This window comes from Setaria italica, chromosome IV (assembly GCF_000263155.2).
Source record: "Setaria italica strain Yugu1 chromosome IV, Setaria_italica_v2.0, whole genome shotgun sequence".
NCBI classification, from domain to species: Eukaryota; Viridiplantae; Streptophyta; class Magnoliopsida; order Poales; family Poaceae; genus Setaria; species Setaria italica.
The window spans coordinates 6,152,935-6,220,477 of record NC_028453.1 but is presented as its reverse complement, the minus strand read 5'-3'; the positions used below and the strand labels follow the sequence as shown (position 1 = coordinate 6,220,477).

General features: G+C 45.4%; 10 protein-coding genes across 13 annotated transcripts in view; 7 read left to right on the top strand and 3 right to left on the bottom strand.

Annotated features, from left to right (window-relative positions):
* Positions 1-873: 873 nt before the first annotated feature.
* On the top strand, positions 874-2,068 carry LOC101768527 (2-hydroxyisoflavanone dehydratase). The gene has a single exon (XM_004964828.2). It carries the CDS (start codon positions 975-977, stop codon positions 1,947-1,949), a length of 975 nt encoding a protein of 324 aa, XP_004964885.1. The 5' UTR covers positions 874-974; the 3' UTR covers positions 1,950-2,068.
* Positions 2,069-5,357: 3,289 nt separating this feature from the next.
* Positions 5,358-6,521, top strand: LOC101768124 (tuliposide A-converting enzyme 1, chloroplastic). The gene has a single exon (XM_004964827.2). It carries the CDS (start codon positions 5,485-5,487, stop codon positions 6,451-6,453), a length of 969 nt encoding a protein of 322 aa, XP_004964884.1. The 5' UTR covers positions 5,358-5,484; the 3' UTR covers positions 6,454-6,521.
* Positions 6,522-11,607: 5,086 nt separating this feature from the next.
* Positions 11,608-12,939, top strand: LOC101767040 (2-hydroxyisoflavanone dehydratase). Its single transcript, XM_004964824.2, has one exon. It carries the CDS (start codon positions 11,644-11,646, stop codon positions 12,754-12,756), a length of 1,113 nt encoding a protein of 370 aa, XP_004964881.1. The 5' UTR covers positions 11,608-11,643; the 3' UTR covers positions 12,757-12,939.
* A 232-nt stretch (positions 12,940-13,171) lies between these two features.
* LOC101767448 (alternative NAD(P)H-ubiquinone oxidoreductase C1, chloroplastic/mitochondrial) lies at positions 13,172-20,581 on the bottom strand. Of its 2 annotated transcripts, none has more exons than XM_004964825.4 (12): positions 20,159-20,581; positions 19,449-19,648; positions 18,857-18,952; positions 18,555-18,621; positions 18,287-18,467; positions 17,411-17,504; positions 16,397-16,612; positions 15,652-16,041; positions 15,498-15,574; positions 15,261-15,364; positions 15,083-15,195; positions 13,172-14,407 (listed from the first exon to the last, which is right to left on the bottom strand). In XM_004964825.4, the coding sequence occupies exons 1-12, from the start codon at positions 20,244-20,246 to the stop codon at positions 13,382-13,384; spliced, it is 2,652 nt and encodes an 883-aa protein (XP_004964882.2). In that variant the 5' UTR covers positions 20,247-20,581; the 3' UTR covers positions 13,172-13,381. The 2 variants fall into 2 exon arrangements, with proteins under 2 accessions (XP_004964882.2, XP_004964883.1); XM_004964826.4 differs by having other exon boundaries at positions 17,411-17,508; positions 20,159-20,576.
* Positions 20,582-25,120: 4,539 nt separating this feature from the next.
* Positions 25,121-26,741, top strand: LOC101766628. Its single transcript, XM_004964823.3, has one exon. It carries the CDS (start codon positions 25,275-25,277, stop codon positions 26,481-26,483), a length of 1,209 nt encoding a protein of 402 aa, XP_004964880.1. The 5' UTR covers positions 25,121-25,274; the 3' UTR covers positions 26,484-26,741.
* Positions 26,742-31,008: 4,267 nt separating this feature from the next.
* LOC101766220 (zinc finger protein ZOP1) lies at positions 31,009-34,031 on the bottom strand. The gene is made up of 5 exons (XM_004964822.3): positions 33,847-34,031; positions 32,933-33,133; positions 32,579-32,660; positions 31,716-31,811; positions 31,009-31,602 (listed from the first exon to the last, which is right to left on the bottom strand). Exons 1-5 carry the CDS (start codon positions 33,853-33,855, stop codon positions 31,250-31,252), a joined length of 741 nt encoding a protein of 246 aa, XP_004964879.1. The 5' UTR covers positions 33,856-34,031; the 3' UTR covers positions 31,009-31,249.
* Positions 34,032-34,985: 954 nt separating this feature from the next.
* On the top strand, positions 34,986-42,741 carry LOC101765802. 2 transcript variants are annotated; one of them, XM_004964821.3, is made up of 18 exons: positions 34,991-36,338; positions 36,469-36,656; positions 37,666-37,770; positions 37,858-37,935; positions 38,029-38,176; positions 38,734-38,816; positions 38,962-39,017; positions 39,457-39,593; positions 39,680-39,770; positions 39,915-39,980; positions 40,061-40,283; positions 40,642-40,743; positions 40,975-41,060; positions 41,190-41,312; positions 41,403-41,472; positions 41,567-41,658; positions 41,989-42,093; positions 42,365-42,741. In XM_004964821.3, exons 1-18 carry the CDS (start codon positions 36,166-36,168, stop codon positions 42,476-42,478), a joined length of 2,040 nt encoding a protein of 679 aa, XP_004964878.1. In that variant the 5' UTR covers positions 34,991-36,165; the 3' UTR covers positions 42,479-42,741. The 2 variants fall into 2 exon arrangements, with proteins under 2 accessions (XP_014660493.1, XP_004964878.1); XM_014805007.2 differs by having other exon boundaries at positions 34,986-36,338; positions 41,190-41,472.
* Positions 42,742-43,481: 740 nt separating this feature from the next.
* On the top strand, positions 43,482-50,976 carry LOC101764724. Of its 2 annotated transcripts, none has more exons than XM_004964819.4 (18): positions 43,482-43,845; positions 45,524-45,693; positions 45,986-46,093; positions 46,177-46,248; positions 46,371-46,509; positions 46,947-47,029; positions 47,574-47,629; positions 48,066-48,190; positions 48,279-48,369; positions 48,470-48,535; positions 48,621-48,843; positions 49,044-49,145; positions 49,298-49,383; positions 49,482-49,604; positions 50,067-50,136; positions 50,230-50,321; positions 50,441-50,545; positions 50,644-50,976. In XM_004964819.4, exons 1-18 carry the CDS (start codon positions 43,505-43,507, stop codon positions 50,755-50,757), a joined length of 2,166 nt encoding a protein of 721 aa, XP_004964876.1. In that variant the 5' UTR covers positions 43,482-43,504; the 3' UTR covers positions 50,758-50,976. The 2 variants fall into 2 exon arrangements, with proteins under 2 accessions (XP_004964876.1, XP_004964875.1); XM_004964818.4 differs by having other exon boundaries at positions 46,362-46,509.
* Positions 50,977-52,288: 1,312 nt separating this feature from the next.
* Positions 52,289-64,962, top strand: LOC101765398 (acylamino-acid-releasing enzyme). The gene is made up of 18 exons (XM_004964820.4): positions 52,289-52,565; positions 53,726-53,895; positions 55,407-55,514; positions 55,593-55,664; positions 55,755-55,902; positions 56,764-56,846; positions 57,361-57,416; positions 57,632-57,759; positions 57,855-57,945; positions 58,076-58,141; positions 58,389-58,611; positions 58,801-58,902; positions 59,003-59,088; positions 59,181-59,303; positions 64,132-64,201; positions 64,298-64,389; positions 64,486-64,590; positions 64,682-64,962. The coding sequence occupies exons 1-18, from the start codon at positions 52,360-52,362 to the stop codon at positions 64,793-64,795; spliced, it is 2,043 nt and encodes a 680-aa protein (XP_004964877.1). The 5' UTR covers positions 52,289-52,359; the 3' UTR covers positions 64,796-64,962.
* Positions 64,963-67,484: 2,522 nt separating this feature from the next.
* Positions 67,485-67,543, bottom strand: part of LOC101764319 — a 6,362-nt gene continuing 6,303 nt past the window's right edge. The window contains exon 18 of the mRNA XM_004964817.3: positions 67,485-67,543. This exon is cut by the window's right edge and continues 224 nt beyond it. The gene's annotated coding sequence lies outside the window, so the exon portion shown is untranslated.

Below are 67,543 nucleotides of genomic sequence, written 5' to 3'. Positions count from 1 at the left end.
TAGCATTTGAATGTCTGATGTGACACGGACTAAACTTTAGCTCCAGGATCCAAACACCACCTAACTTTGTGCTAATGAAAAAGAAACAGGTGTTGTGAGTATCTTTATTAAAAAGTTACACTTGAAAAGTGGTTGCAACTCATGTGTAAAGTAAGTAAATTCATGCTTCCCCTTACCATGCATTCTTACCTTCATAAAAGAGTAGCAAATCTCAAAATAAATTTAAGGCGTCAAAATTCATAATGAGCCTCTTATAACACTTTGGAGAGATTATGGCTTGATTTTTTTATATCAGATAAATGGAGAATCAGGATTTTGTGGTTTCTATTTATATATACCAGTGTAAAAATGAGAAGTGTTTCACCGATAAAACCATCTCTGGTTCTGATTGTTTGGTTGGACCTTAGGTTTATTGCCTTTCAAATGCCATTGGACCAGATTGGGCCCGCTCGGAAGCCCATCAAAACAAGACGAGCCCACAAGGCCACAATGGGCTCCTCCATACACGCAATTCCATCTTGTTTTGAGTAGCAGGCCCTGCGATATTTGTGGGCTCCGTACAAGCAATTTCGACCTTAACCTGTGATTAGGTCAGCGGATCCGATCCCCATGCTCCTCATAGAGATTTGCCACTCGCGGCTCTGCACCAAACCTTGCAAACGAAACAAAAAATAAGAAATGCAAATGATGGTGGAAACTGATTGTGGAAACAGGACCTAAATGGAAAGGCAAAAACTTGCTCGATCTATCCCATTTTCCATGATTGCCACAATGGACCAAACTCAAATGATTGCAGGCTCCACTTTTCAGCACAGCAAGGATTTCATTGCCAGGCTACAGTGTATTTCGTCTAATAAAATCAGCAAACACAGGCAATCATGTGGGCATGTCGTCGCTCGCTCTCCACCATTGCACAGAGCACCTCCGCTTAGCAGGCCTCGTAATCCACGAAGCAAGCCGAAGAGCCCGACGCGATGGACCACCTGCACGACGAGGTGCAACACGACTTCCCCCCCTTCATCCGGCAGTACAAGAGCGGCCGCGTCGTCCGCCTCGGCGCCGCCGATGACACCGTCCCCGCCGGCGCCGACACTGCCCGCACCGGCGTGTCGTCCAAGGACGTCGTCATCGACCCGAGCACCGGCCTCTGGGCTCGCCTCTACCTCCCGGCGGAGCTCCCCGCCGCCGGGCGCCGAGCCAAGCTCCCCGTCGTCGTCTACTACCACGGCGGCGCCTTCGTCATCGGGTCGACGGCGAACCGGCCCACGCACGAGTACCTCAACAGCCTGGCAGCCGACGCCGACGTCCTCGTCGTCTCGCCGGAGTACCGCCTCGCCCCGGAGCACCCGCTGCCTACGGCGCACGACGACTCGTGGGAGGGTCTCAAGTGGGTGGCGTCCCACGCGACGGGTGACGGCCCCGCCGAGCCCTGGCTCGTCGAGCACGGCGACCTGTCGCGCGTGTTCCTCGGCGGGGTCAGCGCCGGCGCCAACATCGCGCACCACATGACCGCGCGCGCCGGCGAGCACGGCCTCGGCGTGCCCATCAGAGGGATGCTGGTCATCCACCCCTACTTCATCAGCGAAGCGGCCTTGCGCACGGCGTCGCCGACCGGGGTGATGAAGGAGAAGTCCGAGGCGTTCTGGCGGTTCGTGTGCCCCGGCACGCCGGGGCTCCACGACCCGCTGTGCAACCCATTCTCGGAGGCCGCCGGCGGGAGCGCGGCGCGCGTCGGGGCGGAGCGCGTGCTCGTCTGCGTCGCCGAGAAGGACGGGCTCCGGGACAGGGGCGTCTGGTACTACGAGAGCCTCAGGGCCAGCGGCTACCGCGGCGAGGTGGACCTGCACGAGTCCGTGGGCGAGGGGCACGTCTTCCATCACAGCAAACCGGATTGCGAGCAAGCGCGGTTGTTGCATGCGCGCGTGCTGAGTTTCCTCCGTCACGAGTGAGCGTCCGTTCCGAGCTCCAAGGCTCCAAGCTTTTGGTGTGATGAATGATCCAAATCAGTTGTATTTCTTGCACGTTTTCTTATTCACCTTTGAGATTCAAACCGTGCTTGAATCGTTCACCATTCTGTTAGAGTTTGATCTCCATCGACTTAGTCCAACGACTGAGTCGAACCCTATCTCACGCCCTGATCGGGGGCGCACAACCAACTCAGGGTTGTAGGCTCCCGTCGCACAGCGCTATAAAGAGAGAGGTGGGGGTCGGGGGCACGCACGTCGAAGTTCGTCGCCGTGCCCCACTTGCCCATCTAACAGAAACCTGATCTACTAAGCGCTGTAGCGGTGGGAAGCACCACCGCCACCTGCGACGCCCACTCACCGCCACAGTCTCCGCCCTCACCGTCGACGCCGCCGTCACCGCCCATGGCCGGCTCTTCCTTCAAGCCCGATGGTCGGTGCCTCTACTCTCTTTATCTCTCTCCCTCCCTCTCGGTTATTCTTCATTAGCCATAGGACATATTGATCTTAACCTAAGTTAAGTTAATTGCCCACACTGGTTAAGTTATTTAAGTCAGTGCAAAGCTAATTAAGTTCTATCACATTCCATGCCTCGTCACCGATACCACCTAGCAATCCGCTCTTGTCCCTAATCAAAGGAACTAGAACAAAGGATAAAGAGTAAAGCGACTAAGCTTTAAGCTCTTTTTTGAGTTGTGACATTTCTCTTAGCGGGAGCTGATTCAGCAAAAGAGCCCAGGTGCCACACTTTTTTTTTTTGAGTCTTTAGGGATCAGATCACTACCCAGTCCTTTTAGCCATACCGAAAAGACGGTCAGGACTGTTTACAACAGCAGGATGTGAGATCCATCTGAACACGTTTTGAGCACTCCCCACCTCTCACATCGGATGTTTGGTTACTAATTAGGAGTATTAAACATAGTCTAATTGCAAAACTAATTGCACAGAGTCTAATTCACGAGACAAATCTATTAAGCCTAATTAGTCCATGATTTTACAATGTGGTGCTACAGTAACCATTTGCTAATGATGAATTAATTAGCCTTAATAGATTCGTCTCGCGAATTAGACTCCATCTGTGCAATTAGTTTTGTAATTAGCTCATGTTTAGTCCTCCTAATTAGCATCCGAACATCTGATATGACCCTACTAAAGTTTAGCACCTCGTATTAAACACCCCCTTAAACTCTCCACCATACAAAGACGCACGGACAAAGAACTGTTAACAGCAGCAGGATGGGAAATGCATCTCTCAACACATTTGAAGCATTAAACCTTCACTATAAAGTTTAAACTCTCCACCGTATAAAGGCACACCGACAAAATCAGCTAAGATTAAACCAACAGGTAACCAGCCTCATTGGCCATCGACAACTTCTTCAGGTCAATCCACTTTCCACGCTTGTCAGCCTCTTCTAAGGAGGACGCCGTACTGATGAGGTTTTCTCCATTTCTTCAGGGATGGAGTATGGACTCCCATCTCCCAATCAGCTTCGTGTGTGGCCCCAGGTCCATGTGCCATTATGTAGACAGACTAACAGGAATAATGTACAACAAGTTGCCACTAATATATAATTCATGTTCTCGTTTTTTCCTTTAAGCCCAAGTAGAGAAAGGTTCTTGCAAGCCTATCGTCCAATAATAGCAGGTTCCCCCTTTTTTTTTGTCAATTCAAGATTCATTGAGAAGGGAATTGCAAATAATTACAGGTAATAAGCGGCCAAGGCGTTACCATGCCTTGTACAGTTACTTGTTAGGACTCATACAGAAACTGTGGCCGGCCCGACAACAGGTCCGACAATACCGTGATGGATGATCGTCCCAAACTGTTCGCTGTGATGGGCTTATTGTCATAGACTCGTCGGCAGCGTTTCTTCCACAGACCACAGGTGTATGCGATGATCTGAATTCTGTGCACCAATATGCAGTGGGTGAGGTTTGGCCCATCCACCATGATTTCAGATTAGTGGCTGTGGCCGGCGCATGTCTGTGAAGGTCTTGGTGTCTCTTTGCCTGTGCCGTGTGAATGTGGTTCCAGACCTGCTGTGCGTAGGAGGCCAAGAACAGTTGACTCCAAAATGGCTCATGGATTCGTTCCTCGTTCTGCATAATTGACCAATCGGGTTGGCCTGTTCATCTCGCTTAATGATCCTGTCAACAGTCAGGAGCTTGCGCTGTAGGAGAAGCCAAAGGAAAAAATTGCATTTGTACTCCACCTACAGTTTCCGGTGAACTGCGTCTCATAGGCTGAACATGATGAGTAGTGGTCATCAGCGGTGAAGCGCCACCGGATCAGATGAGGCTGATGCCTGAGATCCACATGCTGCCGGATTTGGCCATGGTAGAGATTTGTTTTAGTTCTCCCATCCATTTTTATCTACTTATTAAACCCTGTCGCCACCATTTGATTCTTGCACCATGCTAAGAAAAAAAATAAAGCGATGCAATGTCCTTAGGTGCTTCTCGATGGGGCCAAAAGAAGCTTGTTTGCCGTCCATTGCTGACTGTAGTGTACTAGGTCCGCAAAAAATTCAGGGACTCGCTAATTAGCGGGCATCCATTGTTAAAAAAAAGTTATTAAAATATATTTTTGTGAAAAAATATTCGAAAAATAGATAATAACATTGTCATATAATTTAGAAAATTTATATAATAGAATTTTTAGGAGAAGTTTATTAATAGATTTTCGTAGAAAAGTTACTAATTAACATTTCTAGGAAATAGAGGAGAAAAACAAAGAGAAAGAAAAACTATTTTTTCCAAAAAAGTTATGTAATATTTTCCCAGTAAATGAAGCAATAAAAATGTAAAAAGATCCTACAATGATCCCTAACCCTTGCATCGCGAACTGAGCGTAGCTCAGCTGATAAGGATCCTCACGGAGGAATCTGCCCATCAGGATTCGAGTACTCCACTTGGCACCAATGCTCGCACTTTCCTGGATTCATTCCAGGATTTAGGTGACATGCCTGTCGGCAGCGAGACGCCAGTGGTGACTTTGTCAATGTGCCTCAATCTCTTGGAGGCACTTGTAGGGGTAGGTTTGTGTGCGTGTATGGCAATGTATTCGTAAGGTTGAATTTGCGAACGTTTGTGAGCATCTGCGTACTGTGTTTCGAAAAAAAACGTTGCACGCATCCACTCCACGCTGACGTGGCCCAACCTTTTTGGATGGGTGAACTGTTTAAATTTAGAAGTAGCTTAACCAAATTCGGTTTTCCCAGGACCAAAACAACCACCACTTTATGTCTAAAGAGAGATTATGAAGACGCCTTTGCCCTTTTTTAGATAAAAGACAATGCTTTTGTACTTAATGATGAACAATACTTTAGTGTACTGCATGAAAGGGGCCAGGTGAACGGTTGGTGGAAGCCGAAAGGGGCAAAATGCACGAGACATCAGATCGCACCAAGGGTCCAGTACACAGCGGGGTGTGGGCATTGGTTCATTCTCCACCATGACACAGAGCAGCTAAGCTTAGCAAGTTACTGAGTTAGCAGTTGAGCAAAGCATACGCCCAATGGACCCCGACAACGAGGTGCAACACGACTTCCACCCCTTCGTCCGGCAGTACAAGAGCGGCCGCGTCGTTCGCTTCGTCGCCGCCAACCCCGTCCCCGCCGGCACCGACACCGGCGTGTCCTCCAGGAACGTCGTCATGAACCCGAGCTCCAGCCTCTGGGCTCGCCTCTACCTCCCGCCGCTCCCCGCCGGGAGCCGCGACAGGCTCCCCGTCATCGTCTACTACGATGGCGGCGCCTTCGTCACCGGGTCCACGGCGGACCAGCCCACGCACGAGTACCTCAACAGCCTCGCGGCAGGCGCGAACGCCCTCATCGTCTCCACCGAGTACCGCCGCGCGCCGGAGCACCCGCTTCCGGCGGCGTACGAGTACTCGTGGGAGGGCCTCGAGTGGGTGGCGTCCCACGCCACGGGCGACGGCGGCGGCGCCGAGGCCGAGCCCTGGCTCGCCGAGCACGGAGACATGTCGCGCGTGTTCCTTGCGGGGTCCAGCGCCGGCGGCAACATCGCGCACCACATGGCCGCGCGCGCCGGCGAGCACGGCCTCGGCGTGCCCATCAGAGGGCTGCTGGTGATCCACCCCTACTTCATCGGCGAGGCGCCCGTCGGCCCGGAAGCGGCGGACCCGGCGCTCAAGGCTTGGGCCGACGCGTTCTGGCGGTTCGTGTGCCCCGGCGCGGCGGGGCCGGACCACCCGCTGGGCAACCCGTTCTCGGAGGCCGCGGGCCGGGGCGCGGCGCGCGTCGCCGCCGAGCTCGTGCTCGTCTGCGTCGCGGAGGAGGACGTGCTCCGCGCCAGGGGCCTCTGGTACTACGAGAGCCTCGGGGCGAGCGCCTACCCCGGCGAGGTGGAGCTGCACAAGTCCGCGGGCGAGGGGCACGTCTTCCATTACAGCAACCCGGGGGGCGAGCAGGCGCGGGCGCTACAGGCGCGCGTGCTACGTTTCCTCCGTGCTGAACGTGTGTGAGTTAGTAAGGGCGTGCTTGGTTTCTTTGATGGTTACTGTGTCTCCTTGCTAAGCGGCTAAGCCAGGTTAGAAAGTAAGACTGGGCATTTGGATTTGCAGCATTGCTCCCTCGGGGAATGTGTTGGCAAGGTTCAGCTTGCTAGTGGCGGAGAGCCGAAATGGCTCGCCTGGGGTGGCAAGCGCCTCGTTGCGTGCGCCAGCAAGGCAAGGAGAGGAGAGGCGAGCCTGGTCCAGCTACCAAGCAGCCCCTAAGGTGGTGCTGAACATGCATCTCCTCCAAATTATCCATCCTTCTCCCTGAAGCTAAAATACTACTCCCTCCATCCCAAATTATAAATCATTCCAAGAATCTTGGAGAGTCAAATCATCTTAAGTTTGACCAAAATTATAGAGAATATTATAGAGATTTATGACATCAAATAGGTATACTATGAAAATATAATTGATGAAGAATCTAATGATACTTAGATGACATCATAAATGTTATTATATTATCATATAAATTTGGTCAAATTTGAGGTACTTTGACTCTCCAAGATTCTTGGAATGACTTATAATTTGGGATGGATGAGTATCTTTTTGTGATGAGAGCTCCAGCAAATTACCAATCCGATCTCGATTACCAAAAAAAATTTAGTGATCACCAAAAGACACCTCCGTCTCACCCAAATGAAGGGGATTCATCACTCCACCCTATCCATGGTACGAGATGTTTTGGTAATATGCTACAGCACTAGTTAACAAAAACACATAAAAAATGTTATTGGTGAGGGAGAGAGAAAACATATTGGTGACAAAGGATGAGTAATCTGCTGGAGATACTCTCCGAGCTTTGGAGTGATCCGAGAAACATTGTGCTTGATATGTGGAAATGTTGTTGTGCACTTGTCTTGGACTTCGAGTCTTTTTTTCCGAACACACAATACAGACGCAGACGTTCACATACACACTTGGTCAATGAGCAACGAATTGTGAGAATCAGGAAGAATGTTTGTGTGTGCTGTTGTTTTTCCTTCAACGGCTGCTGGCTTTGCGGTCGCCGGTCTGATGTTGCTCTCGTTAGAGTATGGCACCGCAGTATTTTACGACCTTGTTGTGCCCGTGGAGGCGTGGAGCAATGAAGGTAGTAGTTGGTGATCGAGAATGGTTGCCTGTCGTACCGGCCTTCATCAGCAAATAGTATGTTACAAGCATAATGTGGTGATTGGATACCTATTTTGATGCTAATGCTTGTGAACTACCAAACAAACACGATCTTCTGAGGAAACAATGAGTGAACAGAAGAAAATAAATGTTAAATTGATGACCTAATGCATGGAACCTCAGGGCGAGAATCAAAGACTAAGCTGTGTGGTTTTTTGTCTTTGACCTCTTCTTTTTTAGACTTTGTAGGGGTTCATTTGAGTTGTAAGCAGTCTAAGTATTGCAATGTCGGTTTCTCATCGGTTGTAAACTCTCAAAACGTTGATTGCGGAGACCGGATTTATTTCCTGAATCTAAAAAAATTGATGACGTAAGGATTGTCCTCACGGTTGGTCATCGAGGCATTGACAAAGATATCTCGAAGTCATTGATTTGATAGAGCTACTCCGAGTCTCTGACGATAGTGACAGACCTAAATGTAAATTTCAGCAACTCCCAAGTAAACAAAACAAGGCACATCATGTGTGTATATATGATTCTAACATTGACCGAAACAAAATTAACTGATGAATTGAATTATAGCCCACTAATTGAAAGCCCCTTGTGAGTGGAGTGCCACCAATCGAAAGTTCCTTGAACCTTTTTTCATATGCACTTTATGCCTCATCTTCCATACCATAACAAACCGCCCCTCATCCCAAAGAGAGAATCTCAACCTTGACAGCGCTAGGAACGGATCCGTTACAATCACTGGCTCAGGTGACTGGACCGTGTCCGCTGACTTCTGGCTAATCCTATGCAGTTATACACATAAGAAGACAGGAAGTGTTATTTTGTCCGGGGTCCACCCTTGAACACCACCCAGCTATGTTTACGTTAAACGAGCAGCAGACAGCGTAAAGTGACTAAGCCCCAGTGTGGCCTGTGGCACGTGACCTTTCTCCCTGTCAAACGGTGCACCGACGAGCTCTGCTCGTTGCACTCTTTTCACGAGAGGTGGGCCGCTGAAGACGAACAACACCGCCACTCTTCCCACCGTCACTATTTGATGACCATGCTTCAACCTTCCATTTCCAGCGACCAAAAGTCAACAAAGGCCGGCGTCGCCGCGTCAAGGAGTTGGCAGCCGAACGAACTACCGAGACGCTTTCTTTTGCCCTTCGATTGGTCAGTTTTCAGTGAGTTTCCCGTTCGCTTTGCATTCTTGCACGATGCAGCCGTCACCCATGAGCAATTCAACATCTCAAGCCTTGTGCGGCGCGGCATGGGCGCATGGCGATTGCCGGATTTTTTTTATTTTTTTTCGATTTTGTAGAAATATATAGTTGGATGAAAAAATTGCAAACCTAGGCTATTACCGTCGGCTGGGCCGGCGATAAGGCCTTACCACCGCCTCAGTCGGCGGTAAGGCCCTCCCGCCCAACGATCAGCAGGCGCCGTAACTGCCGCGCTCGATTCGAGGCACCGCCGTTGGCCCAGGCGGCGATAACTCCATTTCCGCCGCCTGGGCCGGCGACAGTCACCCCCTATAAAAGCCGCTCGCGCCCCTCCCCTCCCCTCGCAATAGTGCGCCAGACAGCGAGCCAGAGAAGAGAAAGAGGAAAGGAGGGAAGAAAAAAAGAAAGAGAGGAGAGGAGGAGGAGGGAAGAAAAAAAAAAGAAAGAAAGGAGGAGGAGGAGGAGGGAAGGAATTTCTTCCGTCTTTTTCAGTTAAAAAATCTTTTTAATCTCGTAGTTTAGTTAAGTATAGTATGGTATAGTTTAGTTTAGTTTAGTTTAGATCTAGATTTAGAAATATTAGTGGATCTGAGATTTAGAAATATTAGTAAATCTAGATCTAAAAATAGTAGGGGATTTGGACAAACAGCTGACGTACGGCATCAAGCACTTCGACGTGATGAATTCCCTTCACACCGTTCGCTGCTTACGAGGGCCAGAGACGCCTGCAGGAGCTTTATCAGTGTTGTCAGTTGCCGTGGCGAGCACGGGGACGTCTTCCTTCCCCCACGAGCTCCCTACCCCTGTGCGTCCTCTCCAGCTTCTACTCAGTAGGCTGGTATGTCCTCTCACCCGCTCGTTCGTCCGACTCACGATGTTCACCCGCCGGAGCCCTGGACGTACGACCGGCAGCAGACCAGAGCAGCGAGGTGTGGTCGTGGTGTCGGCGAGCCTCGTTTCAAGCGAGGACGCATTTAGTGCGTAGGACGACTTGTTATTTTTTATCATTTGTAGGATTATGATGTGTACGATTATGTTTATGTGCGATGACTGCTCTGTCTAGATAAGAAGTTAAATGCTTTTCATTATTCGCGTGCGTTCACTATACAAGTCTAAACATTTCCCAATTAAGAATTAAAAGCACACAATTAAAATAACCGATCACTAGGAATGAAAATTGTGTGGCAAATAACAGAGTACATGACCTAAGCACAACACAATGAAAGATCCAACAGTACACAATATTATCCATGAATAAACCATGGACACACAACGAAAGGTCCAACCGCACACAACGGAGTACTAGCCAATAACAGAGCCTACTGAGTACAACGAGGCCACTTTCCCTTCCTCAAGACATCGGGGTTCTCCTCGATCGCTACTTTCGCTCGGCGTGCACGCTCAAGCTTCCTCTCCCTTTCCTCCCTCTCCGCAGCAAGACGCCTCCTTTCCTCCTCTTCCTTGTGCTCCTTCTCTGCAGCCTCCTCTCTAAGCCTCTTCTCCATCCTCTCCTTATTCTCTGCTGCCCAACGCAACATGTACTGCATCTCCTCCTTATCCTCAGGCTTGATCTCAGTGTCAATCCACTGCTCAAAATCACATAACGGTGGAGGGATCCGCAACAAACGGAATAGTTACAATACAAAAAAAACATGCCGGATGTCATAGGACAGTAAAAAAATTAATAAACAGCATCGATTACTCACTATCTTGTTGATCCGGCGCTAACGAAGCATAGGCTCAAATTGAAAGTTGGAACACATCCAATACCTCTGCCTATACGTGTCCTCTTCATCGGACTTGGCTACCTTGCAAGGATCGCCGCAAAAGTACATGGGCACTGGAACACTACTAGGTAGAGGCAAAGGGTCAAAGGCATTTCCGGTCAACGAAACACCACTTCACCTTTACCATTTTTTGTATGAACCGGAAGCAACTAAAATTAAATCATACGACTAAGCAGTTAACGCAATAACGTGCACTGAGATTACCTTGGTTTCCCAGCTTTTCCACGCCTTGGCATCCTACGGTGGTATAATAAAAATATTAAAATTTCATGAAACTATACTACTAAATACTTCTAAATCTAAATACTAAACTATGAACTAAAAACCGAATCTACTATACTAACTAAGCTACATTTTTAATATCTAAAAGCACACAGCATATACGTAGATCTAAATACTAAACTATGAACTAAATATCGAATCTACTGTACAAACTAAGCTAGATTTAGCATCTAAAAGCACAAGATATTTCTAGATCTACTATGGGTTTTATAGGGAGAACCCTCGCCGGCCCAGGCGGCGGTAAGGGGCTTATCGCCCGCCCAGGCGGCGGTAAGGATCCTTACCGCCCGCGCGCTGGTCGTACCACAGCGGTGGAGGAGGCCAGGTCCTTACCGCCGACCCAGGCGGCGGTAGGACCTTATCGCTGGCCTAGGCGGCGGTAAAGACACGAGCCCGCGGTGTCGGCGCCTTACCGCCGGCTGACCTTATCGCCAGCCCAGCCGGCGGCAATAACCTAGATTTGCAATTTTTTCATCTGACTATATATTTCTGCGAAATTTGAAAAAAATATATAAATAAAAAAAATTCCGATTGCCGACTGCGACGTCAGGCCCGCGTCACGGTCCACCCAACTCCACCTGCTGGCCTTCTAGAAGCCCACAGGCCCACCCCACCAGCGACTGCTCTCCCTCCTCTGCTCGGTTCTCACCCGACACTACGGGTCCACCACAGGACGGGCCTTCCTTTTCCATGGTCACACCAGTCGTCACTCACCAACACACTCACTCTTCCGCACCAACCGAACGATCGCCACTCGCCCCATGAGCCTCGCTGCGCGCCTGCGCCACTACACCAACCGTTTGGTCCGCACGCTCCACCCATCTCGGATTCCTCCCCCACTACAAAGCGCCGCGCGGCCGGCATCGCACTCGCACCGACGCCGGGAGCGAGCGGTGATGGCGGCGGCGGCGGACCCGGACACGGAGGTGCAGGCGGACTTCTTCCCGATGGTCCGCCAGTACAGGAGCGGCCGCGTGGAGAGGTTCATGAACATGCCCCCGCTCCCGGCCGGCACCGACCCGGCCACGGGCGTCGCGTCCAAGGACGTCGTCCTCGACCCGGCCACGGGCGTCTGGGCGCGCCTCTTCCTCCCGCCCGGCGTCCCCAAGGGCAAGAAGCTCCCCGTCGTCGTCTACTACCACGGCGGCGCCTACGTGGTCGGCTCCGCGGCCGACCCGTTCACGCACAGCTATCTCAACGCGCTCGTCGCGGAGGCCGGCGTCCTCGCGGTGGCGCCCGAGTACCGCCTCGCGCCGGAGCACCCGCTCCCGGCCGCCTACGACGACTCGTGGGAGGCGCTCAGGTGGGTGGCCTCCCACGCCGCGGGCGGCACCGGGCCGGAGCCGTGGCTCGCCGAGCACGGCGACTTCTCCCGCGTGTTCCTGGCCGGGGCCAGCGCGGGGGGCACCATCGCGCACGTCGTGGCGGCGCGCGCTGGCGGGCACGGCGCCGGCGGGCTCGGGATGCGCGTCAGGGGCCTCCTGATCGTGCACCCCTACTTCAGCGGCGCGGCGGACATCGGCGACGAGGGGGCGGCGGGGAAGGAGCGCAAGGCGCGCGCCGACGCGTTCTGGCGGTTCCTGTACCCGGGCTCCCCCGGGCTCGACGACCCGCTGTCCAACCCGTTCTCGGAGGCCGCCGGCGGGAGCGCGGCGCGGGTCGCGGCGGAGCGCGTCCTCGTCTGCGTCGCCGAGGAGGACGATCTGCGCGACAGGGGCGTCTGGTACTACGAGAACCTCAAGGCCAGCGGATACCCGGGCGAGGTGGAGCTGCTCGAGTCCACGGGCGAGGGCCACGTCTTCTACTGCATCAACCCGAGGTGCGACAAGGCGAGGGAGATGCAGGAGCGCGTCCTGAGTTTCCTACGCAAGTGACTGCGCGCCCGTGTGAGCAGACAACCACGCGCACGCATGTGAGATGGAATAATTTTACTGCCCGGGAGGCGGCCGTGTTTGAGCCTGGTGCTCGTGTACTCTCATGCTTCCATTGTCTCTCGAAAACATTATGGGTAGCCCCCAGTCGGTGACTCTCATCGTATTATTGAGATCTGACGATCATGGACTCGGCGTCTTCCCTGTTTCTTCCTCCCTCGCGAAGTCGATGAGGAATCTCATCGTACAATTGAGATCCAGTGATCATCGAGCCATCGTCTTCCTCCGTTTCCTCCTTTGCTCCTTCTCCTTCCTCGAGATGTAGTATGGGTCAGCACATCCGTACACATATGTTTCACAGAATGAAGGGAGATCCTAATTGTTAGGTGAGTGAAAAACATGTTCGGGTCAACCATGATTCATAAGGAACGTTGATAATTTTCTATTGAGTTGTAGAAAGTGTGCACAATGAAACGATCCATCCAAAAGATTGAAATGGGATCGCGAATAGATCAAAGAAATTTCGGGGCATTACAATTGAAGTATGAAAATGATTAACGATAAAGCATAAGCACTCTTATTTTTCAGGACAATCTCCATGACTCCTTGCCGACAGAACGAGCCATGTTCATGTCTTGATGAACGCGACGGTCCGCTCCTGCAGCGCGACGCCCTCCTCGGAGTCGAGCTTGTCGAAGTGGAAGGCGTGGTCGACGCCCTTGGACTCGAAGAGCTCGAGCTCGCCGGCGTACCCGCTGGCCTTGAGCTCCCGGTGGTACCAGAGCCCGCGCTCCTTGAGCAGGACGTCGTTCTCGGCGATGCACACCAGGACGCGCTCGCACGAGATCCCGGCGGAGGCCTTGCGCGCGGCGTCGTCGACGAACGGGCACACGCGCGGGTCGTCCAGCCCCACCGTCTCCGAAACCACGAACCGCCACGTGCGCTCCATGAACGCCCGGATCTCGGGCCCGAACGCCGTCTCGCCGCCGATGGCCTCGCTGCCGGTGAAGTACGGGTGCACCAGGGCGAGCCCGCGGAGGGTCACGCCATCGGGGAGCGCGCCGGGGGCAGAGGCCCGCACGGCCGTGTTGTGCGCGATGTTGGCGCCGGCGCTGCAGCCGGCCAGGAACACGCGGGAGAGGTCGGCGTGGTCGATCAGCCAGGGCTCCTCGCCGTCGCCGAGCGTGACCGCCCACCGCAGCGCCGCCCACGCGTCGTCGTACGCCGCGGGGAGCTTGTGCTCCGGCGCGAGGCGGTAGTAGACGGACACGCCGATGGCGCCCGACCGGGCGACGAGATCGTTGAGGTAGTTGTGCGTGCCCGGCCGCGCCGGCGAGCCCACCACGAAGCCGCCGCCGTGGAAGTAGACGACGACCGGGATCTTGCCGGTAGCGCCCGGCGGGAGGTAGATGCGGACGGAGGTGGGGCCGGCGCGGATGTCCTTGGAGACGACGCCGGTGGCCGGGTCCGTGCCGGCGGGGGCGGTGGGGGCGCCGCCGGGGCGGTGGATGCGGCCGCTCTTGTACTGGCAGAGGTAGGGCGGGAAGTCGAAGGCGACCTCGGAGTCGGGATCCATGGCCGCGGCCGGCGAGGAGTTGGTGGTAGTGGAGTCGCCCATGGGGGTTGGGGGAGGAAATGGAAATGAGTTGGCCACCTACAACACAGCGAGGCGAACGACGAACGAATTCAACTGGAGGCTTCACGAAGATAAAGGCTGTTGAGAGTTGGTGAGAGTTGACTTCAAAACAACGGCAGTTCAAGCTGATTTTTTGTTTCCCAAGTGGTTCAGAAAATCTCTTCCATTTCGAGGAAAAGTACATTATGAATTTTCACGATGCTACTGAGAGCGATGCTACCGTTTCCATTCGAAAAGCAAGAAATCCCCCAAGAATTTTGGAAATTTTACAAGAAATGGTTCGACTCCCACCACTCAGTTAATTCCGTCCGCCAAGCGAACACGCAGGTAAAACTGATGACACTAAGCCAGGGACTTGTTTTTATATAAAACATCCCCGCTCTTATACCACAGATAAAGATACCATTTCTGCAGAATACCACAGTTCGTCATTTTTACAAATGCTTACTCAAAAGTATGTTACAACTACTCCCTTCATCCTTTAATATATGACATTAGTTCAAAAATGAGCTAACCAACGTCATATAATAGAGAACGGAGGTAGTATTTAACAAGATCCTCAATTATGTACTACGGAGTAGATATTATCGATCTCAATCTGCTCCCCAGTACATCCGATTCAGGAATTGGCAGTCACAATACATCCGACAACCAGACAGTCATGACTCATGAGCTTGTGAGCATGTTACTTACTGCGTTTTGCACGGAGGCAAGTGAATCGATCGCAGTCTTGGTGAACCAGCTGATTCCAACCTTCACCCTGTGTTCATCTGTGGGCATTCTAAGGCAGTACACAAGCTTCCGAGCTGCAGAATAAAGTTCAATTTTATTTACACGTAGGCGAAAGTGAAATAACATTATCAGTTCATACCAGCATGTCCTAGAGGTCCTTCCAAGGTCAGTCCATCAATGAAACTTGCTGTTATTGCGGCGTCATTTCTACCAAGCGTCATCATCTCACCAAGGTTTTGGAACCTGCAAAACATTCAGCGTATTTGAGGTCTCCTATGGAGTTCAATCCTTCCTAGTTCCTACTCCTACTAAGATATGGAATACTAATGGCAAGAAAGTGAAATGAACAAATGCAAAGGTGTCCCCAGATTTGAACCTAAATGGCAGGAGAGGACGATCATTGATTGCCGCCCAGAGATTCCATCCAGCGAAATCTGCTTGTTGAAAAGCAACCTAGGAGATGAGAGTTTCATTAGCAACGTAACTACCAATGCAGCATCAACCTGGAGGAAATGAAGCAAATCTCTTACCTGTGCAGTGGCTGGGAGAAGTTTGCCTGAGGGATCCCTTAGAGCTGCTGAATCACCAATTGCAAATGTCCGGGGATGGCCTTTTACTTGAAGGGTTTCCTCTGTCTCCACCTGCCCCCGACCATTCAGAGGAATCACATAGGGAGCATCAGGAGGCTGTAACCGGGGAATCTGAGATGTTGAACCCACTGTCCACAGCACCAAATCAGCCTCCAGAGTCTGGCTTTTGACGCCTCTTTCAGCAGGTTGAAGATCCAAAATTAGTTTCTTATGATCACCGTCAACTCCAGAACCTGTAACTGTGCTACTTGAATCATCAGATGTAGCAGCCTCTTCAATGCAGCTCACAAAATATCCCAAGAAAAGCTGAATATTCCGAGACTCAAGAACCTGACGAGAACCAAAATTTCTTCAGTGATTAGCTGCCAGCTCAGAACATATAATTTCCTCAATTGACGAAGTTCAGATATGAAAACAACATCATCATGGGCCAAACACTATGATGTGGGTAAAGCAATAAGCATGACTTCTTCATGTTGTATTGCATAGGATCCATAAATAACCCAATGGAAATGTACTGTTTGGTGACATGTTACAAAATGGAGAAGGGATTTAATCATAAGGATATCAATATTGCACCAAAGTTACAGCCCTTCAACTGGATCAGACATGAACAGCATGAAATATGCTATCGATTACAATTCTAAGACGAAGCTGACCAAAACAGTTTGACTTAGTTTCTCACCTTCAGAGCAGCATCACGGTTTCCTTGAGGAGCAGTAGGACATATGGTTGTTTGAACATTTATTGCCTTCACAGTTCCAGTGTTCTTTAATCTCTCAGATATAGTTGCAGCTAACTCAACGCCGGAATAGCCCAATCCCACTATTGCCACCTCAATAGTAGGAGCGCTTTTACCAAACCTTTTCCTCTCTAGCATTTTCAACTTGCTTTCAACTCTCTACAAAATAACATTTAAGAAGTAAACGACAGGAAAAATTGATGATCATGGACTCATGGATGAGCACTTAAGCTATTTATGCACAACAGGATCTATAATCCTTGAAATAGCTAATAGCAACCATAAAAATCAATGGTTGATATATATCAACAAGTGGCCCCAAAATTTTTAATTAAAAATGTTGAATATTTTAAAAAGTATGATTCACTTGTTACATAAATTGTCAGAACAAAGGCAACATGAAAAAAAGATTGATGATCATGGACTCATGGAGGACCACTTAAGCTATCCATGCTGCACAATAGGATCTATAATTCTAGAAACAGCTAATTACAGTCATAATAACAAATTCATGACAAATATCAATTAGCGCCCCCTAATTTCTATTCATTTTCTATTTTTGAGAATTAATGGATTTCATTAATCAAAGACACATTGCAGAGATGAGGGTGGTAGACTCCCATTGAAAGTTTTGTGGTGTCAATCTCATTGGACATGGAATGACATGGGATAAAGCCCAATACGAACGGAGTAGTGGAGTACTGTGAACTCGTGTCTGCCCACCTAGCTTGTTTTGCTAGTTTATCTGACACTCGTTTATAGCTCTTGGTATGATTCACTTGTTGCATAGATTGTCAGAAAACGTCGACAGTTATATTTTAAATTTTTAATGAGAAGCACACAGTAGACTAGATGCTTTCTATCTTTTCACTGGTGTAAAGGGTAATATTAGTAGTTCCAATAATAGATTATTTGTTATGAGTACATACAAAATTTCATGAGGTGATTTGTGCTTACCAAAGCATCCTCTAATGTTGTGAAAGGAAGTGCATATTCAGCTGACCCCGGAACAACATCAATTTTAGCTTCAGCCCCTAAAGCAAGAACGAGCCTGGCTGCCCATTCCAAAACAAATGTCAGTAACAAGTTTATTTTAACTAAGCCATCAAATTGAAACAGCAGGGACTCCAGATCTAGCCATCTACATAAACAAAGTAGTTATACATGTTACTATTGTGTTCTATGGTTCCCTATTATCAATTATTGACAATCCACTCGATAAATAAACAAGAAATATTCATTCATATCATGATTCATAAGTGGCCTGAATGAATGAACCAATGCTACATGATTATGAGGAAAAAGGGGCACAGTCTGATAGCAGTAATCCCTGTCCAACGTGTTCAGTCAGTTAAGAGTCATTTGCTTTCAGTAGCGTTTATCACTTTGTTTCAGTTAGAGTTAGCCGTTCAGGTCAGAGTCAGAGTCTGTTAGAGTTTGTTAAGAAGTCCTAGTCTTCAGGGTGCTCTCATCCACAGGACATGCTCCTGTTTGTTAGGGGCCACTAAGGCCACTAGTAGCCGGCTATCAAGCCGTGTAATTACTCTATAAATAAGAGAGCAATACATTCAGAAAAGCTGCCTCTGCAGCCCAAAATTCCCAGCGTGTGTTTTCTGAGTTTGGTGAGCTGAGAGCTTACACAGTCCACGCGATCCCAAGTTTACAACATTAAATATTAGTGAGGCAGCCACTGGTATTTACGATTTTACATAATCTAAAAACTTTGTAAACATTATTTTACATGAAAAAAATAGAACTATAGCAAACTACTTTAAATTTGTTCCTGAAAGGAAGAATTTGACCTGGCAATCATGTAGAATTTATTATTCTTACCAATCATATTCAATGACAGTGCCACTTTCCAGATGAACAACTCCACCAGTGCATGATTCTCCAGGTTCTCTTCTAAAGTGATCAGAAGGGCGCAGAAGCTTTACGCTGTCCCTCACAAATTGAATACTAGTGTTTTTCAGCAACTCTGTAAAAGATGGAGCTATCTCCCAGACATCCACTTCTGGCAACCAAATCAAATAGCAACAGTTTAAAATATCAAATCATGGGAAAAGGAACAATAAACTATATGCAATTGGAACCGTGGTACCTCCTGATAAGAGCTCATACAACATGGGCTTAAATACAAATCTATCAGATTGATCAACCAACACAACCTGTAATTTGTTTTGCTGTCTTAGTAAACTGTTGCAATATAATAAATGTGATGAGAAGATTGCAGAAGATACCATCAGGAAATCATAAGACCCATAATACAGGCCTACAGGGTTACATAAAATCCCATCAAGGAAATTTATGTAGTTTATAAGGAGTGCAATATCCACCCGCTCAGGATAAAAGTAGCACATAGGAAATCGGAAGAGCATTCGCATAAGAGCATCATCATTTTACCTGAGGCTTCTTACCACTGGGCCACACAAGAGATTCTAGTCTTAGAGCAGTGTACAGGCCACCAAATCCACCACCCAAAATGCACACTCGTGGTCGCTGAAAATAAGGGGAAAACACATTCAGTAATAGCAACATAAACTGTTATAGTTATAATTGTTTTTTTTACAAGTCTAAATTTCCCAAAGGCTAAATCGTAACAAATGACTATCCTCAGTGAGGCTCAAATAAATGAAACAGAAATATGCAAGCCCCTGCAACCCCTATGGAGCCACCCCTAAAGAACACAAATAAATGTATTATTAAGTAGTACTTATCTAAAACTGCATCTCAGGAGTTCCATATGCATGCACTAAATATTTCTGTCTGAATGATGCATACCTAAGTCTAACATTTCTCCTAAATATTTCTCTTGTGATTCTAACGTTTCCCCTAAATTAGCAAGGCATTAGCCATTTGAGTAGGCAAGTTGAAGGTGAACTGACTCAATAGTCTGACCACATACAGATAACTACCAACTCGTGAATAGGTGAAAGCAAATATCAGTGAACAGCAGGCGATCTAAGTTGTAGATAGTCCAAAAAAATCAGTCGACCTGCTTATCTGGCCATGAGTACAACGGCAATGGTGCTACTGCTTCGTCAGTCGATGTAGGCCGAGCAAAACCACCATCCCCAGAGCTACTTGAAGCCATGCACCTGAACAGCCTTGATGGCAGTGCAAACATATTTGGAACACCAGCACCAAGTGTCCATGAGTTCTTCAAAATTGCATTCTTCCACAGGTTCCTATTTCCTGTCAGGAATCAAGGACTGATCAACAAGGCTGCCAAAAAATATTTACCCAGATGAATTCGTACCAATTGACAGATTGGAATACAAAGCACTGCGAAATGCAAGTCCATAGTACCAGCCTAACAGGGGCTTCACTGTCCTACGATTATGAAGCGTTCGTGCGAATAAACTATAGTGCGGGTCCATATCTATCAAGCATGCTCATCAAGTCCAAATGTTTCAAAATTCTAACTCTTCCATCTAATTTGAGATTAGAATTCAGAGAACATGCTTGTATGTTATATGCTTCCGAAATCAGAAGCATCAGTGCCAGATATACATCAGAGCCAAAATTCAAAATTATTTTCATAGCTAAGCTAAGTAGTGGCTCCGTGCGCGCACTTAACAGCACCTGCTTACCACTGGACGTAAGCCCCAGTATCGGGAAACAACCCACTAGGCAGGCAGCAGACCAGCAGCTGAATCAGACAACCACGAAATCTAGACGCGGGCTGGAGCTCGTGGACCTCACCGAGTGGGGAGCGCGGCCGCGCCGAGGTGGGGAAGTGCGGCCCGGAAGGGAGCGACGGGCGGCTCCACGGCGACGCGCGGCAGCTCATCGCCGGGGAGCGGAGGAGCGCGCGAGACGTGGCGCTTCTCTGGTCGTAACTGCCGACGATAGGGGAGCAGAAGGGAGGAGCCAGCCGTCCGTCTCCGGGAAGAAACGAACGAGAAGTCGAGAAAGGAGAGCCGAGCGAGAGGCCGACGGAGGGGTAGAAGGCCTCGATGGGCTTCGCGCGGGGCCCGATTCCTGCTGGAAGCCCATTTCTGAGTTGGTAATTGCCGTGATTGGGCCCTTCGAAGCTTGCGGTTGAGGAACCTGATATATTCGTAATTTCGTATAACGGAGTATGGACAGAACCGGAGAACTTATATAGTTTTCGGAAGCTAGTTTCCGGTGTTTGAGATTCGTGCGGCTGATAAGGCCGCACAATCTCCTTCTTCATCCTCCCCTCTGCTTACTTAGACTAGACACGCGCCGCCGTGGCCTGGTCTCGCGCTGACGAGAAGCATGGCTGGAGGAGCAGGGCTAGGAGGGGTGGTGGGTGGGCGGGAGCAGCCCGGCAGCAAGGTCGCTGCTGGCCGCAGGTGGTGGTCGAGGCGGCGGTGTTTAGGGTTAGGGTTTCTAGGGTACCGGGGCTCTAATGGCCACCGGCCTTTAGGAGAAGGTGGGCAGCGGTGGAAGCTCGGCGGAGGTGGCGGGTTAGCCAGCGGCGGAGGCAAGCGGGTGGGGTCGGGCATCTGGTGGGTAGTGGCTGGTGGCGGGGTGAGGAGGAGCGCCGCCGGATTAGGAAGGGAGGGCCGGAGGGGGCAGTGGTGGTAGGTGGGCGGGTGGCACACTCGCCGCCAGCCGGGGTAGTGGAGGTGGTGGCGGGGAGGAGGAGCGCACTCGGTGGGTCGGATGGGGGCAGCAGTGGGTGGGTGCCGCAGCGGCGCGCTCGCCGTTGGCCGGCGTAGGGGAGGTGGTGACAAGGAGGAGGAGAAGAGGGAAGAAGAAGAAGGTAGAGGTGTTGTTTGGGCTTATAGTGGGCCAAAGCTATGTAACTATTTGGCTTGTGGAAGCCAGATAGAAGCTCCCGGACTGAACTTAGAAAGGAAAAAATTTGTACGGTATGAACTTCATCGTTAGCATCGCTCTATGAAATCGAAAAGGGTTTTATAGAGAACAGCCAAAGAAATCCCCGAAACAGCCATGATAGAATTTCCAAACATATTTGGCATACCACACCAAGTCTCCGCAAATTTCTATAGATTGGATTTTCCACGGATTCCTACCTCTTCTGCAGGAATCAACTATGGTGCGAAAGAATATTTTACCTAACTGACCCACCACCTCTTACCACTATTTTCCGAGATACTCGCTTCATCCCAAAATAATACATAAAATTTACTATGTATCTAACATAATATATACCTAGATGCATATCAAAAGTTATGTATAAAAAATTTAAAAATAATTAGTAATTTGGAACGTAGAAAGTACAAAGGACACCGCATAACGCAAATGTATTTTTTATTAAGAGGTGTGCTCTGTGCTATGTTATAGCACGACAGATGGACCATAAGGCAAAAACTACCCTGCAGCTCTAACATTATCAGTCTTGCATTCCCAACTGGTTTTACATGCTAGAGAAACCAGGCTTAAACATAAAGTAGTGTAAAACACAAAAATTCAAAGTATTAGTGTGTCTGATGGTAAGCCAACCATTGTATATACGAAATAGTTATACACGTCACCTAAAGATAGCCTAACAGGTAACATATCCAAAGGATCAATATAGTACATATTCCAAAATTAATATGGATCCGCATGTGAAAATTTTATTTATTGCATACTCATAGAGGTGCAGCGTTAGCCAAGACTTTGGAGGCAATTTTATAAATCAAATTGCAAAGGCTAATTGGTCGGAAATTGTTTAGTCGTTCAGCTTTAGTGACTTTAGGGATTATTAAAACAATAGTAGTGTCACACAAACCATCCGGAATATCATCACCGCTTCACTTTTGTGCTAGAAAGAGTGAGGTCCCTAGGGAAGAACTGAAGTGAGGGGTTTGTCACCCTTTTAGCAATCCAGTGTGCGCTTGCCTGATAGAAACCCCCAACAAACATTCCATAGCAAACCACCGCTCTAAACGCCAACGATTCTCCCATCCGAATCTTGAGCTGGGTTACGTTTGGCTTGCTGGTCTCCGCGCTCGTCAAAAGAAAAGTGTCCTGCGATGCATAAGAAACTCGCAGCAGATTAGGTGCTCATGAGCTCATCGCCTCATCCGATTAGTACTAAAATCTGAGGTCGCCTTGGAAACGCCTTTGCAGTCAACACCGACTAGTCAAATGCGAAAGGCCTGCGGGGCCGCGCGCGGGTCCGGGCACAAGGGATAACGACGGCGATACGTCAAAGCAAGCACACGGCGCAGCTCAAAGCGGACGCTGGTCGCCGGAATGCTCTCCTAGTCTTCCACGCGCCCACGCGGGGAGGAGGCAGGATAAACGCTGTCCTGTGGCACGCGGTGGTTGGCCTCAACTGGGCCAAGCAACTTGCCTCGCCGACGCCGACTCCGACGTGCCGGCGAGCAAGGCGCGGGCAGACATGGCGGCGCATTGATGGGAGGCAAATGGCTGACCGACCGTCCATAAGCTCGATAGCCATCGTGAAAAGTTCAGCGATGGTCTTTGTCTTCAACCAATTATTATATACTCCGTATATCAATATCAATTATCATTTATCAAGGCATCCAATTCAGGAAAAATAATCTACTATTGAAGCCATGAAGCAGTGCTCAAACCCAGGTGCGCCCATTCAGCTCTGTCACTATATTGCATAGTATAGGATAAAATTTTCAGCTCGAGGGAAAAAAAACATAGGCAACAATTCGCATGGCATAAGCTGTGCCCACGTATAAGAGCATCTTGTTTCGTCAGATGTTTGATAGACCTGTATTTTATTGGTCAACTCCTCAAATTCAACCAATACCATTTCTTCAAGCAAAAGGTCGAAATGCTGAGTCATCTTCGTAATCTTCTTTTATATAAGATCATGCTGGTCTCTATTCCATCGGCACTATTTGGCAGCATTTTATATTCAGCCTGAACATTTCGATAATGCTTTATTTTAAGAGAGTTTCTGTTCCATGAAACTAAAACATGGCTCTGTGATAAAAGGCGGATACAGTCAACTGATTGAGATTGTAAAATGCCTTCCTTTCAGGGAAAAGTCTAGTGATTCCAATCCCAAGGAGGTAAATGGCGCACGAAGATATGACAGCGAAGCACGCGAAATTTTTGTGAACCTCCAGAAGGAAACCGCCATTTTGTAGGGTCAAAAGTATTTCACTTTCCTAGACGACGTAGCCACGGAGTTGACTTCTGCGCTTACCGTTTCAACGGACCGGTGGCCTCAGAAGATGCATACACTTGAGTTCAGAGCACGGGAATTTCCCCTTCCACAGGAACTCCGTATAAAACAATTCAAATGAAAACACATAGAGAAATCCATGTAATCTCAAATCTCAAAGCTAGGTATTTAGAAAAAACAAAACGAATAGTAATTTGGGGATGGAGGGAGTAGTTTGAATCGTTTCCTGTGGAATTGGCATCTTAAAAAATCAAGCATCGCACCGAAAGATGGGCCGAAGCTGATGTCAACAAGCAGTGCTAGATCAACAGGACTGGCGTCATTAGCGGCCGCACCAAATCAGAAGCAATCTGCGAATGAAGTACAGGCTACAGAGCACGAGTCTTTTTTGGACGAGAAAGCGGCCGTCTGTTTCCTAGCTGACCGTATTTTATTGTCAAATCCGTGTCGTCATCAGCGAAGGCTTTAGAGAAGGCACGCATTAAGGGGTGTTTGGCAACACCCTGTTAAAGTTTAACACCTGTCACATCGGATGTTTAGATGCTAATTAGGAGTATTAAACATAGGCTAATTACAAAACTAATTGCACAGATGGAGTATAATTCGCGAGACGAATCTATTAAGCCTAATTAGTCCATGATTTGACAGTGTGGTGCTACAGTAACCATTTGCTAATGATGAATTAATTAGGCTTAATAGATTCGTCTCGCGAATTAGGACAGGGTTCTGCAATTAGTTTTATAATTAGCTCATGTTTAGTCCTCCTAATTAGCATCCGAACATCCGATGTGACACTGTTAAAGTTTAGCACCTCGTATCCAAACACCCCCTTAGTCCATCAGAATCACGCTAGGCAAAAAGCGGTTATCTTCACTTGTTTATCCAGCAGCTCGCATGAGGTGATCACTGTCAGAGTGTATCACCAGCCTTACTCTTCTTTTAGGTCCCTGACAAGCACAAAAAACATGCGTGATTTGGATCAACTCGCCTTCGTCTGTACTTCCAGCAGACGAAATTTGTCCGCAAAATACAAAGATAAAACCGATGATGGATCCTTTAAAATCTAAAATCTAGATCATGTCACATCAAATCTTCGGAGGCTGATTAGGAGGACTAAACATAAGTTAATTATAAAACTAATTACACGGATGGAGGCTAATTCACAAGATGAATTTATTAAGCCTAATGAATTCATGATTAGCACACGTTTACGGTAGCATCACATTATCAAATCACGGACTAATAAGGCTTAATAGATTCGTCTCGCAAATTAGCCTCCATCTAAGTAGTTTTGTAATTAGTCTATATTTAATACTCCTAATTAGTATCTAAACATTCGATGTGAAAGCTATTTTAATCCGGACTAAAGAACCAAACACCCCTCGATAATCGATAAAAAAGAATCAGTCGGAATCCGACTCAAATTTTCAATTTCAAGAGTCTATCTCAAACAAGAGTTTCAGAAAACAAAATCTTCCTTACGATGGCAACTCTACGTTCCGTGTTCCAAACGTGCTCCTCTGGTATATTTTGCCAAATATAAAACTTCCTAAAAAATCCATGCCCTTTTATATTCGTACGTATTCAGATCCTTCCATTCCCAGGCTTCCCCTGCTTCCTCCCTCTTTCCTTGGCTTCATCCCATCTCCATCCTCTCCACGCGCTCTTAAACCCGCGGCAGCCATCGCCAGAGACTCTCCAAGTCCAAGAATCCATCCCAAGACCACCGAAATGGAGCTGAGGATGGCTCCAGCCTCGCCGCCAACGCCGCCGCCCGCGATGGACTTCCGGCTCGACAGCGCGGCCACGAGCCCGTACGCCACGGCGCCGTCCAGCCCAAGGGGGCGTCTCGTCCGGGACGAGGGAACGGCGGGCGGGTTGTTCTTGACGGCGCCGCCGTCGCCGAACCCGTTCGACCTCCTGCCACCGGCCACCCCGCGCCTCACCGGCGCCAACCCGTTCGACCTCTTCCAGCACTTCACCAGCGCGCCCGCCAGCCCACGGCGCGCCGCGGCCATATACGCGCACTTCGCTGAGGGGAACGGTGGGGATGGCGAGGAAGACGACGACGGCGACGAGGAGTTCCAGCCGCGCGGGTCGTACGCCACGGGCGGCTCGTCCGTGCCGTTCGACTGGGAGGAGAGGCCGGGGACGCCGAAGAGGGGGCTCGGCGGTGGCGCGGCCGCGAACGAGGCGGCGTGGGACACGGACTTCGAGTTCGGCACGATCGCCGACAAGGCCGCGCCGGCGGAGACGCTGACGACGGCCGACGAGCTCTTCGAGGAGGGGAAAATCAGGCCTCTGAAGCCGCGGCTCAAGACGGCCGAGGAGCCCAAGGTTCGCCCACTGAAGCCGCCGCCGGGGCTGCTCGACGGCGGGAGCGTCGCGTCATCGCCGCGGTCGCCGATGGCGAGGGGCGGCATGCGGTCCCCGCGGCGGCGGAGCAGAGTCGGCTCCGGTGTGGACTTCGACCCGTTCGCCGCCGCGCTGCTGGAGGCGACCAAGGCGCCCTCCCCGCTCGGCGGCAAAGAAGCCAACGGCGGCGTCGCCCCAGGCTCGCCGCCCAAGAAACTTGCCACGCGTCCCGCGTCGAGGAGCACCGGGTGGAGGAGGTGGCGGCTCAGCGACCTCCTCCTGTTCCGGAGCTCGTCCGACGGCGCCGGTGCCAACAACAAGCAGGAACCGATCTTCAAGCCGGCGCAACAGTTCGACGCGCCCGTCAAGAAGGCGTTCGCTCAGCCGGCGATGACGATCAAAGCCGGCGGCAAAGGCGACGACATGGGCAAGGCCAATAAGCACGGTAACAGGAGCGCGGCCGCGGCGGCGGAGAGCGTCGCTGGGTGCGCACGGCTGAGCCCGCTGCAGCGGCTGGCCAAAGGGCTCGGCTCGTACTCGTGGCACTACGGCCGCGGCATGGCGGCGCCGGCGACCAAGGGTTGAAAAATCCGAGTCGTCGGCCGTGTTGCTTTGCCCGGTTCTTGTCCATAAAAGACGCCATTTTTTCTCTTTTATTTTCTTTTCTTCTTTTTGCATATGTGAAACCATGTACAAGTGCATTTTGCCGCCATGACTGTTCTTGGCGTTGGTTTCTCTCTCTTTGTGGAGCTTGACTATACTGTCGTGTCCTATCTGCAGAAGAGATCATACAATGATGCCGGAATATTTGTTAATTCTTATGGGTTAATGTGCTCTTGATCATTGGCATGGCCAAGTTTTTTTCCTCAAAACTTGTGATAAAGTTAGATTCTGCCTACAAAAAAGTGCTTCAATTATCAAAATGTAGCGTGCCTAGCATCATGAAGGTTGCATACAAAAACTACAGTAGCTGCTCCGCTATGTAGGTGTTTCTTTCATCACGGGTCGACTTGGGTTTCTCACTACAGCAAAAAAGAAGTCGTGCTACCTTATCGATATGGAACGTTCTGTGTGTATTGGAGGCTATGGACAAGGAGGCAACAATGGAGTCCATTTCTAAGAACACGAATAGTATGGTTTTGCTCTCCCCATTTTTTTCGGGTTTTTCGAGGAACTCCAATTTCTTAAACATTATTTAGTAAATACGGCTAGTTCCATCATTGATGCTGGATTTCGAATGAGAATCAGAATCCTGCGCACTTATCTCCACTGCCATTCCTTTTAAAGGTGCTTCCACCGAAATTCGTTTCCTCTTACCAAAGGAAAGGAGTACACACGGCACACCTTAGTAGTGCTCAGTGGCAGTGCTTAGTGTTGACCCATGTGAGTTTGTGGCCAGCAGTGGCCTCTATCCTCCTGTCTCGTCAGTTATATGAATACAGTACAAAAAAGTTTAGCGTGCCAAAAAACCACTAGTTTAGTGCCCTCCCTGAACCATCAGTTTCCAAATCTAAGGTTCCATTGGCATCCTTTCATTTTAAAGGGATTAGAATCTAGGTTATTTGTCTTGGAACTTGCATTCCGCAACTTTTTGAAATTTAGATATAAAACTATCTTAAATTTATGGGGTGGGAGATAGAAATTGATTCTATAGATCCTTATGCAATGTTTCTAATGTGCAACTTATAGCACGTTCTTCGACTCGTTTCCCTATAGCGTGCATGATTCTAATGTATAGCGTGCATGATTCTAATGTGCAACTTATAGCACGTTCTTCGACTCGTTTCCCTATAGCAAAAGTGCAATACATAAGTATCTCTCCCGTATGATCAACAATAATATACAAATATATTCCACATAAAAGTATATTAACTTAATTAATTTATGTCTAAATTATGATTATTAGAATGAAATTCAATTTCAAAGATTCAAATGGATTCAAATGGGGCCTAAAAATTTTATGTTCCATCACAGTTTCGTAATACTCTACTAATGGAGGCTCGAAAGATTAATTTGCTCCTGATGGCTGCTATAGTTTCAGGACAGTGGCAAGAAAAATGCTCCTGAAGAACTTAAAAGGTATCAATACAATTAAATCCATTAAAAAGAGCTATTCCCTATTCGAAAGAAAAAGAAAAGATAAAGAGAAAAGGGATGGTGCCCTTTAGATGTACTCGTCTGAACACCTTTGCTCCGTACAAGGACATGCAACCAACGCAATGGGCAAATAAATGGCAGATATCTACCATTTTCTGCACTACATATGTGATGATCCAAAGGGAAGATTATCCTCGGCTGATCGTCAGTGACAATCATTAACTGGGCTCCCACAAGATACATTTTTCATGTGTTATGATCCAAAGGGAAGATGTCGGCATAATCATTTAGTTGTTCTTAGGATGGAATTTTATCCCTTTTGTTTTGTTGTATAGATGTATCGGTTGTAGCCATTGGTAGTGCCAGTCGTATCCTGGTCGGCGGCTTGCTGCGAGCACGTCTGCGTAGGTCCGAATTAGCAGACAGAAAACTAATGCCTATCTTCTTCAACTTTTCCTGTTATTTTTAAACCAACAAAATTGGAAGCTTGTAGTGGCGCTTTAGTGCTACTCATGTCGTCGCTAGTGGTGTCTGAATTGGCTTAAGCAGGCCGCTCTTTGTTTCCTTGCCCTACAGGTCATCGGCATCAATCGTAACCCCAAGAAAAAGCCCAGGGTTATGGAGTAGGAGTAGGTGAGGAACAGTAACGATCTCTTTTCAAAAAAAAAAAAAAAAAAAAACAGTGACGAGCAAGTACAGCACGTGAGTACGTTACTGGTTCCAGTTGATGTAATAGCTGAATCTCTGTTTTGCATCCACAGTTAGCAGGCCCTCTGCGCCTCCTATCTGGAGGATTTTACCTTTCGGTAGTTTTGTCTGGGTTAAAAAACGACTTGAACTATGTTTGTAATTTCGTTGCTTTTGTAATGAAATTCGGGCGGAGCTTTAATGGAAAAAAAAAGAGAGGAGAGAATGCCGTCGGTCGTGTTCACTTGAGGCCCCACCTCGTCGACGCCTCAACGGTGACATTCTTGATCCGCCTGTAAGCACAGTTTTATATAAGCAAATACGTGAATTTGATCCCGACAACTCTGATCGCCGGTCCTACTTCGTTCTACAGCCAGCCATTTTGTTTGTTGAATTGCTTGTTTATCGGGTCCGTGGGCCTGTGGCCAGCAGCGTGGTAGTAGGAGGCGAGCAGCTGCCGTTCTACGGCCCCAGCCCGCGCGTGCTTATTTTGACCGGACCAGTCGGATCGATCCCTCCTTCGGTGCCGCACGGCGCCGCGCCACCGTTTCGCCGGTCAAACGCGACGTGACGTGACGTGCCGGGCCCACGCGAGCCACGCGCGGAATCGTTTTTTTTTTGGTTGCCCCCGGCGAATAAAGCGGCCGCGTACGTGCGCGGCTGCCGTGCGACCCGAGTACCCGACCCTCGCGCATCATCGAATCGAACGTGCCCATCATCTTTTCTTCTTCTTCAGAGAAAAAGAGGAGAAAGGACGATCCACACGTAGATCGAATCAAACACGCACGGGAACTTCTCGGCGACACGTCCGAAGCCGGGCTTTGGAGCGCCAATTCTTGGTTGGGCTTGCGGCGGCACCGGCGGCCGTGACCTGCCTCGCCCCGTGTAATCGGCGTTGAGGCGAGACCGTGAGAGATACGGGGTGGGTGGCTGGGTGCCACTGCCACCGTGACAGGGTTGGTGGGTGACCGGTGGCAGTCCATCCATGCTCGCGCCGTCAGGACGGGGCTCGATCGATGGCTCGGTTTCGTTCAACTCCCGCGGGGGCGTTAGTGCGTTACGTGTCCGGCTGCCTCGGCCTTGCCGACCAGACGCCTGGACGGGGAGGCCGGCGCGTACGCGGCTTGGCCAGCGGAGGCCGGAGCTGGTTGACTACTTGACTTGTGCTCGTGCCGCTGTGCCTGTGCGTGGTGGAGTTGCGAACTCGCGGGTATGGATGATAACAGGCACATTACTCGCGGGCAGAGGATTTACAGACCCGCGTCCGCAAGATAAATCTTGTACCCGTGCCTGCGCCCACCGCACATCACGAGCAAGAAGTTGTGCCTGCACCCATCACCCGCAAGACAGTCTACCCGTGGGCACACCCGTGCCCACTAGGCAACCAGCACCTCTGGCTCCAGTGGCGTTGGGCGGAACCGGGCGTCGAGCGGCGGAGCAAGGGCGGGTGGCGGGAAGTGGCGGGGAGCGAGGGCGGGCGGCGGAGAGGTGGTGGCGGGGAGGTGGGCGGGCGGAGAGGTTGCGATAGGGAGCGAGGGCGGCCGGCGGCTGGCGGTGAGCGACCGAGCGAGGGTGGGCGGCGGGGGGTGGCGGCAGCTGCCTGGTGTGTGGGGGTGGGGTGCAGGCGCGCGGCTGGGAGGATTGGAGGAATGAAGGAGAAAATCCTATAAATTGATTATATAGTTGTATATGGGGTTTGCATGTTAGGCACTATGTAGCGGGTTCGCGGGTACGGGTAGGATATTTTTATGCCCGTTAATTTTTTGCCCGCGGGCACAAACTCAAACACGCATCTGTGCCTTTGGGCACAAAATAGAACCAGTATCCTCACCCTACCGGATTTTTTCCCACGGGTACGCGGGTAATTTGTGACCGTTGCCATCTATACTTGCGGGTGAGAGACGAGTTGACCCCCAGCCGGGCCAGCACGGCGGATTTGAGTCGTTCGCTCCCGGCCGCTCCGCTAGCTGAGGCCAGGAACCAGGAAACGGATGCCTGGACTGCAGGCAGCTCGGTGCTTTCACCTTGGTCACTGTCAACGGGGTAAGTGTGGGCGACGGTAGACGACGACTGTTCAGTGCAAGCCCACGACGTTTTCGTTTCCCTCCCCCACGGCCGAGCAGATTTCCTCCAGAACTTTTCCAGCGTTGCAGACCGGTTTTGCAGATCCGATCCTCATACGACACAAAGTACTTGTTTTCAGAGTAAAATGAGACCAAGCACAGAAAACTGAACGAGTCCAAAACACTAAACCAGAGAGAGCTGCCATGGCCAACTCCTCGGCGCGTCCTGCTTCAGATCTGAAACACAGAACACACTATCCACCATCCCGAAAACGGTCACTGCCATGTCTCGTTACGAGCATATGCATCCGCGAAAAATAATATGCGTTCATATTCTTTTACATCTGCAAACGGTCAGGAACACATGGTTGGCACAAAATGCAAACGGGTTGTTTCTGTAAGACCCTGCCCGTTCTTTCTCAGAACACCATTTGTCAATATTTCTTACAACATCAGGCAGTGCAATCGTTTGGCGGGGAGAGTAGCCTGGCAAGGATGATCACCTTAGTAAGTTCTGTATAATCCCATCAGCGGCTTCTCTCTATCCTCTACTCTCTTTCTCGCAGCCTCTCGGGCTTTGAGGGCTGCTTCCTCCTCCTTGGAGATCACCTTGGGCTTGCCATCCTCTCTCTTCCTCTTGTTAACAGCAACAGCAGATGGAGCAGGAGTGCCCTTGGTAGGTCTCATCGGGTTCAATGGCTTTGTGACAACCCTACCTGGAGCTGGACCTCCTTTAATAGCTGGAACAGCTGTTTCCGCAGCAGGAGGAGCTTTTGTTTGTGAAGTTGAGGATTGACCAACGTCTGTTTTGGAAGTTTGCACAGATTTGTAGGCCTCTTCTTGAGTAACCCATTTCCCTGCCAATTTTTGAAAAAAAAAACATCAAGGTAAGTGCCACAAAAACAGCTTTGGAGAAAGACTGGACTAAACCAATTATTCAGATATAATTGCGCATCTGCTTGATAATCACCTAAACCATCAGAATAATAGAAGCCGGAGTTTGAATCATAGTAAAGTCCAGTAGATTTGTCGTAGTAATATCCTGATGTTGAATCAAATACCCATCCTGCACATACCAGATTTAAGGAAACATTACCAAACAGAAAGAGAACATTGATGTAGCCAGTAGCATGACAGTCTATGGAAAGAATGCTTCATGGTTCATATCACTTGGGGCTTGGAAGTATAGTCTAAAAGGCTCTAAGGGGTTGGCTGGCTGTACTGTCAGATTGTCATTAGTATCCAGTGATCTAGTCAGCATATCTGCTAAGGTAGTGATCAAGTCAGCATATCTGCTAAGGTTGGTACATAACGTGAATTCGTGCACATGCAAGGTCAAATATGGAAAAATCGTCAAAGCAACTGAGGTTGAAATGATGTTGTAAAACAGTTTGTAGCACAACAATAGACTTTTGGGGTTGAAATAAGCATTTTATGTCTTCTTCACCGGTAAGGATAAACTTTGCAAGGACAACAGAAAATAGGAAAGCAAGGATATGTTTCTGGGCTAGAAGAAATAAATGTTTGAATGGTTGATTTAATTGCATAAGCTAGAACAACAGAAAGTATGAAAAGAAGGTTTCAGGGCTAGAAGAAATAAGTGTTTGAATGGTCGATTCAATTGTGTAAGCTCTACATCAAACAAGCGGCTTTTATAAACTAACAGTAACATGGCCACTTATCAGGCTACTTCTCAGTTCACCACTGTAAGTCTGGTGATGTGAGCTACAAGAATAAGGAAGATGATGCTAGAATACAAACGACGCATTGAACTAGAGTACTAAAGAATATACTGCATTGTTGATACATAGAAACAGGAAAACCGTACACAACCATCTCCAGGAGCTGCAGAAGTGTCTCCATCCACATTTCTCTGGCTATTCTCCAAATCCTTTTGATAGCTCTTTTTAGCTTTCTGCAGCAAAAAAAAAAGTAGAACATAATCAGGGATGATTCCATAGTTCACAAACCAATTGCAAGGGAAATTACAAAGCACAACAAAAAAGCACAAGGCATGAATATAAAGGCAAAAGGCAACAACCTCATGCTGCATCAATGCAGTAAATAAGGTCTTCTATGTAAAAAGCATTCTAGTTTATGATAGAATGGGGCAATCATATCCATATCACAGATGACATTGGATAAGGATAACATTGAAGCATAAAAAATGTGAATATGAGGACTTACTGCTTCGATCTGCTGAAGGGCTCGGGCAGCTTGCTGCTGTTCCTTGTCCTTTGCATCACTCTCCTTTTGCATCGTCGATAATCTTTTGGTGACATTGTCCTTGTGACGCTTACCAAGTTCATGTGTTCTGATGCTGAAGGGATTGTTAGCTATAAAAATCTTGCAGAAGTCGCACCATTTGTTTCCTTGGCTCACCCAATACTGAAACAAGGCAGGTAAAGGAGAAGTCATTATTCAAAATCCTAACTTGCACAACTTGATGTTCTCAGTAATCGCAGAGTTTAACAACATAACAGTCAGAAGATTCCATACAACATTTTAAAGAGCCAAAGAAACTTGTTATTCCTTTTTACCAGCGCTAAGCATTATATCTTCTAATACTATCATTTACTCAGAATGAGACTACAATTTCGGCACAATGCATTGGTGTTCTCATTGTCTAGCATCCACTTAAAATCACTACAAAGCAAATCACAATTGAAAACAAATAATTGAGCAGCGGGTAACATCCGCCAAAACAATAAGACCTAGCTGGCAATTCTGTCCCAAACAGCAAACCTAAGATGCGTGAGGTACCCCACATCATAACCCCATCAAAGGGCCGTAATCTCTGCAGTTCTGCCTCACGAAGCCATATACTTTCTACTCTACTGTGGCATTGGACAGTGCCAAAGCATCCCCAGGCACAAGCACGCGCAGCTAACCCTAATCTGCAGAGAACCCAGGGACACGAAGCAACCACGCGAGGTCCAAGCTAGTACCACCCAGCCCCGCAAAAGTTTGCCTCCCTGTGGCGGCGGCGCAGATCGCCTAATGACCCCAAACAACGCCGCGATTTCGCTCGAATCGGATCGGAGATCACGGGGAATTTGACGCGGCCTCGAACATCGTGGGAAGCAGGGAAGGGGGAGTACCTCCGTCATGGCGGCGGGCAGGGGATCCGCGCGAAGGGGATACGAAGCTCCGCCACTGGCAGCGGGAGATCACCGGCTCAGCCGAGCAGGGCGCGGATTGGCGCGGCTCGTGGGGGGCGGCGCGGCAGCCGTCAGGAGAGGTGCGTCCGAGGAGGTTATTTCTGCGGACGTGGGGACGGGCAAAAGGGGGCAAGAGCAACTCCAAGACACTCCTTTAAAATTACCCAAAAATTTGAGGGAAAAAAACTCACCAAAATCTTATTTAAAGGAAAAAAAAAACTCACCCTAACGGCTCCCACATCCTTCCTGTAAAAAATACGTGGAAGCGAAAAACACCTCCGTCGCCTCGCATATACGCGAGAAACCGATCCTTCCCCAATCCACTGCGTTCGGGACCACCCCTCCATTGCGTCGCAGAACTTCGACGGATGGTGGACGGCGTGCGGAGCCCCTTCTATGTCGGAGCTGAGCGGCCGAGCTTGAGGGGCGTGCTCGCCGGGTGAGCCGAGCTTTGCTGGGGGCCGCGTCGCCGGCCGGGCAAGCTAGGATCCGCCGCTAGCCAGGCGAGCAGGAGCTCTTTCGCGGGGGCGCGCCGTCGGTCGGGCTGTTAGAGTCCGCCGTCGGCCGGGCAAGCAGGAGCTCCTCCGCGCGCGAGAGGGGGGGGGTCACTGGCCGGGCGAGTATGGGCGTCGATTGAGAGAGATCCTAGCGAGAGGATAATAATGCAGGCGAAATAAAAAGAAAGCCATGGGGAATGACAGGCGGGAGGCACCCGTGTTGCCGACGGAGGAGGCCACCTTGCTCGCCGAGGTGCTCTGAGGTGCCACGTCGTAGCTGAGAGCTCCTACCTTGACCGCTGATTTTCGTGGTTCACGTGCTGATGTGGCTAGTTTTGAAATATTGGGAAGTTTATTATTGGGGATCTGTTGTGGGATGATATGATTTTGGGAGAAAATTTTTAGTAGAGTTCTTTTGGGAAAGATTTTTTTTTGACTCCTAGAGTTGCTCTAAGAAAGATTTTAGAATTATACCTACATATTTGTTATTGATACGAGGATTAATCTACACTTTTGCTATTTTTCTAATGTGACGAGCTATGTCCTCACTCTAGCATGAACCGAGCATGACAAATGACCATTGCCCTTGCTTTCCTCCTGTTAGCCATCCATTCTACCTTCTCCAGCCACTTACGTGTGGGACTCACATGTCAGGATCATCCTCAACCTCCTGTCACATCCTCCCGTGCGTACGCCGCTGCAGCACTCCAACATATCCTCGGTCGCCGCGCTCCGGTAGGCCCCGCGCGTCCGTCCCCTGCGCCGTCCGCCACAGCCGCCCTCCAGCCCAGCCCCGCGAGTGCGCCGTCCGTTGCTACCGCGCTCCGGCGGCCCCGCGCGTTCAGCCCCGTGCATCGTCGGCCGCTGTCCTCCAGTCCGGCCACGCGCAAGCGCCGTGACGCCGTCCACCGCCTCCACTGCCTCCCTCCGGTTCGGCACTTATGGTATAGCTTTGCTTCGTTGGGAACAAAGCACGGAGGAGAGAGATGAGCTACCGCCACTTTCTTTTTTCAACAGAAATTGTCAAATTGGAGTAGGGAAAATTAATTAGATGGAGGTGCACGAGCCGACCCGATCTTCCATGCTGTCTACGGGAGCCGCCACCAGATGACCAGATGTCCATCGCCCCTCCCCAGGTATGGCACTGTCGCTGCCCGAGGCCAGAGCCGCACCCCCAGGTTCCTCGACCGCCGCCACCTCGTGCACCGTCTGCCCCCAGTCCGCCCCCGCGCTTGTTGTTCGCCTCCGCCACACTCCGGCCGGCCCCGCAACAAGCTGACCTGCCACCGGGCAGTGAGGAGGAAAGGAGCTGCGGGAGGTTGGAGATGATCTTGACGTGTGGGTCCCACACGTAAGCGGCAGGAGAAGCGCCGGGAGTAAAAGGATAAGACCAGGGGCACGGGAGTCATTTCGTGTCACGAATCCAGCGTGGATGGGTGACTTGGCGCTCCACGTCGGACAAAATGACAAATTTGTTGCTACTTCTCTCCGGTAGCAAATACGTGGGCGGTGTCAGCAGGTTGCACTAATTCCTGCAGCAACCGTATGCCCGCCTCTCGCGAATGCGTGAAGCGTTCGATGTTCATGGACCGAAGCAAGAAGGGATTCCAATCAGAGACGCAGAGTTGAATATTTTAAGACTCACTTCACTTACCAGTGAGCAGGAGCACACTGAGTTCCACCGCTCCGCCGCGCAATCTCTCTTCATCCACGCTCGCGAGCTTTCCCCCGCCGCTCGCAACCTGACTGCGGGTCCGCGGCGATGCATCCCCAGGAGGCCTCAGGCGCCGCCGAGAAGGCGATCGCGCCGTACGGGTCCTGGGCGTCGCCGATCACCGCCGCCGCCGTCTCCGCCGCCGGGCGGACCGTCGAGGGGCTCGCCGTCGCCGGCGACGGCCGTCTCGTCTGGGTCGAGAAGCGCCCGGAGCAAGGAGGGTACGCGAAACCATCCACGGCACGCGCTCCCATTTTTTCTCCTTTCTTTTTTGCCGCGCCCAAATCTTGTAAGAACCCGTCGTGTCCGGTGAGTTTATCTGAACTCTGAAGCTTGTTGCTATTTCGTCAGGGCCTCGGTTCTTGTGAGGGAGGCGGCGGAACCGCGCCGTCAAGCGCTGGACGTGACGCCGCAGGGATTCGCGGTGCGGACTCTCGCCCAGGAGTACGGCGGTGGATCTGGGGCATTCGCCGTGCAAGGGGACACCGTCGTGTTCTCTAACTACACCGACCAGCGTCTCTACAGGCAAACCATGGGAGGTACGGAGTTCAGGCTTAGCTATTGCCATGGACCATGGTCACTCGCTTGTGTGGTTACTAGTTACCAACTTACCGTCGAGATGCATTATCTCAACAACGTACGCCGCCCCTAAACATTTAACGCTAATCTCCTTGATATGCATCATGTGGACTCCTAATTGTACTTTTAGCAATCAGTTCACATCAATGTTGGGATATCCATGCTCTAGGCGTTCAAAGGACACATTGGAGTACTGAAAGTAACTTAGGGGGTGTTTGGATCCTGGAGCTAAAGTTTAGTCCGTGTCACATCGAATATTCGGATGCTAATTAGGAGGACTAAACATGAGCTAATTACAAAACTAGTTGCAGAACCCCTAGGCTAAATCGCGAGACGAATCTATTAAGCCTAATTAATCCATCATTAGCGAATGTTTACTGTAGCACCATATTGTCAAATCATGGACTAATTAGGCTTAATAGATTCGTCTCGCGTTTTAGCCTAGGGATTGTGAAATTGATTTTGTAATTAGCCTATGTTTAATACTCCTAATTAGTGTCCAAACATTCGATGTGACAGGGGCTAAAGTTTAGCCCGGGGATCAAACACCCCCTTAGCTTTTGTTCCGTTTTTGAACCGTAACCTAACTTTGAGTTTCCTTATATTGGTTATACAAACACCGGGTTGTCTCTTTATAGCGCTTCTTCGACCTCTTATGTACTCCCTCCGTCCAGCAATTTAAGGCATATTGTGTTTTCAAAAAGTCAAAGTTTGCAAATTTTTACCAACAATTAGTCAAATTATATGCATGTTTAGTGTACAAAAGTTGCATCAACAGGTTCATATTTGAATTACTTTAAAAAATAGTGTAACTGTGTCAGAGAAATCAATGGTCAAAAATTACTTTGAAGACATTCTCGTTTTAAAAGATGCCTTAGTACATGGTTGGATGGAGGGAGTAATATATATAAAAAAATAGTTGTAACTGATCTAACAGAATATTTTACTTGTTGGGTTTACCTGTTTCAGATAGCTCGCCACTACCGCTGACACCAGATTATGCCGGATCAGAAGTCCGCTATGCAGATGGTGTCTTTGATCCTCACTTCCATCGTTATGTAACTATAATGGAAGGTGATTAGAAGCTATTTCCTGTACCGTGTCAATTGTGCTACCTACAGATTTTCACTTGGTATTAAGAACAATCCAATTTGACTGTAGATCATCGCGACAGTAGCTCAGATCCCGTCACAATCACAACCATTGCTGCTGTAAAAATAAGTGATCGAGATGTTAATGGTAACGAGCCCTTTCGTTCATGTACCTAGTGCAGTAAGTTGTGCTTAAGTTCTTTTGGACTATTTGTGAAAAAGTTTTCAATTTCTGCCTCAGAACCAACCATACTGGTCAGTGGCAATGACTTTTATGCCTTCCCACGCATCGATCCATCTGAAAAACGTATGGCATGGATCGAATGGAGTAACCCGAACATGTCATGGGATAAATCACAACTATGGGTTGGATATTTCTCTGAAAAAGGGTAATGTCTACATGCTTTGTGTTTTGCAGTTCTTGCTGAAAGAAATAAATGTTCTACTCTACAGGCTAAGGAATTTTTTGGTCCTTTCTCATTGTATATTTGTGAATGAGCATGAAATCGTTCATACCTACTAGCAAAATCTGCAGCACAAGCCCGCATTTTATACCACTGTATACTTATTTTTAGGGGAACAACTCAATACTTACAGACAATTCACAGCAAGTGCTGATCTGCTTGAGATTGTATTTACATATTTTAAGTTGATGTGCTATTTGGAACATAGGTTGTTGGTTGCAGTTCCTTTTTTTCCCCTGAACAAAACAGACTGCGCCTGAGAGGCCTTCTACCCAGGTGCTTGCAGGTCATGTGAGTACCTCCCTAAAGGGTTCGGTACTCCCCTCTCTTAAGGCATAGTGAGGGACTTCTTCTCCCCGTGGTCAAGGTTGTTTTAACAAAAAAAGAGCAATGCTTGAGTTGCATTGTGCTTTAAGTATGCATCAACACGGCATAGTTTTTCTTCCAAGCTTTACACATTTATTGCCATTTATTATCTGCAGAGAAGTGCATAACCGAATTTGCATTGCTGGTGGAGACCCAGCATTGGTAGAATCTCCTACTGAACCCAAGTGGTCCGCAAAAGGTATGTGTTTTGAATGTAATGATTAATGCTTTTACTTGCGAATTAATTTTTTTCCGCATGAATAGTTTTCTTTCTACATGTCAAAATTATTCAATAGGTTTAAATTCACTAAAAATCTTGTTAATTGAATCAATTTTTTCTTTAGGGGAGCTTTTCTTCATAACAGATCGGCAGAGTGGATTTTGGAATATCTATAAATGGGTATAATTTTCTGACACTTGCACCTTTTTCTATTCAGTTGCCTAGTGATCTGGTTGTGTTCATACTTCCGACGTTGCTGAACTATGTAATTAGAGAATGGAATGGGGCATACTGTCTGTATTGTTCCAGTGACCGTCTTATAACTAATCTTTTCTATATTTATTTCTGGCAAATGTTCAGTCTCTATTTCTTCTGTTTTTAACAAATTATAACCTTTTACATAATATGTGCCTTTCCACAGAAACAATTATGATAAACCACTTGCATATTGACTATTGAGTTATTTTGTCAACTCCATCACGTAGGTTAGTAGTAACACTTTCATTGATAGCCTAATACTAAGATGCTCTCAACTTGGAGGGTTGTAATTGCACATAAATTATATAAATATCTGAACTTTTTTTGCTGGAAAAATCTTGCTTTCTTGCTATTGGTACAGGATGAGCAGAGCAATGTGGTAATTCAATTGTATGCTTTGGATGCTGAATTCTCAAAACCAATGTGGGTTTTTGGTGCCAGCTCCTATGCTTTCCTGGGAAAAGATGACTCGAGTCTCAAAATCATTTGCTGTTACAGGTTTTCACATTTCGTGTGTTTGTTATATTTGTAGGTGAATTTTTTGTATGTATTTCATAAGAGTAAGCATGCTTGTTTGTTCCCAGACAAAATGGAAGATCATATGTTGGGGTGCTTGACCCTGGTTCAGGGTCCTTTTCAACACTTGACATTCCCTTCTCTTCTGTAACTAACATAGTAAGTACAAAAGTCTGATGAGCTGCCTTAAAAACTAGTTGAAGACCTACTGTGATGTAATATATCGTACTGCTAGATTACGTTCTTAGTCCTTAAATTTGTTAACATGGTGACTCTTTAATTCGAATCATGATAATTTTCCAGGTTTCAGGAGATGAATGCTTCTATATTGAAGGTGCATCTGCTAATCTTCCAGAATCAATAGCAAAGGTTTGACTATCTTAATTTACTGATTGTCTCATGCCAAGTATTGGAACTGAAATTCTGCACCATCATTCTCTTTGTGCCAGGTAACTCTGGATGAAAAGAGGACAGTGACTGCTGATTTCTCTCTAGTTTGGTCCTCCTCAGAGGATGTAACAAAACATAAATCCTATTTTAGCGTGCCTGAATTTATCAAGTTTCCTACTGTAATTCCTGGACAGCATGCATATGCTTATTTCTATGCTCCTTATAATCATAGTTTCCAAGGTTCATCCGATGAAAAGCCTCCATTATTGGTCAGGACTCATGGTACAGTTCTTGTCCTTTTCTTTAAGATTCCAAAAGCACATCAACGGCTGTTTCCTGTATTAGTTTGTGTGCTTTTTTTACGTTTTCATTGATTATATTGTAGCAGAACCTTTCAGCAAATGATGTTCAATTTCATTTCATATTTTCTAGTATAATTTGAAAGAGAAGTTTCTGTGTTCTATCTATTTACACATAATGTCAGTGCTCTGATGGAATTATGGTGATAAAAACCATTCAATGATTCTAACTGACTTGATTTACCACTTACCAAATTACAAGGGTAGTGAAATAAATCTTTTTTGTCCAGTTGCTTAATAAAGCAGCACTGTAATCCTTTTACATCACTGCAATTGTTTAGGTGGACCTACCGAAGAAGCACGTGGGGTTCTGGATCTTAATGTGCAGTACTGGACGAGCAGAGGATGGGCACTAGTTGATGTCAACTATGGGGGAAGCTCAGGTATTTTGTTCTCTCTAGGCTCAGCTAAACTCTTGACAAAGAACCCTGCATTCTTCCTACATGCAAATCTGATGCATTAATTATTCAAAATGATGCATTGCCATCCTGAGCTCAGAACATGATTTACATCCTCTTATTTACGAGCACCTTATCCTATTTGCTATTAAAGATTTTGGTGGTGAATCTGCTGGTGATTGTCCATTTCCTTCTTGTTTCTTCTCTTTCTTGAAGGCTATGGGAGAGAATATCGAGAGAGGCTTTTAGGGCAATGGGGTGTTGTTGATGTCAATGATTGCTGTAGTTGTGCTACATTCCTGGTATGGCTTGTTTGGACTGACAAACCCTTTTCGTAATTCATGTACAGGCTGTAATCTACATTTACAGTGGGTACTAAGAAAATATGAATTGATATATGCTTACATGGTTACACCATGCTGATTATTAAGGTGGAAACTGGAAGAGTAGATGGGAAACGGCTTTGCATAACTGGAGAATCTGCTGGTGGATTCACAACTTTAGCTTGCCTTGCTTTCAGACAGACATTCAAGGCTGGTTGTTCTTTATACGGGGCAAGTTTCCATTGCCATTTTTCTCCCATTTGGCTGCAGCTTAATCCAACTATACTTATTCATGTGGGGTTGTGCTGTGTTTATACGCAGATTGCTGACTTAACTTCATTGAGGGCAAGTTCGCACAAGTTCGAGGCGTGCTACACTGATAACCTTGTTGGTATGGAATTTTGCACTCGTCTATATTTTAAGGTGGCTATCCAAATTCTTTTCGTGGCTGTATTGACGCCATCACTTTGCCTTCAATATTCCAGGGAACAAACAGGCTTACTTTGAGAGAGCACCAATAAACTTTGTTGACAAATTTACGTGCCCACTGATTTTGTTTCATGGATTGGAAGACACGGTAAGGCTATAATACTTGAACTTACCTAGTTGATTGAGGATATGCTAACCCAAATCGATTTTCATAATATGTCTGAAAATCCCTAACTATTTAATATCATTTCTGTAGTTTATTTTTTATATTTCACTAATCATCAGGGGTATGGGAACATACGCTTAACACAACATCTATCTAGTGATGAATTAAATCAAACTATTAATCGTTGATGAGGGAATAAATGAACTGCTCGGGATGACTTCCCAGTGTGTTGTCTTTCCCATTGTTACCATGCAAGTGTTTAAGCTATTCGATTTGGGTTCTGCTCTCTTTACCAACTTCAATTATCCGCAGGTTGTGCAACCAGATCAGACAACGAAAATATACAGGGCCATAAAGGACAAAGGCCTTCCCGTTGCTTTAGTTGAGTATGAAGGGGAACCACATGGTTTTCGCAAGGTCTAACGATTACTCTCTGCTTTTCTATCTCTTTAGTCCTTATACACCGAACCTACGTGTCACATTCATTATGGGCAGTAAAATACTGAAGTTCTGTACTAGCTTTGCTATTTAGTGTACTATAAAAGGTCACTATCCGTTGCTGTTCTCTATCAAGGTTTTTTTGATGAAATGTTCTCTATCAAGTTAGCATTTTAATTAGTAGGACACAGTTGAATTTGTACTCTGCAACTGCGGATGGCTCATACCTGACGTGCGTTCCTTTGAACAGGCTGAGAACATCAAATTCACCTTGGAGCAGGAGATGATGTTCTTCGCAAGATTAGTGGGGAAGTTCAAGGTGGCTGATGACATAACACCAATCAAGATTGAAAACTTTGATTAGTCCTTTGCAAACGTTTTAAACAGCAGCAATCTGCGTACTGTGTAATAATCCACTGCTCAACTACAAGGCAGCTTGTGGAGCAAGTGTCCTTCCTAGCTGCGCGTGTGCCTACGTATACGAGCAGTAATGGAAGCAAAGCTTTGCGTAGCTTTTCCCTGATGTTGGTTTGTTAATTTTTCATGTTCCACGATTTGTTGGCATGCGAACAGAGAAACATCTCTATTTAACTGTGATTTAGTTTTGCTAACGTGAGTTGGCTGTGATTCGTGGACTGCTTTGGGATGGAATTTGAAAGGCTGTTGAAAACACTACAAAACCCTCTGGAGTTCCTTTTAGACACTTCTATTCCAAACAGGCCAGTAATTGCTTCGAGATATTGTGATAGGTTGCTAGCACATAAGAAGTCTGGTATATCCTGTCATTAGAAGTCCGTGAAGCTCATCAGCAAACAGTGGGCTGTTTGGAATAAAAAGATAGAATTCGACATGAAATGAAATGGTTCGATTTCTGCTGTTTTTTCAAACCGATTTCTGCTGGATTTGAGAGAAATTCCACATGCTTGTGTAGTTTGAGTCAACAGATAACTCTGGATGAGCTCATGAGCATGAGCTTGCAGTCCTGCACCTGCACCAAAACCCCACACAAAAACCTTAGGGCCTGTTTGGCAACCATGTGTTAAAATTTAACACCTGTCACATCGGATGTTTGGATGCTAATTAGAAGTATTAAACATAGACTAATTACAAAACTAATTGCACAGATGGAGTGTAATTCACGAGACGAATCTATTAAGCCTAATTAGTCCATGATTTGACAATGTGGTGCTACAGTAACCAATTGCTAATGATGGATTAATTAGGCTTAATAGATTCGTCTCGCGAATTAGCACAGGGTTCTGCAATTAGTTTTATAATTAGCTCATGTTTAGTTCTCCTAATTAGCATCCGAACATCCGATGTGACACTGTTAAAGTTTAACACCTCGTATCCAAACACCCCCTTATAAAACAGAGCCCGCACCCCGCAAATGGCGACACGCCTCGCCTCCATCTTCTCGACCGCTCGCGGCCCCGCTTCCGCCCCGGCCCACCTCCTCCACCGCGCACTCCCCCGCGCACTCCCCCGCTTCCGCCACCGGCGAGCCTGCCCCTCGCCGCCCCGCATGTCCTCCACCTCCTCGGCCGCCTCCCCCGCGCCGCCCGCCACGGCGGCGGCCGGCGGCGACAAGCCCGCGGCGGCGCCGTACGGGTCCTGGAGGTCGCCCATTACCGCCGACGTCGTCTCTGGCGCCGACAGGCGCCTCGGAGGGATCGCCCTTGCTGGGGATGGACGCCTCCTCTGGATCGAGGGCCGCCCCGAGGAGAAAGGGTAACTGACATCCGCCTCCGAGTTTTAGTGTCCAAGGCGTTGATGTTTGGGAGCGATGGTGTTTCTGAAATTTTTTATGGTGCTAACTTGTTTCTGATTAAACCCCAACCTGCTTAAGTGGCCTATCCAACTTGCTTGTGAGTAATAGGCTTTTTTTTAATTGTGTGAGTAAGGCTTTATAGTTGTTGCTGTATATTTTGTTTAAACCAATAAATCCCGTGCAACATGAAAAATGCTCTGCATTTGTGCTTCACAGCTTTGAGCGACTGAGATGTTGGATGTATTGCACATGGTTGATAATTGTGGTGTAAGGCTATTGTCTAGTTTTTTTGTTATTATGATTGTGAGTTAATCATAGTTTAGGTCACTTTGTGTATATGTGATTGTTATTATAGTTTGTAGGGGCATCAAGCTTTAGCGGCTAATGCGTTGACATTTGAGCGCCATGGTGCTCCTGAACATTTTGATGCTCCTAGCTTGTTTTTTATTAAACCCCAACCTGCTTAAGTGGCCTACCAACTTGCTTGTGAGTAATAGGCTTTATTGTTGTTTCTGTATATTTTGGTTAAACCAATAAACCCCATGCAACATGAAAAGTGCTCTGAGTTTATACTTCACAGACTTGAAGGACTTCAATGTTGGATGTATTACACATGGTTGATAATTTGTGTAAAGCTACTGTCTAGTTTTTTTTTTGTTATGATTGGGTTAATTGTGGGTTATTTATTGGTCACTTTGTGCATATGTGATTGTTATTATAGTTTGTAAGGCATCAAGCTACATTGGGGTAGTTCTATGTCCGGTGAGTGTTATGTGGGTTATTCTGGAAGCCTGGACGTTGTGGAACCATTGCAACCGCTGTGTTTTTTTATGGGGCCTCTCCAACTGTTGCCAGAGCTCTGTTGTCGGCCAGCGAGGAGTTACATGTGTGGGGTTTGGCTCAAGCTCAAGGAGTTAAGCACCTTCTTGCTCTAGTGCCAATTGAGGAGTGAATGTTTAGGTCGAGGTCGGTTGTTTGTATGGTTCCATAGTGGTGTGTAAGAAAGGCGTAAGAGCTAGCTGATCTGAAACGTGTGTGGGTGCTGTAAGGGTTCTTATCCCTTTTTTCTTCTTAATATAATGATATGCAGCTCTCCTGCGTGTTCAAGAAAAAAAAAAGACACCGTCAAAGGAATATGTGATTCCGTGCGAGTGAAGTGTTGAGGGACAAGAAATAGATCGACTAATGTGGTTTTTACTGTATGAACCAAGGTTCTTAAGTCATTGCCTAGGCGTCTAGTACTCTAGTTAGACTTGTCGCCTAGGCGGTGAGGCGTTAAGAACCTTGGTATGAACAAGCTAAAACAGGACATGCACCAGAGTACAACAGCAAAAAGATTTGGCAGGTTTAGTTTCTCAGTGAAAGTTACTACAAAATGAAGCTGTTTTATAAAAACTTAACGCAATTTGAGAACCCAAGTTACATTTTGTTTCTGCTGTCGCATGTGTGAGCAATTGCATTGTAATCAAAATGATACCAGAAGAATGATGTTGTATAACAGAACATATTGTTACACTGCTTGGTCATCATTAAATCCACGTGCGTGCGCATATCAAGTACAGCTGATATGCTAGTTCTCAATTAATCTGTTTTTGAACTAATACTTTTCATATTGTATTTACCTAAATTTGTATTCAGGCGCATGGTTATTGTAAAGGAAGAGGATAAGCCTGTGGATGTTATACCTCAGGAATTTGCAGCACGCACCTTGGCTCAAGAATATGGAGGTGGTGCATTTGCAGTTGACAAGAGTGTTGTTGTGTTCTCGAATTACAAGGATCAACGTCTATACAAGCAAGCAATTGGAAGTAAGTACTAAGTAGTCTGCTATTCTCTTACTGTTGAGGCTGGCTTAAACTAATAGTAGTCAATAGGTGTTCATTAAGAACATAAACAAAAATTTAAGGATATGGTGTTTAGTAATCTGGAAAATTCTGTACATTTACATGCGACCACATCTAGTCCATCCATTTTTTAATACTTGGCACCTTTGACCAAATCATGCTTACTAACCTTTTCATATTTTGGAAAATATGCAATGAGAAATATGCTTCCTAATTATATATTTTTTAATCATGCATGATTATTTTACCATGTCAGTTGGTGATCCACCTGTGCCTCTTACACCCGATTATGGTGCACCGGACGTCAGTTATGCTGATGGCGTATTTGATCCTCACTTTGGCCGTTATGTTACTGTGGTGGAAGGTACTTGAGTACTTAACCTATGATCTGATTTCAATATATGTAGTTACACAACAAACTACTAACATGCTCACATATTTTGGTAGACCGTCGAAAGAGCAGCTTAAACCCCACTACAACAATCGCTGCTATAAACTTGAGCGGTGATGATACTCTTGGTAAGATTTCCAGAATGTTATAACCAACTAATACCAAGTTAGATCTATGATTGCTTTTGATCTTTATCCATCTTCCCTTCACAACAGTAGCTTACATATTTTCTATGTTGAAGAACCAAAAGAGCTGATCAGTGGCAACGATTTCTATGCTTTCCCTCGCATTGATCAAAATAAGAGGCGGATGGCATGGATTGAATGGAGTCATCCAAACATGCCCTGGGATAAATCAGAACTTTGGGTTGGCCACTTCTCTGAAAGTGGGTAAGTGTCGTTATCTTCTGAATAACATATTAGGCAATGTATCAGGAGGACATTTGGATATCGACATGCTACATAAGGGTCACTTCATTTATTAAATACCCTAGGGGCCACTTTAATAAATATCTAAAAGATGAGACATCAGATTTTAGTTAACCCAATAAATTTCTAGAAGTAGCAGTAGGAAATCAGGTACTTCCTCCTTCTCACCTGTTATTTTACTTGGATTTATATTTTTATTATGATGAATGGATAAATTATTGAGACTTGAAACTTGCATATGCAAACACTGAATTGCTAAAATCCTAGAGACTATGTGGGGCTGTTATATTGAACTTACATTGTGGTACTGTGATTCTTTTGGAAACACTGAACATTTAGCAGAAATTCCTTCTGACTGTTGCTGATTTAGCCCCACGTTTTTTTTTGGGTGTCTGCAGAGACTTGGCAAAACGGGTTTGTGTTGCTGGTGGCAATCCTCTGTTGGTTGAATCTCCTACTGAACCTAAATGGTCTCCCGAAGGTACCATGCTCCTGCTATATTTGTATGGACTCTTAATGATTTTAAAAAATGCTACTTATGTGTTATAGTTAAGTTATAATAACATCAGCTTAATATTTTTTTTGTGGGAAGAGACTCTTAATTTTATTTTTTTTCTCACTCAAGTCTTCTATCAGCTGTCCCATCAGAAATTGGAGCTAATTATGCTCTATTGAGATTTCATGTAACTTGTTTCTGTTTGTCTTACATCATGCAGCATTCAACAATTTCTTTAGCTTTCTTTGCTCCAAATAAATGAACTAGTTTAGTCCATTTCCATGATATGTATACACAAATTCCTTTTTTAGGTAAATGGAAATAATGTGCTTTGTTATTGACCAGCCGAATGTATGCATTGCTGCTTGAGGGGTCCTTTTTTGTCTGCAGTTCACACTACCTTAGTGATTGAATTATTATTTCCTATGGAACCCTGATAAGTAATAACAATATATTTTACAGCACATACTGCTACGACTGATCAACGTAACTTCATACCATATGTCATCTAATGCATTCAAACTTGCAGGAGAACTTTTTTTTGTAACTGACAGAGGGAGTGGATTTTGGAACATTTACAAATGGGTGAGTAGTTTCTCTCAACTCTCGATATTTTTGGACAGTACTCACTTCATTTGAAATTATAAGTAACATTTTTGTTTCGTTTGGACAAGGCTTTGACCAATAATTACTCTATTACTATTTCACTTATGTGATACAAAAGTATACTCATAAAAATGTATTTCTGAATGCAAATCTAATGGCATCAACTTTGTCACAAAATATATATTAATAGGGTTGTCCTAACGAAATTATAAATAAGCCTTATTATTTCAAACCTAGGGAGTATGTGGTAACATCATTTTGGATGATTGAGATTGCTGCCATTAGTATAAATTTGGAGCTCATGACTTATGAGCGAGCTAAATTAATATTATTGCTGCATCTCCTTTTTCTATCATTATTCATCATCTGAACTGTATCTGCCATATAATTTCTCTACACACTGCGTTGTCATCAGGTAGAACAAACCAATGAGATTGTTCCAGTGTATGCACTAGATGCTGAATTCACAAGACCATTGTGGGTTTTTGGCATCAGCTCCTATGATTTTCTTGGAAACAGCAACATCATTTTCAGTTACAGGTATTGATATCAGTGAAAATTTGTTCATAATTTTTCACTTTTGTTTGTTACCATCTTCACTTACCATTGCAATAACTATGCCACCCAGGCAGCAAGGAAGGTCATATCTTGGTGTGCTTGATTGCGATTCTGGTTCAGTTTCAATGCTTGACATCCCTTTCTCTGATTTATCTAATGTGGTATGTGTTCAGATCTTCATCACCACATTTTGGAAAATTGAAGTGTATATGTTTTGTGAATTGTTATGTATAATGGCTTGTTACTTGCTTGGTCTCGCAGGTTGCTTCAGATGATTACTTCTATATTGAAGGTGCTTCTGCAAATATTCCAATGTCTATTGCAAAGGTTTAACAGATGTCAAGTCCATGATTTTTTTTCCACCAAATTTTGTGTATCGACTATCAATTGATGCATCTGTTGTGTCATCCAGGTGACATTAAATGAGAGCAAAACAAAAGTAGTCAATTTCTCAATAGTCTGGTCCTCCTCTCCAGATGTCACACAATATAAACCTTTCTTCAGCACACCAGAACTTGTTGAGTTCCCCACATCCAAGCCTGGCCAGAAAGCTTATGCCTATTTCTACCCCCCTTCAAATCCCAATTTTCAAGGTTTGCCAGATGAAAAACCTCCATTGCTTGTGAAAACGCATGGTAAGTATTGCAGCCTTTTGATGTTTGAAATAATTATTTAGTTTGATCCATCGAAAGAATTATGCAGGTCTTTCAGCTGGATTTTTTCTTTTCTTGGTTACTTAACTGAAAGAAATGGTTTTGTTAAATAGGCTACTGGATTCTTTCTTTTCTTTCAGATGAAAACCATGGTATCCTTTAATACTCTTATCAATTTTCAGGAGGACCTACAGCTGAGACACGTGCAATTTTGGACCTCAGTGTCCAGTATTGGACAAGTAGAGGGTGGGCATATGTTGATGTTAACTATGGAGGAAGCACTGGTTTGTCCTCAACTTGTTTAGATTAAACCCTTTCTGTACAGTCAGGTGTAAACTTAGTTTATTTGTTATAAGTTGTCTTGCCTAAGACTCCAGCTCATTTCTACAACCATATCCCTACCAAATGTTGAACTTTATTGAAACATAAACTGAAGGTTATGGAAGAGAGTATCGCGAGAGACTTTTGGAGAAATGGGGTATTGTTGACGTTGATGATTGTTGCGGCTGTGCAAGATTTCTGGTACATCATTGGAGCAGTTATTGTAATGTCAATTAGCATTTTGACTTTTTGTTGAAGATAAGAATGCACTTTGATGCTTGATTACTTCTTTTACTAAGGTGGAGAGTGGGAAAGTAGATGGGCGGCGCCTTTGTATTACTGGTAGATCAGCAGGTGGATACACTACTTTAGCTTCACTTGCATTCAGAGACACATTCAAGGCTGGAGCTTCTTTGTATGGTGTAAGTTTTAGCTTTCTAGAATCTATTTTGTGTTTGCCGTAAATATACACCAGATATTTTCTCTCTTCTATTCTTGCTTGGCAATTTACCGCTCACCCCTGTTATCCTTTTGTCTAAGTGCCAGTTACCTTGTTTGATGCATGTGCCTCTCTCAGAATTGCAACTTGCAGTAACATGTTGGTCCTATACTTCTATGCACACTCTTATATTGATATTGCATGGTATATCAAACCTGGCATACTTTCTGATTTCTGAAGGAGCTAAAGAAAGAATGCATGTGTGCTTGGTAATTTGCATTAATAGAATTATCAAAATATGCTTTTGGCTTGTGAAGCATTTGTTTGATTGATATTGTTATGTAATTTTGGCTTTTGTTTATGTTTTTTTTTGAAATAAAGGCTTTTGTTTAAGTAATAGACATCCATAATAACCAGCTGTGTTGATGTATTACCAATTGATTAGGTTGGGGACTTGACTCTGTTGAGAGCTGAGACACACAAATTTGAGTCCCATTATCTGGACAATCTTGTGGGTAAGAAATGTTTTATCAAAACATTTCTTTTGGAAGATGCTAACCCAATTCCTTAATCTAATTTACATTTACTTCTTCATCCTGTTCCTTTAGGAAATGAAAGAGCTTACTATGAGAGATCACCAATCAATTTTGTCAATCAGTTTACATGTCCAGTGATATTGTTTCAAGGGTTGGAGGATAAGGTATGTGCTGACCAATCATTACTGCATTACTTTGTGGTATATTGGTGTTTCAATAGCATAGTATAGTTATATGATGAGGTTACCCCTGCGAACTGCTCATCTGATTTAATGTTTTCCAGGTTGTGCCACCAGATCAGGCACGCAAAATATACAATGCCTTGAAAGAGAGAGGTTTGCCTGTTGCCTTAGTGGAATACGAAGGGGAGCAACATGGGTTCCGCAAGGTTGTAACCTCACTGTTATACTACGTACTTGCGTTTCAGGCTTTCAAGCAAATTCAATTGACCTGCACGGATTTTATAACTTTATCAATTTTGAACAGACTGAGAACATCAAGTTCACCTTGGAGCAGCAGATGGTGTTCTTTGCAAGATTAGTTGGGAACTTCGAGGTAGCAGACGATATAACTCCAATCAAGATTGAGAACTTCGATTGATCCAGTTCGAAGTTTTGTACATGCCAACGACATGTTTAGCAAAGTAATTTAGCATATTAGTTTCTTTTGAGAATACAGTACTAAACGTTCACCGATCGAAATCTTATTTTGCCCTGTATGTACGTCTGTTCCAACTATACTTATTTCCGTTCATGTGAGATGGAGATGATTATGTACTACCAAACAATTGTGGCGCTTTATGCAATCGTTTGGCTAGTATGGTGATTGTATATGAGAGGAGGGAGGAGATCGTGAGATCGTACGTGCCAAGAGGGAGGTGATTCTCATGGGAAACACCATTTTGAGTGACTCCCCTGCTAATAAACAGACTAAAACGTTTTCTGCCTAGTTCTTGCAAGAATTAAGAAACATGATCTAGTGTCCCTGCAGAGCCGGTTTGGAAGAGGAGCGCTATATCAATTTCTAGAATTTGATTTAAACTTGAATTTAGCCCTAAGAATTTGGTCCTATGGGACCTATACAAGTCCCTGTAGCTGGTTACTCCCTTTGTCCCAAATTGTATGTCGTTTTGGCATTTTGATATTCATAACTTTTGCTATGTATATAGACATAGTGTATATCTAGGTGCATAGCAAAAATAATAAACCTAAAATGGCAAAGCGAACTTCAATTTGGAACGGAGAGAGTAAAGTTACAATAAGGGGTAAGTTTATACGTATCAACATTAGTCTTAGCCTTCTAGGAGTCGTTTTGGTTTTTCTAGATTCATAAATATTTATATGCATCTACACATACACATGGGCGAATCCAGCATGCGATAGCGCCTGGGTCATCATTGTTGCAGGCCAGAATATTTACCGTTGTTAAACAGCGGATAACAGTAATTTCATTGGTTTTGCGAAAGATCGTCGGGGTTAGTTGACCCCAACAAAAGGGCCTAAATCAATCTCTGCATCTAGGAAAATCAAAACGGCCTACAATTTGAAACGGAATGATGTTAATAAAATCACCATTACTCCATTAGTCATGTGGGACGGAGTGAGTCAATAAAAGGATTTATTAACATCACCATTACTCTGTAGTCCTAGAATCCTAGGTAGAGAAGAGATGAAGATAAGGAGATTCTTCGGAGTAGGGTAGCAGGTCTTGCGTGGCCACGCGGGCTCTAAGTAAGAGGTAAAAAAGGCCACCATGACGTCATGAATGGTTGGCAAAAGAAGAGAACCATACTATAAGTATGTGGACGGTGAAGAAATAGAACCATACCATACAGTTATAGATTGTCTCTAAAATATCATGGCAGGTTTTTTTTTTAAAAAAATGGGGCATATGTTAAAGACCATCGAAACACTCTCATGTTGAACACTTGTATATATGCTAATTCAAGCGTGGTTCAGCTCCACGACGCTCACGTACGTACAATATGTGCCAATTGGATTTTATATATAAAGCTGATTCATCGCCTTAAAATTTAAATCAACCGATGACGAATTCAGTGGCAAAGGTAAACGAAAAGTCCACTCAGTATCCTTAAAAAACAGTCCACTAAAACAGAAAGGAGCCACCAGACTTGGCCATTGCAAAACTTCGCCGCGCCAACCCCGAGTCCGCCGCCGCCGCGCCCTCGCCTCGCCGCCTGGCATGTCGTCCTCCTCCCACGCAGCCTCACCCGCCGACGGTGCCTCAACAGCCAGCGGTGGTGTGAAGCCCACGACGGCGCCTTACGGGTCCTGGAGGTCGCCGGTCACCGCGGACGTCGTAGCCGGCGCCGAAAAGCACCTCAAAGGCATCGCCCTCGCCGGGGACGGCCGCCTCATGTGGATCGAGACCCGCCCTGAGGAGAAAGGGTAATTATTATTAGCTTTTCACTTCTGAGATTAACTGGTTAACGCGTCAAAAACTGTGGGCACGGTGATGTTTCTGGAAATCTTGATGGTGGTAGCTTTTATATCTTGTAAATTAAACCCTGCAACATATATGAAGGGTCTCCCAAATTGCACATCCTAGTTTTGAACTGTCGTAATGTTTGTACTTGTGCAAGGCTACCATTCTTGGTCAAAAATCGGTTTTGCACAGTCAAAGTATCACCCTATAATAGAACGGCCGGAGTATTATATTATAGTAGCACTAGTACTTTATACTGCATTTTTCATAATATATTTAACTTCCTTTTCTGTTCATATGGCTTTTGTCGGGTTTGATCTCTGGCCTATGTTTGTACTTGTGCAAGGCTACCATTCTCGGTCAAAAATTGATTTTGTAGTCAAAGTATCACCCTATAATAGAACGGCCCACTAGCATATATACTGCATTTTTTATAATATTTTTAACTTCCTTTTCTGTTCGTATGGCTCTTGTCGGGTTTCATCTCTATCCTACCCCATTATTTTTAAGACTGAAGTCTTTGTTGTTTTTGTTGGTTTGAATAGAGCAATACAAGTACAAATAAATGGAGCATTAAATAGACCAAGTAATGCAGTTTCACCTGTTAAAACATGTTAAAACAGGACATGCTGAATAATAACTTAACTAAAAGTACTTGGTGGATAAAGTAGCTTGCTGAAAGTTGCTACAAAATAAATATGTTTCAATAGACCTACATGTCTCTCATCAAAAAGAAAAAAAGGAAAGCAAACAGAGTTTGAGAACACAGATTGCATTCTGTTTCTGTTGTCTGCACATAACATATTGCTACTACTTCGAAAATATTGAACCAGTGTGTTTCCTTTTGTGTGCACATGAAACGTTCTGGCAGTTGTTGACTTCATTTACAGTTGATTAGTAGTGTGCCACATTAAATAGTTCTGTTTTTGGTAGTTTTTTGCTGGTCCTTGATGTAGCCCTGCGCGCTTTGTTACATTCTAGGAGATTATCCTTTCGTTGTCCAGCTAGGGCGTTTGTTTGTCTGTCACAATGTTTCAAGCGTTTCAACTCCTTGGCAACATTCAATCAGTTTGTGTTTCAAATATTTTGTTTTTTAATCATATTTGACTGAATTTGTGTCCAGGCGCATGGTCATTGTAAAAGAGGAGGATAAGCCTGTGGATGTTATACCTCAGGAGTTTGCAGCACGTACCCTGGTTCACGAATATGGAGGTGGTGCATTTGCGGTTAACAATAATGTTGTTGTGTTCTCAAATTACAAGGATCAACGCCTGTACAAGCAAACCGTTGGGAGTAAGTAGGCTGCTGCTGCTGTACTTCCTCCGTCCCAAATTACTATTCATTTTGCCTTTTCTAGAACACACCTAGATATATATTTATGTCTACATACATACCAAAAGGGATGTATCTAGAAAAACCAAAACGAATATTAATTTGGGACGGAGGAAGTAGACTATTGATTGGACTGGATACACGAACAGCAGAATAGATCAGCTAACTCAGTCCTCCCTCTGGAGGCTCTGAGCTGCTTTCTTTGATGTATTTCCTGCTTGCCTAATTTATGAGGCAAGCCTTTTATAGACAATGAGACAAGGTGCGTAACAAACTCACTAACAAATCTTATCCAAGATACTAACTAATCCTATATTCCTACGTGCTAATAAACTTGAACAAACTAATCCTATCTGTTGCTGCCGAACTGGCCAGGGCTGGCACACTTTAACTTTTTTTTATGGAATTGGCACACTTTAACTTAACACGTCACCCCTCGAAGACAGCTCGTCCTTGAGCTGGGACAGTGCTCAGAGCTGGAGGCCGTGTAATTCTAAAGGCCACGAATGGATGTGGGCATGGGGCAAGCTATGACACCAACAGTCCTGATGCATTAGATGTAGGAGACACAGCAACTGATGTTGTGATGCTAGCTCCACCGGAGTCTTGATCAATATTCTTTGGCTGTGGGCAGCGTGCTGCAGTTGACGTATGAATATGACCTTTCCGGAATATGCTCCAACAGTTGCAACCTTTTCTTGGGACTGGTGCAGTTAAACTGATAATGGAATCAGAGTCCATAAAGAAACATACCCAAGTTGAAATGATGTGTTGTTTACTTTGAATATTACTGTAGATGATTAATTTTAAATTGCATACATTTGCATTCCAAGTGGCAGCATGAGTGCAATGTGTTATGTGCCTTGAAAAAGAGGGAAAAAACACTGAAGAGCATGATTCAGTGTACTAAGAAATGTAGTTATGAACATCATGTATGTAAATCAATACATATTTTAGCTAAACTGTTTGTCCTTACAAATCATGATTGCATGAGAATGTTCTGTTACCAGTCAACATATATGAGGAATCCATGTCATAAAAGATCTAATTTATCATTCCACAGTTTGATATTTCGAAGTTAGGAAACTTTGATCAAGTGAGGTTTATGTTTATTTCATGTCAACTGCAACAGACCGCACTTTGTAGCACACGTCCACTGATCATACACACATTCTCCAGTCAGATATAGCAATAGTTGTAGCAAGCAATTTGGCCACTACTGAATTTGTGGCACACCACTCTTTGCCATTGTTTCAACCAATTAGGCCTGCTAAAACTGCCAAACAATGAACCAATAAGATGATGCTGCGTGTTCAGAAGATCTAACAAGATGGCCTTATCATATTAATTGAGATAGTATATTTGATTTTTATGATAATTGACCAAATAAAATTTAATAAGATGCAGTGATGTATTAAATAGTGTATTTTTTCATTCTAAAATTCTTTCCAATGATTATTTCTCCTTGTCAGTTGGAAGTCCACCTGTGCCTCTTACACCAGATTATAGTGCGCCCAACATCAGTTATGCTGATGGTGTATTTGATCCTCACTTCAGCCGTTATATCACAGTGATGGAAGGTACCTTGCTTATAACATGGAATTCATTACTTTACTAGGGACATGAAACTACTACACCATGCTCCCGTTTCTTGATAGACCATCGAATGAGCAGCTTGAATCCCACCACAACAATTGCTGCTATAAACTTAAGCGGTGAACAAGTTCATGGTAAGAATTTCAGAAATGTTACTGCCTCTATACCAAGTTAGAACTATGCTTGCTTTTCATGGTATGATCACACATATTTCTATATTGAAGAACCAAAGGTGCTGATAAGTGGCAGCGACTTCTATGCTTTTCCACGAATTGATCGAAACAAAAGGCGGATGGCATGGATTGAGTGGAGTCATCCAAACATGCCATGGGATAAATCAGAACTTTGGGTTGGCTACTTTTCTGAAAGCGGGTAAATCTATTTTTTAACTACATATGTGGACATTTTTTTACTTGCACTAATGTATGCCATAAGTAAAGTTAGTAGCTATCATAGACTAAGAAAAAAGTCTGCATAAGTTGGAGCATGCAATATATTAGGAGTTCAGGACGATCTTCATGCATAATACCTCCACGTTCCATGAATATTCACAAGGATCCAAACATGGCTTGCAATGCCACTTCATATGTTAAATAGTATGCATCACATTGTAGGTGAAGGACACAGCACATTTCAAGAGTTATCAATTTTCCTTGAACTTGCACATTCTTCTTTTAGTCAAGAATGGAATTACAATCGTATCATATTTAGGGTGCGTTTGGTAGAGCTCCCAGAGCTGATTCTATGCTGAATCCGGCAGGAGCTCTGCCAAGCAGTTTTTTAGAGAGAAGTGATTCTCTCTTGATTCTGTGAAGTGATTCTCTAAAATGAACTAAGAGGCTTGGAGCTAAAAAAAAATAGCTTCTCCTGATTCTATGAAGTGATTCTCCATCTTGATTTTAAGAGTTTATGCAAAAGAATCAAAGAGAATCACTTTCAGCCACAGAATCACTTCTCTCAGAGAATCAGCTCCCGTGGAGAATCAGAATCAGATGGAGCTCTACCAAATACATTGGCAAACACCCATTTGCTAACCAGGAGATTGTGTAACTGTTTCATTATAACCTTGCATTATTGTTCAAAAAAATATAACATTGCATTATGGTATTATGCTTATTTTGGGTAGAAAGCTCTAGCATTACAATCCATTGCACAAGTTCATGTGGCTGAAGTCCCCTTTCCAACTGTTGCTGTCTTGCTGATTCAGCCCCCATATTTTCTTGTATGTCTTAGTGACTTGGAAACACGGATTTGTGTTGCTGGTGCTAATCAAATGTTAGTGGAATCACCTACTGAGCCTAAATGGTCCCTGAAAGGTACAATTTTTCAAGCTATATTTTTATTTATTCTTAATTATTTTCAAAAGTAAAAATTCTAATTTTTTTCTCCATCCAACCATGAGGGGAGAGAGAAAGGGGTAGTTTTTTTTATTTTTAACCCTTTTTAACTAATATTTTAAAAATATTAAGTAAGTGTGCTACTGCCACAGTGCCACTTATCGTCCAAGTAAGTGAAACCACCAACGAAAACAACTAGATGGCTAGATGTGTATGGTTTTTGTAGTTGGGTGGTCAAAAAAATATCCGGTTTTAGAGTTAGATGGCCAAAATGGCACTCTAGCGATAATTATTACCTATGGGCTATGGTTGAGTGATTGGTTATGCATCTTATTCTTGTACAAATGCAAACAGATTTGTGTACATCTCTGTCTCTTGTGCTTGTTTGTCTCCTGTGCAACTTTAGTAATGATGAGTTTGCTTATACAATACTATGGCTGCTGACTACTGTCATTATGTTCCAAAAGTATGTCTAATACATTCAAACTTGCAGGAGAACTGTTTTTTATAACTGACAGAGGGAGTGGATTTTGGAACATTTATAAATGGGTAACTAGTTCTCCGCAAATACTAAGATTTTTCCCCGTTATGCTGCAAGTGTTTTTTAGACCTACATCTTGATTAAGGTTGTTGTTGAAGTTACAAATCTGACATGACTCATTAATGGACCAAGTCAATATTCTTGTTGCATTCCTTCTTTATTATGGAGTTCACCATCCAAATTGTGTTTCATATATAATGTTTCTATACTTCTTTGTTATCAGGTTGAACAAACCAATGAGGTTGTTCCAATATATACACTAGATGCTGAGTTCACAAGACCTTTGTGGGTTTTTGGCATCAGCTCTTACGATTTTCTTGGAAAGAGCAATCACATCATTTTCACTTACAGGTTTTGATGATGGTGAACATTTGTTCACTTTGTTGTCATTTATCGGTGAAACATCACATTGTCAAACACCTTCATAAAATAACTACGTTATGCAGGCAGCAGGGAAGGTCATATCTTGGTGTTCTAGAATGTGATTCAGGTTCTATTTCACTGCTTGACATCCCCTTCTCTGATTTATCTAATGTGGTACATGTCCAAAACTCCAAATCTGCACTACCTCTATTTCAAAATCTTTATAAAACATGTCTGATTCATTTTCTATGTTGGCCTTACTTGGTTTGCACTTGTAAGTTAAGCTGTTACTTTGGTTTCACAGGTTGCTGCAGATGATTACTTCTATATTGAAGGTGCTTCTGCAAGTGTTCCATTGTCACTTGCTAAGGTTTATAGGATGCTATACACACAATTTTATTATGTCTTGATAATGTGGTCTTTGTTTTGTTTCTGCTCTTTTATTTTATCACTGTGAAGATTACATCTTCTCTTTGGCAACTCTTCTTGTGGATTTAATTACTAGCCTACCCCAACTTGCTTGGGACTAAAAGGTTTTTTTATTAATGATGTTCTAAACTACTAAATTTTTCTATTGACTACTAACTGATGAGGCATGCATCTGTTATTTCTTCCAGGTGAATTTGGATGCGAACAGAACAAAAGTTGTTGATTTCTCAATAATCTGGTCATCCACACTAGGTGTTGAACAATATAAATCTTTCTTGAGCACACCAGAATTTGTTGAGTTTCCAACATTGATCCCTGGCCAGAAAGCTTATGCTTATTTCTACCCACCTTCAAATCCCAATTTTCAAGGTTTGCCAGATGAAAAACCTCCATTGCTTGTTAAAGTTCATGGTAAGTGAACTATCGAATCCTTTTTTTATGTCTCATGTAATTATGTTGCTTGTTCTAAAAAAATATTACTCAGCTTTAGGTGTTTTTCTTCTTTGTTTATTTAAATAAAACAAAAGTTTCCATTAAGTAGGTTATTGGTTTCTTTCAGACAAAACTTCAAAATGATGTGATACTCTGAATAATTTTCAGGAGGACCTACATCTGAAACGCGTGCAATTCTGGACCTCAATGTTCAATATTGGACAAGTAGAGGTTGGGCATATGTAGATGTTAACTATGGAGGAAGCACTGGTTTGTCTTGAACTCTCACTATTTGATTGTAATTAAGTCTTCTGAACTTCTTGTTACTCAATCACGTTATCCTTAAATTGAATTGATTTATGAACTGAAGGTTATGGGAGAGAGTATCGGGAGAGACTGTTTGAGAAATGGGGTATTGTTGATGTTGATGATTGCTGCAGATGTGCAATATTCCTGGTACATCATGAAGGAATGATTGTATTATCACAGTGGCAACTTTAGCAATGATAACAAAGCACTTCAATGCATCGATTGTTTTTGTTGTTAAGGTGGAGAGCGGGAAAGTAGATGGAGAACGGCTTTGTATAACTGGGAGATCAGCAGGTGGATACACTATTTTAGCTTCACTTGCATTCAGAAACACATTCAAGGCTGGAGCTTCTGTGTATGGTGTAAGTTTAACATTCTAGATTTCTTTTTACTTACCATAAATAGAGACCACATATTTATTGCATTCTGGCTAGTCAATTCCATTCATCCTCTTAGTCCTTTTGGAAGTGCCAATGTTATGGGCGTGGTCCTTGGGGCCACCAACAATACGGCAGCAGCTAGGAGCCAGGGATTTTTAGTCTTTGCTGTGCATGATAAGAACTAAAGGCATGTTTGGTTCTTTAGTCCATGGATTAAAGTTGGACTAAAGTTTTAGTCACTCTTTAGTCCATGGACTAAAGGTTGTTTGGTTGGAGTGACTAAAACTGTCTAAAGATATTAAATGCTATAGCAAAAGGACTATTGTGCCCTCCTACCAGTTACCCCTCCCACCTTCCTAGCGCCATTTTCTCCAGGCGTTGGCGCCATATTTTGCTCCTCCGATCCAGCACAAGCAACGCACCAGGAATTCATGCGCACCAGCACAAGTAACGATCCAGTACAAGCAACGCGCTCAACTCCCTGGTCAGCATCAGAAACAAATCTCCATGCGCACCAAATGCCAAAAAAACTATTATTGTGTCACATGTTTGTACAAAAATTCATCCATACAAAAATTCCACAAAGCAGCACACAAATCACCATTAAAAGTTCAAATCTATGATCTACTAAACAAACCATCGGCAATCCAATCACGGAATTCGTTCATATTTTGATCTTCATCTCCATGACGTATACTTGACACATTACCATCAGAAGATGTTCCTTCGGTGAACGGAACATAGTTCTCATCATGATCAACCAAATCAAAGTCTGCATCCCCTATAAAACTCTCTCTAATGAAATTGTGAAGTGCCATGCACGCAATAATTATTTCGCTTTGCTTTTGCATAGGATAGCTAGGTAGGTCAAGCAATATCCTCCACTTCATCTTTAAAACTCCAAACGACCGCTCAATGACGTTACGAAGTGAAGAATGGGTGTAATTAAATAGTTCTTTTTTACCTCTTGGCATTGGCCCTTGTCTAAACTCTGGCAGGTGGTACTTGGTTCCTTTGTACGGTGCAAGATATCCTGATCGGTTTGGGTAACCCGAGTCAACAAGGTAGAACTTACCTAAATATTCAATATAAAGCTTGTCAAGATATACTTGGTTATGTATGTTACATGACAAGTGTCAAAATAGTAAGTCAACGCATAAAAGAAGTAGTCATTACCTTCAGGTGGATGCGGATATTTGTCTCCAAACTTCTCAATGGCATCTTTGAACACCCTCATGTCATGAACTGACCCAGGCCATCCCGCCACCACAAAAGTGAACCTCATATCAAAGTCACATATGGCCATGACATTCTGACTCGTATATCCATGCCTGCCCGTATGTTGTACTACCAAGCTAGTTGGCACTACAACTGGAATATGAGTACCATCTATTGCTCCAATGCAGTTGTCAAAGAAGGGTGTGAACCTAGGGGATTGCAACCTAGAATGCACGCTCCTAAACTCAGGGTCCTTTGGCTTAATGATGTCCACTGCCAGCTTGTTTACACTCTCTAGTACTTCATCAAACTTTCTACATATAGTCTCCAGTGATCTTGTGAAACGGTCCTCTGCTTGTCTAACTGATTGAGGTGCACCACATATCCATAAAAACAAGCCTAGAGCCTCTACAGATGACATCTTCCTAGTTGACTTTAATCCATATGAATCAACTAGCACACTGTGCAACCTCAGAAACAATTCCTGACTCATTCTAAACATATTGAAGCAAGATGTTCTATTTCCTAATGTCTTCATGACCCATTCAAACCCACTTTCTGTTGGTACTCTATAATCTCCTTTGTTCATATAAGTGTCAAAGTGGTACATACCCAACATAGCAGCAGCCGTAATTATGATTTTCCTCCTCTTCTTCCGACACCTCAACATGAACTCTTGTACTCTTCGATCATATTCCTCTCTATCATCATCCTCTTCATCCCAATAATCATCTTCTGAGTCATCTTCTTCCTACACACAAGAACAAGGAGAAATCAGTACATTGTCGACATGTACAAAATTAGATCTTAATAGAAATCAGTACATATGAATCAACTAACAGACATAACATGACATTCCACACAACCAGCAATAACATGACATTCCACACAACACACCAACAGAGTCTTAACATAGATCTTAACAGAGTCTTAACATGAATCTTAACATAGAGTCTTAACATGAATCCTAACTAAAATTCATAACACTCATCGATAGCCTTTAGTATACTCCTGCCAGGTATTCCTCAGCCAAATCAATCTCTCTTCTGGATTGTCGACCATGTGAAAAACCTCTCTGTAGTACTCATTTTGAAAAAGAGTTGTAGCCATTCCAAACTCCTCAGAAGTAGGTCCTGCTCCGGCTTCTTTTACCAATGTCAAACAATTTTTTATGTCCTCCCTAGCCTCATCCTTCAGTTTGTTTCTCATTTCATGCCTCAAATGTTGCCTCTCTTGCAACTCTTTCTTCCTCAATTGGTGCCTCTTTTCCAACTCCTCTTCCCTTTGCTTTGCCATTTCAGTTAGAGCTTGTTGCTCATTAGCCATGTTAACTTGCAACTCAGTTAGAAGGCCCTGGAACATCTTCATCAATGGACTCTTCCTCTTCTTGTTGGGACTTGAGGCTGTGTCAACAGTGCTGCTTGTTCTCTTGTGACTGCTGCTGCTCGCAGGACTTCCTACCAACTCCTCTTCCTCTTGTTCTCCACCTTCCTCGACATATAGGCCGGCTTCCTCATCATCCAATATTTGAGGTGAAGATCCTGGGATACAAGCAGCCAGTCCATCCACTGCAACACCTCTGAACATCTCTATAAGTTGGGGAACATATGTAGGCACAAACTTCATGAACTTCCTACACTCAGTCCTCCCCTGAAACCCACAAACAAGTGATTAAGTACATAAAAAACAGTACAAAAATGGAGCAATACATAAAAAACAGTACACCTCTGAACATGGAGCAGTACAAAAATGATTTGTTTACCTTTAACTTCTTTTCCCACCATGCTCTTGATGCTATGACAGTACCATCAGGTCTTCGCCCTAGAGCGGTACTAGTTTGCAACTCTTTCCAGAAAGTGTATAGAGTTTTGCACTGAGTCCATCTGTTCTTCAATTGCTTGATAGTTAGGTTCAGTCCAGCCTTTAACAGAAATCCTTGCTTCATGTTATTATAGCCTCTACGGGACATTACTCCCTTACAACAATTCCCTGCCCTTATTTCCTCAACAGCAAGTTCACAGTAAATATGGGTGTTTTCCTCGGACCAATCGGCCCTGTCATGATGGTTCTATAGTAGAAAATAAAATGTTACGCTACGCATTGCAATGTCAATCTACAAGAATTATAGCAGAAAATAAAATGAATAACATGGAACCATTCACAATTGACAGTAACATGTAACCATTCACAATTGACAGTAACAAGCAACCGTTCACCATTCAAAATCTATAACATGCAACCATTCATAACTGACAGTAACAAGCAACCATTCACCATTCAAAACCTATAACATGCAACCATTCACCATTCAAAACCTATAACATGCAACCATTCACTGTAACATCAAGTGGATTGGCAGTGGAGGCAATTACCTGGGAGGGAGTTTCAGTGCCATGGGAGGGAGTTTCAGTGCCATCGTCATCTTCTTCGTCACCAGCATCAACATCAAGTGGATTGTCAAAGCCCTGACCACCAGAGGAAGATGCACCGCGACCTCCTCCCAATCTTGCTCCCCCACGGCTGCCAGATCTTCCTCCACGCGAACCTTTGCATCCACCTCGTCCCCCGCCCGCAGCTGTCTTGGACCCGCGACCACGCCCTGCGCCACCGCCTGCTCCCACCCTCCTTGCAGGGGCCCGAGGAGGGAGCTGCAGCTCCAAACCAGTTGCAGCTCCCTGCAAGAATGCCTGGTACGACCCAATATTAGGGAAGGCAGCACCCTCTGAGTTGAGGTCCAAGTGCTCCATGTGGCGCCGGGAAGCGGACAGGTAGGAGGCCGGCGGCGAAGCAAACGGGCCGAAGTCATCCTCGTCCGCATCTTCCTGGGATGTGTGGAAGGTACGGGCACCGGAAGAAGATCCCTGAGACATGAAGTCCCTGTAGTTGTAGTTGTCCATGGCGCGGAGGAGTGGCGGGCGAGTTGGGGGTGGAGGAGCGGCGGGCAAGTTGGAGGCGAGTTGGGGCCCGGCGGGCGGGTTGGACGCGGAGGAGCCGGCAGTGAGCTGGGCGAGTTAGGGGTCAATGAGTGGCGGATCCGACGGTGAAGGGCGCAGGGATGGCGTATCTGACGGGGGTTAGACGCGGAGGAGCCGGCGGCGAGCTGGGTGAGTTGGGTGTCAAGAAGCGGCGGATCTTGCTGTCGGCATGGATGAAGGCTCGGGCGGGGGCGAGCGGATCCGGCGGGGTGGAGGGTGGTCGGCAAAGGTGGGCGCCGCCGCCGATGGATCGAGAGGCGGCGGATCCGGCCGGGGGGAGGGTGGCCGGCAAAGGTGGCCGGCAAAGGTGGGCGCCGCCGGAAAAGGGAGGCGGCGGCGGCGGGTTGGGGGAGGAGGGGAAGAGAACTGTCACTAGCGGGAGGGTGCGGACGGGAGGGTACGGGGCCGCGGGGTAGGGCCCGTCAAAATGGTGTTTTAGGAGATTTTAGGAGGGGTTGGGATGACTAAAAAGTTTTGAGCCTCCTAAAGATTTTAGTCCCCTTTTAGTCAATGTGTTTGGTAAACTAGTCACCTTTTAGTCAGTTTTTAGTGACTAAAATTTTAGGAGGTGGAAACCAAACACCCCCTAACTCTGTTTCGGTGTTGCCAACGAGCAGGTTGCTGACTTTTCTTTGTTGAAAGAGGAGACACACAAATTCGAGAAACATGATCTCGACCATTTCGTGGGTAAGAAATGTGTAGAACTATTTTGCTTTCGGAGAAGATGAGTGGCTTAATGTCTCCGTCCGATTGACTGATTACCTCTTCGAACTGGTCTTTCAGGAGATGAAAAGGCTTGCTATGAGAGGTCACCAATCAACTTTGTTGATAAGTTTACATGCCCGGTGATTCTATTTCAAGGGCTGGAGGATAAGGTATATGCGCTGGCCAGAAACTATAGTAGATGTGTTATATCAACGTTTCTATAACTAGACATAGTTGTTGTTCATCTGATTTGTTGTTTTTTTCAGGTTGTGCCACCAGATCAGGCACGCAAGATATACAAGGCCTTGAAAGAGAAAGGTTTGCCTGTCGCCTTGGTGGAATACGAAGGGGAGCAGCATGGGCTACGCAAGGTTGTAAGCAAACCGCATTTCTATCCTCTTCCTAGAGACCTTCATCCCACGGCTGGCATGAGGTTGTAACTTCTTTCGTGGTTTCGAACAGGCGGAGAACATCAAGTTCACCTTGGAGCAGCAGATGGTGTTCTTTGCCCGATTGGTCGGGAAATTCGAGGTGGCAGATGATATAACTCCAATCAAGATCGAAAACTTCGACTGATTTTCCCGAAGAAACGGGTGTATCCATGGCTTTCGTTTCATGGAGTATGCCACTGTAAGCTTGTATGAATGTTGTTTAGCCATTGTTATTGTGTGGGGTGTCGATCGAAAGCTTACTCTGTCGCTGTATATCAATCTGGTCTGGATACTTCTTTGTATCCTCATTTTCGTCCGTCGTAGCCAGAACTACCTCTTCTCGGGAGGATTTTTTTCCTTATTGTTTGACAGAGCTCCTAGAGCTGATCTTTTATTGAATCCCGTAGAACTTCTACCAAATAATTTTATTTTTAGAAAGAAGTGATTCTCTGCTGATTCTGTGAAGTGATTTTTCTGAAATGAACTAAGAGGGTTGGGAGTTGGAAAAAGTAGCTTCTTCTGATTCTGTGAAGTGATTCTCCATCCTGATTTTAAGAGTTTATGCTAGAAAATTAAAGAAAATCACTTTCAGTCACAGAATCACTTCTCTCAGAGAATCAGCTCCCATAAAAAATTAGAATCAGATGGAGCTCTACCAAATAGGCTCTAAGGACGGAATAGTCATTTTCATCCCTCAAACGTTCCTCTGTGGCTCAAATTTGTCCCACAACTGAAATTGACCAGTTCAGTTCTCAATCTTTTCATTTGGACTCTGTTTCACATATTGCTTCACATATGGTGCGATGCGGTATATCTATGATGGTTCTTGGCATGTATTGAAGTGATAGATCGACCTAGAATGCATATCAAAGATGAGTGAAGAGTGATTGATGATCTTGTGTGTCTAAAAATAAATGCTTTACAATTTGCTATTTTTGCTCACCCCTTGACCACTGAACCATATATTTATGATACATTGAACACATCGTAGAAATCATGGTGAAATAACCAATTTATATATGTACATTGATTCGCTTTGCACCAACCATAGCTGATTAGCATGCCAATATGGGACGTCACACGTAATCAGGGGTAAACTTTGAGCCTAAATAAAAGTTTAAGGTACATGATAATCATTTTTTAGGAATTATGTTAGTTAATTTGATAGCTGAGGGATAAATTAGAGCCTAATATGAAAGTTGAGGGATCAAATAGATTATTCCACCCTTTTATAGAGTTATCATTTCTCTAGTATTTTCTCGTGGTTACTAGAATATTTTTTTGATTTAAGTCGGTTGGGAATCTCTAACCTATTTTGTATATAATTTTTTATTTTAGATTTATTTAATTTGTTCCCGTAAGGAGTCTAATCCAGATCTGCTGAATGCGTAGAGACCTTTTCACCGGTTATGAGAATTATTGAAGATGCCCAAAAAACCGTTTGACAGATTAAAGCGGGAGAAACATTGACTAAGTCAGTTTCTTGAGTATCTGTAAGTTAACAAGACTAAACTGAAGTCTCAAATTGACTTAAACGGTTTTTTAAATATTCTTGGGTCCCAAATAGTGCCTCTCGACCCTAAGTAGTAGATGATTTTTTTGTCTAAAAAACAAATCAATCCGTGATGTTTGTCTAAAAAAATCAATAGATGATTTGTCTAGAAAAACAAATCAACCCAATGCTGAGTGTCCGGAGTCAGGACTCAGGACTCAGGGGTCCCACACGTAAGTGGCAGGAGGTTGAAGATGATCCTGACGTGTGGGTCCCACATGTAAGTGGCAGGAGAAGGTAGAATGGATGGCTAACAGGAGGAAAGCAAGGGCATTATGATTATTTGTCATGTTCTATCCACGCTGGAGTGAGGACATGGCTTGCCACATCAGAAAAAGGTAAAAGTGTAGACTAATCATCTCACCAATATTTTGGTGCCATTTTAAAAGTGGCTTCGGAGTGGTCTTTGTTAGGATAGCAAATAATTAAATATCCCCAGCGCTCAAGGTGTGCTGGTCGCCGGCGTCTCACCACCGGTTTGAGCTGTTGAAGAGTCTCGCCATGTTCGCCACCGCGCGCGCATGTCTCGGCCTGCGTGTTCCTCCCTACTCGAGTCCGCTGACACTGGGGTGCGTAGACGAAAGCAAGGCCATCGAGATCACGGTCGAACACTATTCGATCTTCATCCAGCCAAGCACCGATCAATGCGGACTCGAGCACCACCGCGAAGCCATGGACAACAGGACAAGGCGCTGCCATCGCAGCTGCCAATCGCCCCGTGCGCGCAGTGACAAAATCATCAGGAGAGCGAAGCTGTAGGATGATACTGAACGTGAGGAAATTAAATTTTACCGCACGATTTCTCCTCGTAGAGAAGCCCCGTCCCATGGATCAGCTAGGACAATAAATTTGCGGTTTTGTCAATTATACTTGCATGTTATGAACATACATAGAATAGGAAGAGAGCTGATGGCGAGAATGATAATGCCGCTGATGTAGTCGGATATGGTCCCGGTATGCAAATGGTTTGGCCGTTCAGAAAAAGGCTAGTGAAGTCCTGTTCAGAAAAAGTCTAATATCTGATACAGGCTAAAGGAACACATTTTAAAAGGAATGCACATAGTGCCGCATATCATGATTTTACTGCTTCAATTGAGGACAACAAATAGTTGGACCGAAAAGAGCTTCAGGGGCTGTTACATCTCTTGGATTTGCAGTGCTTCCACCAAATTATCTAAAATTCAATCCCAAACAGGGAAAACTAAATCGCGGTCAAGCAGTAGCACTGCCTTTGTCCCTTCGCGTGCCAACGAATCGAGGAGTATGAAAACAGACCAACATCAAGAAAAAAAAGCTAAGGAAAGCTTGTTCCATTATTGCTCGTAGTTGTAGTCTTGTAAG

What these genes read in the sequence shown, in the direction of transcription:
- LOC101768527 (XM_004964828.2), top strand. Translation starts at nt 975, where the DNA reads ATGGACCACCTGCACGACGAGGTGCAACACGACTTCCCCCCCTTCATC.
- LOC101768124 (XM_004964827.2), top strand. Translation starts at nt 5,485, where the DNA reads ATGGACCCCGACAACGAGGTGCAACACGACTTCCACCCCTTCGTCCGG.
- LOC101767040 (XM_004964824.2), top strand. Translation starts at nt 11,644, where the DNA reads ATGAGCCTCGCTGCGCGCCTGCGCCACTACACCAACCGTTTGGTCCGC.
- LOC101767448 (XM_004964825.4), bottom strand. Translation starts at nt 20,246, where the DNA reads ATGAGCTGCCGCGCGTCGCCGTGGAGCCGCCCGTCGCTCCCTTCCGGG. An exon ending in ACTGTCATTGAATATGATTG is followed by an intron (nt 17,505 to 18,286) that starts GTAAGAATAATA and finishes ATGGGCAGCCAG; the next exon opens with GCTCGTTCTTGCTTTAGGGG. An exon ending in CGTCCTCTCCTGCCATTTAG is followed by an intron (nt 15,365 to 15,497) that starts GTTCAAATCTGG and finishes AATGTTTTGCAG; the next exon opens with GTTCCAAAACCTTGGTGAGA.
- LOC101766628 (XM_004964823.3), top strand. Translation starts at nt 25,275, where the DNA reads ATGGAGCTGAGGATGGCTCCAGCCTCGCCGCCAACGCCGCCGCCCGCG.
- LOC101766220 (XM_004964822.3), bottom strand. An exon ending in CCCTTCAGCAGATCGAAGCA is followed by an intron (nt 32,661 to 32,932) that starts GTAAGTCCTCAT and finishes TTTTTGCTGCAG; the next exon opens with AAAGCTAAAAAGAGCTATCA. An exon ending in TTCTGCAGCTCCTGGAGATG is followed by an intron (nt 31,812 to 32,578) that starts GTTGTGTACGGT and finishes TGGTATGTGCAG; the next exon opens with GATGGGTATTTGATTCAACA.
- LOC101765802 (XM_014805007.2), top strand. Translation starts at nt 36,166, where the DNA reads ATGCATCCCCAGGAGGCCTCAGGCGCCGCCGAGAAGGCGATCGCGCCG. An exon ending in TCTCTTCTGTAACTAACATA is followed by an intron (nt 39,771 to 39,914) that starts GTAAGTACAAAA and finishes ATAATTTTCCAG; the next exon opens with GTTTCAGGAGATGAATGCTT. An exon ending in ATTATTGGTCAGGACTCATG is followed by an intron (nt 40,284 to 40,641) that starts GTACAGTTCTTG and finishes GCAATTGTTTAG; the next exon opens with GTGGACCTACCGAAGAAGCA.
- LOC101764724 (XM_004964818.4), top strand. Translation starts at nt 43,505, where the DNA reads ATGGCGACACGCCTCGCCTCCATCTTCTCGACCGCTCGCGGCCCCGCT. An exon ending in GAGCGGTGATGATACTCTTG is followed by an intron (nt 46,249 to 46,361) that starts GTAAGATTTCCA and finishes TCTATGTTGAAG; the next exon opens with AACCAAAAGAGCTGATCAGT. An exon ending in GGCCACTTCTCTGAAAGTGG is followed by an intron (nt 46,510 to 46,946) that starts GTAAGTGTCGTT and finishes GGGTGTCTGCAG; the next exon opens with AGACTTGGCAAAACGGGTTT.
- LOC101765398 (XM_004964820.4), top strand. Translation starts at nt 52,360, where the DNA reads ATGTCGTCCTCCTCCCACGCAGCCTCACCCGCCGACGGTGCCTCAACA. An exon ending in CTGGAGCTTCTGTGTATGGT is followed by an intron (nt 59,304 to 64,131) that starts GTAAGTTTAACA and finishes GCCAACGAGCAG; the next exon opens with GTTGCTGACTTTTCTTTGTT. An exon ending in AGCAGCATGGGCTACGCAAG is followed by an intron (nt 64,591 to 64,681) that starts GTTGTAAGCAAA and finishes GGTTTCGAACAG; the next exon opens with GCGGAGAACATCAAGTTCAC.